General features: G+C 37.6%; 7 protein-coding genes across 10 annotated transcripts; 4 read left to right on the top strand and 3 right to left on the bottom strand.

Annotated features, from left to right (window-relative positions):
• The first annotated feature begins 5612 nt into the window (after window positions 1–5612).
• LOC149393130 (uncharacterized) lies at window positions 5613–6683 on the top strand. 2 transcript variants are annotated; one of them, XM_089616438.1, is made up of 3 exons: window positions 5613–5986; window positions 6140–6265; window positions 6540–6683. In XM_089616438.1, exons 1-3 carry the CDS (start codon window positions 5702–5704, stop codon window positions 6543–6545), a joined length of 417 nt encoding a protein of 138 aa, XP_089472564.1. In that variant the 5' UTR covers window positions 5613–5701; the 3' UTR covers window positions 6546–6683. The 2 variants fall into 2 exon arrangements, with proteins under 2 accessions (XP_089472564.1, XP_089472563.1); XM_089616437.1 differs by having other exon boundaries at window positions 6192–6265.
• Window positions 6684–10086: 3403 nt separating this feature from the next.
• On the top strand, window positions 10087–14163 carry SDE3 (P-loop containing nucleoside triphosphate hydrolases superfamily protein). 2 transcript variants are annotated; one of them, XM_089616872.1, is made up of 6 exons: window positions 10087–10221; window positions 10646–10820; window positions 10921–11704; window positions 11768–11941; window positions 12020–13474; window positions 13573–14163. In XM_089616872.1, the coding sequence occupies exons 3-6, from the start codon at window positions 10934–10936 to the stop codon at window positions 13879–13881; spliced, it is 2709 nt and encodes a 902-aa protein (XP_089472998.1). In that variant the 5' UTR covers window positions 10087–10221; window positions 10646–10820; window positions 10921–10933; the 3' UTR covers window positions 13882–14163. The 2 variants fall into 2 exon arrangements, with proteins under 2 accessions (XP_089472998.1, XP_089472999.1); XM_089616873.1 differs by having other exon boundaries at window positions 10930–11704.
• Window positions 14164–14222: 59 nt separating this feature from the next.
• Window positions 14223–15405, bottom strand: LOC149393132 (Bifunctional inhibitor/lipid-transfer protein/seed storage 2S albumin superfamily protein). Its single transcript, XM_089617914.1, has 3 exons — window positions 15039–15405; window positions 14776–14847; window positions 14223–14485 (listed from the first exon to the last, which is right to left on the bottom strand). The coding sequence occupies exons 1-3, from the start codon at window positions 15403–15405 to the stop codon at window positions 14259–14261; spliced, it is 666 nt and encodes a 221-aa protein (XP_089474040.1). The 3' UTR covers window positions 14223–14258.
• Window positions 15406–23286: 7881 nt separating this feature from the next.
• On the bottom strand, window positions 23287–24724 carry LOC149393133 (Bifunctional inhibitor/lipid-transfer protein/seed storage 2S albumin superfamily protein). Its single transcript, XM_089616787.1, has 4 exons — window positions 24337–24724; window positions 24025–24051; window positions 23854–23901; window positions 23287–23736 (listed from the first exon to the last, which is right to left on the bottom strand). Exons 1-4 carry the CDS (start codon window positions 24665–24667, stop codon window positions 23516–23518), a joined length of 627 nt encoding a protein of 208 aa, XP_089472913.1. The 5' UTR covers window positions 24668–24724; the 3' UTR covers window positions 23287–23515.
• A 2895-nt stretch (window positions 24725–27619) lies between these two features.
• Window positions 27620–28560, top strand: LOC149393134 (non-specific lipid transfer protein GPI-anchored 26-like). Of its 2 annotated transcripts, none has more exons than XM_089616788.1 (3): window positions 27620–28076; window positions 28200–28256; window positions 28341–28560. In XM_089616788.1, exons 1-3 carry the CDS (start codon window positions 27740–27742, stop codon window positions 28451–28453), a joined length of 507 nt encoding a protein of 168 aa, XP_089472914.1. In that variant the 5' UTR covers window positions 27620–27739; the 3' UTR covers window positions 28454–28560. The 2 variants fall into 2 exon arrangements, with proteins under 2 accessions (XP_089472914.1, XP_089472915.1); XM_089616789.1 differs by having other exon boundaries at window positions 27648–28076; window positions 28335–28560.
• On the bottom strand, window positions 28305–30985 carry PHP (PLANT HOMOLOGOUS TO PARAFIBROMIN). The gene is made up of 3 exons (XM_089616786.1): window positions 29780–30985; window positions 29263–29345; window positions 28305–29167 (listed from the first exon to the last, which is right to left on the bottom strand). Exons 1-3 carry the CDS (start codon window positions 30846–30848, stop codon window positions 29075–29077), a joined length of 1245 nt encoding a protein of 414 aa, XP_089472912.1. The 5' UTR covers window positions 30849–30985; the 3' UTR covers window positions 28305–29074.
• Window positions 30986–42455: 11470 nt separating this feature from the next.
• Window positions 42456–43912, top strand: SDHAF2 (succinate dehydrogenase assembly factor). Its single transcript, XM_089617703.1, has 5 exons — window positions 42456–42701; window positions 42786–42908; window positions 43038–43164; window positions 43409–43477; window positions 43565–43912. The coding sequence occupies exons 1-5, from the start codon at window positions 42619–42621 to the stop codon at window positions 43709–43711; spliced, it is 549 nt and encodes a 182-aa protein (XP_089473829.1). The 5' UTR covers window positions 42456–42618; the 3' UTR covers window positions 43712–43912.
• Window positions 43913–70565: the final 26653 nt, after the last annotated feature.

Consider the following 70565-nt stretch of genomic DNA (forward strand, 5'->3'; position numbering starts at 1 on the left):
AGACCTCAATACGGCCAATTGCCATATTCAACTAGCCCTGAGATCAAGAAACACAACGAATGAGTAGAACACACGAAAGAATAAAGATAGAAACGATTGAACAGATAAAACCCTAATTTCAGACAAATTAGGGTTAGGGCAAGGATCACACGAAGAACACAGATCTTCGAGAAATTGGGCTTTGATACCACTGTTGTAACTTTTTCCCTAACTATTGAGATCGTTCCTAAACAAAAGATGAGTCTAATCGCAATCAGATTCAAACTTGCAAGCACAAACAGAAAAAAAAGAACACAACCAGGTTTTCCCGTGCTTCGATCAGAAAGATCTACGTGCACGTTGAGTTTCGTGGGAGAAATTCGGTCTGTACTATGCTTTGTCTCGATTACACCCTCAGTCTCGCCAATCTCTCAACCTCACCAATACAAACACTCACACTCTCAAACATGCAATTCTTTCTACCAGTTTCTCACAAGGAAACACAATCAAGATGATCGCTCAAGAACAAACTACTCAGAGAGATTAAGAAGAAGAGAGAAAACTCTAGCGAACAATACAACAAGCGTAATGATACTCTGAATTGGGTTTAGGTCTTCTTAAGTAGTGTATTCAGCTGAGAGATGGCATACCGTTGGATCAAAGATCAATCAACAGTTTCGATCCAAGGAGACGCTACAATGTCGTTTCACCCAAATGATATAGCACCTTTGCAGTTGGACAACATCCACTTGATGAATCTCAGCGGGCCTTTCACTTGGGTTTCGACAAAGTGCTTTCTGGGCTTCCAAATCCAACAATTTATGATGTAAATATAGAGAATGCATCTCCAAATGGAGATGCATTAGAGCATAATCTCTATATGCATTGGAGCATTATCTCTATATGCATCTCTAAAATAGAGATATGTTGCATATGGTCCCAGTAATCACTCTATCATTGAGAGAGGATATGAGTTTCAGTTCCCGCAAAAGAAAAAACCGTTTGAAAAAACTCCAAAATTCTATCATTTTCATCTTCTGTTCGAAACATTAAACAAGTATTTTCCATGAATTTTGTTGAATCTATCGACATGGATATGGGTGTGTGTTAAATAACCATAATTCTATTTTTAATTTAGAAATTACCATTAGTGTTCTTTCTGTTGTATAAAAATGACAACAACAAAAAATTACTATGACACATTTTTTTTAGTAAACCATGACACATTCTTTTAAATCAACTTATTTTGACTAATCCCATGAATTCGAAAGAGTCAAGATTTAAAAAATTTAAACAACGTATAGAAAATAAATTGTGCAAATAAGTTACAAGATGTATAAAGATGCTATATACAAATATCCACTATTTTTTTAACCAACTAAAATAGGTGGGAAAATTGTAAAAAGATATAATCTTTCAAACACTTAAAGATCAATAATTTAACAGATTAGTTTTAAGGGCCAAACTTGAATAGAATATCAAATAGAAAGGACAATTGCTAAAATAAATTTGTTTCCTAGGTTCCTCTTTTTTTTTTTTTTTTTTTTTTTTTAAACATGTTCTTAAAGAGAAATTTCATTAATTGGGCTTAATAATTGAATTAATATCAAGATTAGACCCTAACTGAATAAAATATCTAATAATGAACTTTTGCACCAAAATCAGACAAAACTAACCCTAAGACCAATATTTGAATAATTTCCCCCCCCCCCCCCCCCCCCCCCTCTCTCTCTCTCTCTCTATATATATATATATATATATATATATATATCACTCGACCCTCTCCTTACAAACTCACCCAATACGATTCTCTATGATTCCATACGATTTTGAAACCTTTCGGTGTGACGGTCGTCGCACCGAAATGTATTAGGTGCGACGAAATCATATCCGGTGCGACAGTGTCGCACTGAATACCACTTAACTTCAGCGAAAAGTTTAGTTATCCGGATGGGTATTTAGTGTGACATGTCGCACCTAATATGAGCTTATGTGTGACTTTTAGGTGCGACATGTCGCACCTAATACCCTTCCGGATCAGAAAATTGAATTTGTAGTAGTGGATGTCATACGATGACATTCATACAGTTGTACGATGTCATACGATATCGTACGATGCAGTACGATAAGTCTAGTTTTTTTCAAAGTTTTTTGTCGTACGATGTCATACGATACTGTACGATGTCATATGATGGCGTACGATGCTGTACACTCGTTTTAAAAAATTTCAAATTTTTTTGTCATACGATGTCATACTATGCTTTATGATTCTGACTTAGTTTTATCGTTTTTTTAGGACAATTTGAACTATATCTACAACGTGCCATTCCCGGGTCGTATCACGTACGGTGGGACAGGTATCTTGAAGGTTATTAGCAGGAGATTTGAAGAGCTCAAGATAAATGATCGAGTAATCGGCGCTCCGTTCGAGCAATTTTTTATGGAGAGCAAACTCGGTTTCTCTCCGGTGCTCGTACATATTCTTCTTCAGTGAAAGATCGAGGCAACGACACGCGGAGAGATACAGTTTGAAATAGGCGGTAAACGAGAGTAAGATTCGGACGCTTCGAGTACTCCCTCATTTGTGGGTTGAGCTACGAAGACGATCCGTCTAAGGCCGAAATAGATGAGCGCAAGAACGACAGGTTGATCAGGAGCACATGAATGACGTCGTCGGATACAAGTTGAGCGCGTTGATCAACGCCTTCAACATATGTCAGAGCCAGGACGATGCGTTGAAGCTCGGGCTCATGTTATTTGTGTCTGGCTATCTTCTGGGGCAACTGGCCAACAAAGTCATCGAGGAAAGGTGACATAAATTTATGTACATCGTTGAAGACCTCCCATTCTTCTTCAAGATGGCGTGAGGAAATATAAGTTGGTCGGAGACACATTCCAGCCTCTCGGTGAACCTGAAGCACTATCACGAGACGTTGGTGAAGAAGTTAAAGAAGAAACCGGACGTCGCTCAAAAAGAAGTGAAGTACACGTTGACATGTAATCTTCATACCCTTCATTACTGGGCATATGAGGTTATCCCAGAGATCGGGATGAGATTCGAGTCGAACCAAGATATTCGCATGCCTAGGATGCATTGGTGGTCCAACAATGTCGTGATAATGGGTAAAGACATCGAGACCGTCTTGAATAGAAAAACAGTAACTTCTAGTTTTTAACTTTTATAAAATTTATGTCACATTATTTTTTAATATTAATAATTGTTTTTGGTTTTGTAGGTGGGCGTTCTTCAGATGTTGAGACTAAGGGCAGCAGATAAATAATTTTTCACTCTCCTCAAGACGCTGACGAGCACATGTCTGTATCCGATAGACGTCGAGGGAGAAGACGCGATAGAGCTGCACAATATCGATGAAGAAATAGATCGAGTTGTGACTGCCGCGGAGGAGGCCAATGTCCTCGTTGAAGACTCCGACGTCGAACACGTGTTAGACACTCCACGTGTTCGTCATGCCAATTCGGAAGCTCGCCCACTTCTTTTCCGTGTTGTCGATTTCGCCGAGTATCCCACTCCCGAAGCGGGCTCGAGGCCCGCAGTGGCCCCTCGGCCCGACGTTGCCGAGCCGTTTGTCATAACGAGGGAAATGTGGGAAGAACTATGGCAATAGCAGGGGATGTTCTTACGCGCTCTTAACACAAACGGGCGTAGAATCGAGCGAATCAGGCGGGACCAGGTATAAAATTTAATTTTAAGTTTATTTTTAGTTTAATTTTTAAATTTTAAGTTTGAAGTTAGATTGTTAAATTGAATTTAAGTTTTAGAGTGAAGTTTTAAATTGAATTTAAGTTTTAGAGTTAAGTTTAAGAGATTTGTAAGTAACTAGGCCACTTTAAACATATGATTTTAGATCTAGCATATGTTTGACAATTTTTAGGGATATAGCCAAATGGCTTATGTGGCAATAATTAAGGTCTGATTTGCTCTTATTTATTAACAAATTCGTCACTTTCTCTCTCCTATTTTTTTTTCAAATGATTTTTTTGCATAAAAACTTCAAAAATTCGTATCTTTCTCATACGAACTTGAAATTGAGTGATTTCAGATCCTACAAATTCGTGGCGTCGAGATCTTCAAAAATAGACCCATTGTGTTTGATGAAAAATTATGTTTAATGCATCATAGTTACGTTTCCATTTATTTTTTTGATAATTTCAAAAATTTCCAGTTATTTCCATATTTAATGTAGTAACGTGATTTTTCTACATCTATGGTATTAAACATGATTTTTCATCAAACACAATGGATCTATTTTTGAAGATCTCGGCGTCACGAATCCGTAGGATTTGGAATCACTCAATTTCGAGTTCATATGAGATAGATATGGTTTTTTGAAGTTTTTATGTAAAAAAAAATGTAGGAAAAAAGTACGAGAGAGAAAGTGACGAATTTGTTAATAAATAATGGTAAATCAGACTTAATTATTGTCACATAAGTCTGTTGGCTATTTCTCTAAAAGTTGTGAAACATAGGCTAAAAACAAATTTTATAGTTTCATTTTGGCTATTTCGCTACACTGCTCTAAGTTTAAATTGAATTTAAGTTTTAAGTCAAGTTTAAGTTTAATTTAAGTTTTAGAGTTAAGTTTAAATTGATTTAAGTTTTAGAGTTAAGTTCAAATTGAATTTAAGTTTTAAGTCAAGTTTAAGTTTAATTTAAGTTTTTGAGTTAAGTTTAAATTGATTTAAGTTTTAAGTTAAGTTTAAATTTAATTTAAGTTTCAGAGTTAAGTTTAAATTGATTTTAAGTTTGAAGTTAAGTTTATTTTTAGTTTAAGTTTTAAATTTTAAGTTTGAGGTTAAATTGTTAAATTTAACTTAAGTTTTAGAGTCAAGTTTAAAATGAATTTAGATTGTGGCATATTTTGTCAATTTGACTTGCAGATTCGCATGTGGGAGAGGCTGAACGTCGTCTTCACGGACGTTACGGGCTTGCCTGGGGTGACATTCCCACAACTCAAGCTGAAGGTCGTCATCGTCGCCGAAGCCCTCCTCATCCTCATCCTCCTTCGTCTTCTCAAAAGTTGGCGTCTTCAGCTACCGCACCGTCTTCTTCGCAGCGCTAGTCGTCAAAGAAGCCGCCTGCTTCTTCATCTCTTAGGGAGACGTCTTCATCGAAGCGTTCTTCTAAAAGGCCGGTGTCTTCCCCGAGGCCTTCTACGTCGTCTTCGAGTCCTCGTCGTTCAGACATTCCGGAGAAGCAACTCTCGCTCCCTACCCCGTATAAAAGGAAAAGAGAAGAGGCATAAAAAACTCTGACACATGTAGAGCGGTATGTGCGACAGAAGGCGACACATTGGGACGCGTTCACAGATCCAACGAAGCCAAAGTACGCAGAAAAGCGGATCCGTGCGTTCAACCCATTGAAGGACGTGAAGGAAAATGATTTTAATCCTTTCGTGAAATGGATGCGGACGTCGAAGTGGAACGACAAATTCATGGGTTCTGTTCGCCTGAAGACTTGCGATGCAGATCCGGAGTTCTTTGGGACGTTGTTGGGGTCCACGAAATGGCTAAACGAGTCGGTACGTTATTTGTTATAATTCGCTTCCCTTTAAATTTAAAGTCACGTTATATGTTTCTTATTTCGCAGCATATTGATGCCATATTGAGCATGCTTTGGGCTCGCCAACGAACGTCCGACGGATATCGGCAAGACGTCTGAATCATGGATTATCGGTGGGTCTAACACGTGTATGGCCGATTCATGAAGGAAGAAGAGAACAAAAAGAAGGCCATCGAACTGGGGACGGAGCCCGAGCCCGTGGAATGGGATATGAAGGTGGTCATTACCCCAATGACTGGGTACAGGGACGCCGATGTTTTGGCGTGGATGGGTGCTCGCGAGATCCTGTTCGTCGTGAACTACAAGAAAATTCATTGGTTTACATTTTGGGTCGACATCGAGGAGTGGACCATTACCGTCCTCGATTGTCAAAAGGACCTCGTGCAGACGACGTGTAATCAGAAGGACTTTAACGAGATGATGGAGGTACGTAAAAGTTTATTTATGGTTATTACGATTATTAGGTTTATTTATGGTTATTAAGATTATTAGGTTTATTTATGGTTATTAAGATTATTATGTTTATTGATTGATTGTTAAAATGTTATTTATGTAGAATTGGACTCGAGCACTGCCTAGGATTATGGCCATACGTGGTTTCTTACGCGATCATCGCATGTCGTATCGGGAGCTGAACGAGGGCGAAATTTTATTCCATCCTCTGACATGGCTAGTCGATCAAACGGTCCCACAATGTGCTTACAGGTAAACATGTAAACTTTTTTACACGTTTAAAGTTTGTGACATGTTTAGATTTTTATCAATTTTTTTGAAAAGTTATTTTATAAAATATTTGTTTGACAAGTTATTTTATAATTTTTTTTTTTGATAAGTTATTTTATACAGTTTTTTTTGTTAAGTTATTTTATACAAGTTATTTTTGACAAGTTTTTTTTTACAAGTTATTTTATACAAGTTTTGTTTACAAGTTATTGTTGACAAGTTTGTATATTAACTTCAAGTTATTTTTGTTTTGTAGCGGTGATTGCGGGATGTTCGCAGCGAAGTATGTCGAGCACTTACTACTGAACGAATCGTTTGACACACTCCAAAGCGTGCATATGAGAACGTTCAGGAAGAAATGGTGCGTCGACTTATTCTACGGAAGGCTTATCACGTGATTTTGTATTGTTGGATGTTTTTTTTTAAATCTTTTTTGTATTGTATGTAATAGTACCTTATAAACATATAACTCAAATAAACGTTAAAGTTTTATACTAAAAAAAATAAAAATAACACCACATCTAAAGTTTTTAAAGAAAATAAACATGTAACTTAAATAAACGTTAAAGTTTTAAACTTAAAAATAAAAATAACACCACGTCTAAAGTTTCAATCCCTCCAAGTGCATGCCTTTCTGTTATGTCCCCCACCACCACATTTTCCGCATTTTCGCTGGATAACAATCTTTTCTCCTTCAGATGGGTATTAATTAATCCTTCTTCTTCCTTGTTTACTTTTATTACGTCGACCGGCTTGCTTCTTTTCAACTGGTTCCACAACTTTCATGTTTTTTCTATCTCATCCGGGACATTCCACTGATCTTCATTGCCAACCGGATATATGGCTTCTTTGTACATTTCAATCCACGTCTCCTTCAAATAAAAGTCACTGCACAACGAGTACATGTCGACGCTTCGATGTTGGGCTGCTGCGATAGAGTGCTCGCACATGATATTCAATTGTTGTGGTAGTTCACAAGTGCATGAATTCGCTATAAGGTCTACATCGAAATCACATCTTGCATCTTTGACATGACATTCAAATAGACCAAGCCCGTACACATTGATGAAGTGTGCCTTATTATTTAGCTGTGCGAGATCATTTTGTCACGTTGGTGTCAATTTTGTATTCAACTTGTGCGCTATCTCTTCTCGATCGAAAAACCAAGTTTGGAGTGTGAATCGAAAAAACTCGAGCAACGTCGTAATAGGAAACGTTTGAAGCTTTCTGCGTTGTTACTCGTCATTAGGTCGTACTTATATAAACAACAACGTTTATATAATCAACAATATTGAAATTCATTACACAACAAGTTTTAGACTTTTACCGTTTTCCAGGAAAGAAAGCTTTGGCCCACCGATCGACACCAACTTCTTCGAGATACTTTGCCATCTCGACACCTTTCCTTCTCAATTGTCTAAAATTAGCTTCGAATGCTGTTTTACTGAAGGCGTAAGCAGCATCGTACAATTAAAAGCGACAATGATCTGTCTTGAACTTGTGTTGGACATTCAGTTGTAAATGATGGTAACATGCTCCTGAGGGATACCATGAATCACAACTTAGACACCATGTATGATGCTAATGTGTCGATCGGATATGAACGCCAAATTAGGTACGTCTTCACCGATAGCTTATCGCAATCTTCTAAAAAACCAAATCCAAGAAGTATGACACTCGCTGTCTACAACTCCAAATGCAAGTGGATATAATTGTGAATTCACATCCATTGCAATTGTGCAAAGCAACTGTCCGCCGTATTTTATCTTTAGAAATGCACCGTCCAATGATATGACCGGTCGACATGCTTTGAAGCCTCTACGACACGCCTCAATAGAAAAGAAAGCGTACTTGAATTTGTCACCATCTCGCACAAAGTCGGTTAACGTCCCATAATTCTTTTGCTGCAACATGTACATCCAAAATGGTAATTTATGATAGGATTGTTCTGGTGTACCCCGCACCTACCCAATAGCTTTCTCTTTGGATCTCAAAGCTTTCAGATACGATATGTTCACACCCCATCTTGTCTTGACTTCTTCCCTGACAATATGGGCCGAATACTCCGCCATAGAGCTAATGGAGTACTAGTCTTTAAATACGTGACTGATGGCCCATGGTGCAGCTCCTCGATGGCCCTCTGTTCGAACGACACACGCACATGAGTGTTTACTCTCGTACGACGTAATCTCTCACATATCAGATCACTACACGACACCCCTCAACCTCCATGTGCATTTCTCATCTTTGCATAGGACATATCGTCTCTTTTTGAAAGAAGATTTCACTCTAAATTCGAAATTATGTTTCAAAGCGTCCAATTGAATATGGTTATTCAATTCCTTCTTGCTCTCAAACTGTTGCCCAATATATATTTCTTCTGAGCCTCCTGTTATTTTCAAAAGTTAGTTGAACAATATATTATCATATTTCACTTGAAAATTTAAATCTAGATCGTTATTAACTGTAAAAGAATGACTTGGATAATGACTCGGTTCTTCCTTTACGACATCTTCGGCGGTGAACTCGGGCGCTTTTCATGAATTAGACACGATTGGTGATCCGATTATTGGAGGCTCACGCGACGGTTGATAGTGACCCGATGGTACTGTAAAAGTTTCCACAAACTCATCATATTCTTCCGGATTAGCGAATTCTTCAAATTCATCACCTCTAACATGGTTATCTCCATCATCTCTATCACTATTGTCTTCATCACATTCGCCACTATGGTGTTCATCACCTTCGTCACTATTGTGTTCACCACATTTGTCACTGTTGTGGTTATCATCTCTATCACGCATGTACATTTCGTCTTCGGCACACTTGTACGCGTTATACAAGTCATCATCACAGCCATCGTGTTCGTTTTCGATTATAGGATCATTTTGTTGGTCCTAGATAATAAGAGTATTCCGTCTCTTCTCCGCTTCATTGCGAGATACATCTCCAACTACCACATATTTGCATTTACATACTCCACGATACGCAATGGGTGTCATGATCTGTTTCGTTACCAAACTTATACAAAGTGGAAATTTATTACGTTTTTTGTTCTTCATATAATACGAAACGTCACCATCGTCCTTCAAAACAGAAGGAGCCATTGGAATCGTACCTATTGCGTATGGGACTTCGAGTTTTAAGTCGAACGTGAATCTGTCTACATCGAGCTTCTCGTATATCAAATCCACTAACTCTGTGTACATTATCTCTTTCGGAACTGCGAATCCACACGTATCTGCATTGTTAAACCTCCATAAGTGTTCTTCCTTCTCCCAAGTGTCGTTAACCATTATAAAAACTGCAAAAAAAAAAAAAAAAAACAGCCAAACTATGCAAAATTAGCTTCTGTATCGTACAACATCGTACATCATCGTACAACAATGCATCGTACAACATCATACAAATCATGAAGTTTGTTTAAATTTCATCGTACAAAAAGTTAAATCTCATCTTATCATATTGTATACCATTTTACAAAAAATTTAAAAGCCAGATTTTTGACTATGTACTTCAGATCTGATCGATTTTTATCTTTACATTCTATCATATTCAATCAAAAGTTATTTAAAATGACTGAGTAAGTAATCTTACCCATGATTCCACGAAAGCCACTTAAGTAGGGTTGGTTGAGATTTCTATGGTCAGAGGGGCATTTTTGTCCGTTTTAGGTACAAAAATCTATTTTTTAATATTTTTAAAAGTTAGGGTCTAATCTTGATATTTAATCAACTATTAAGCCCCTCGATGAAATTTATCTTTTATTTTTAACATGTTCTTAAATTGAAACCGCATGAAAAAATTTAATTGGTTGGCGAGAGCGAGAGAGAGAGAGAGATGTGAAAAGAGACTCACTTCGGTGTTCTTTTCACTCGTTACTCACTCTCTCTCTCTCTCTCTCTCTCTTTCTCAATCGGCGTCTGAGATTAGTCGAGGTATGATTAATTCTCCCAAGCTTTGTTGTTGTAGTGATCGATTCTTCTTTTTCCCAAATCTTCAACATACTCACATAAATTTGTTTCTTAACCCCGTAGATTTGTGTGATTGAATTTAGAGGAAAACAATGTCCGTTACTGCTTCTACGTGTACCAAAACCGTGTTATGCTTAGATAACTTCACTGCATTTTATATGGATTCTTTGAGTGATCTGGGATTGTTAACTTTTTTTTTTCATTCATTGTTGGTATATAAAAAAAAAAGGGTTATTCTTCTTACGAGAGCATGAGTCTTTTCATATTCGAATTTTCTCAGTTAAGTGACAGAAAAATCTGAACATTTTTTAGTTACACATACAGATCTTTCATTACTCTGGTCTGTTTATAACTAAATCCTGATTTTTTTTTTTTTTTTGCTTGACAGGATGAATTCTTGAAGAGAAACGCCCATTTGGTAAGAGGTATACACAAAAGTAGCTCATTGCGCTTTCTTTTCTACTTGATTTCCTATGATAAATGATTTTATCATGATCCTCATTCTGTGCGTTCCTTCACTCAGTATATCTCTCTGGAATCTGGTCGTTGAGATTCGATAGAAGGTACATAAAATTCTTCTTTACTGATTTTTAGTCTATAAATATCTTCCATCGCTTTGATTGATCTTGATTGCATTGGGCACCGATTAAATGATCATATCAGTATTCGCAGAGCTATGGGTACGGATGATGAGTCCAGCGACGAATGTTCGGTCATTGGGGAAAAGGGAGAAATCGGGTTCATCGATTACGACGACGACAAATCGGTTTGCAGTTATGTCCCCGAAAACGAAGGTCCGATCATCGTCTCCGTGCCCTTCCCGTTCTTGAAGGGGAAGCCCCAGTCGGCCCTCGTGGGGTCCACGGCCTCGGACCGGATCACAGTGAAGAACACGACCGCCGATCCCGTCGAGCTCTGGGGCGTCAAAATCTACGCCTCGACCCCCGAAAACTCCTTCACTCTCTCCCTCATGGAGCCCGTGGCGGGCCCGGCCCATCGGGCCCGCCTCGAGTCCTTCTCTCTCGAGGATCGGGTTCTACAGCCCGGCGAGACTCTGGTCGTGTGGCTCTCTTGCAAGCCCGAGGCGGTGGGTCTCCACACTTCGGCGGTGCATTTCGACCTCGAGACCGACACGATCGAGAGGCTCGTCTTCCTATTGGCGGACGACAACGTGTCGAAGAACTTGGCGGCTCGGGCTCCGTACTCGAGGGGACAGAAAAAGACGAGGCAATTCTCCGTCGAGAATTTCGTGACCGCTCCGAGGCCCGCCAGGGCTCACGCGAAGCTGGTCAGGAATCGGCTCCCTCGCTATGAGATTCCGGGCGAGACCCGGGAAATGCTCGAGACCAAGGAGATCCCCGATGTCGTCAGAGATTGTCTCGGTGACCCGAGAAGCTACGTCGACTACTTTAAATGTCTACTCATAATGGAAGAGCTACAACTCGAGGTACGTGCTTTCTCCGCATTCTTTATTTGATTTCACCTTTAATTCATGTCGTGTAATTTTCAGCAAGATATGAGTTGCTACGACATGGAAAACGTCGCTTTTAAGGGGAGAAGAACCCAACACTTGGCCCTCGAAGTCCCCGGGCTCGCCGAGAGAAGACCCTCGCTTGTCCATGGAGACTCCATTTTCGCAAAGCTCGCCTCGGAATGCGGAAACGAAACGAGTCCTCCATATCAGGTCCGTATTAAGAATATAGTTATTTTCGCATTCTTGACGAGCATTTTTAATTATTTTGTTTTTTTAAAAAAAATTTAGGGTTCTGTCTTCCGAGTTGAGGCCGACGAAGTTCTCTTGAAGTTTGCACCAGAGTTTCACAAAAACCACAGAGACGGAAGTCTCTACAACATACGGTTCACATATAATCGGATCAACATGAGGAGGTTATACCAAGCTATCGACGCCTCGGTACAGTTAGATCGCGAATTCCTGTTTCCAACGGACGCGTACCGAAGGAGGCTGATCGAAAGGAAGCCTCTGGTCCCGATATCGCACGATCTCAACGAAGAGCAGACTCGCTCGATAGAGATGGTCCTCGGCTGCGAAGGAGCTCCGCCGTACGTGATCCACGGTCCTCCGGGCACGGGAAAGACCGTGACCCTCGTCGAAATGATTCTCCAACTCTACAAGTCCCGAAGGAATTCCCGAATCCTCGTTTGCGCGCCTTCTAACAGCGCGGCGGACCACATACTCGAAAAGCTCCTGAAAGTGGAGACGGTGAAATTCAAACGGAACGAGATCTTCAGGCTCAACGCTTCCGCTCGGCTGTGCGACGAGATGAGCCCGGATTTTTTCCCTTTCTGCTACTTCGAAGAGGACGTGTTCAAATGCCCCGAAGCCGGAGAGCTCTCGAGGTTTAGGATCATCGTGTCGACTTACATGAGCGTGTCTCTCATGCACGTCAACGGTCTGAAACGCGGCCACTTCTCGCACATCTTCTTGGACGAGGCCGGGCAAGCCTCGGAGCCCGAGACGATGATCTCCGTGGCCAACTTGTGCAAGAAAAGCACGGTGGTGGTTCTCGCCGGAGACCCTCTTCAGCTGGGTCCGGTCATATACTCCAAGGAAGCCGACTCGTACGGGCTCGGGAAATCTTACTTGGAGAGGATATTCGGTTTCGAGGCATACAGCGATATGGACGAGAACTACGTAACAAAGCTTGTGAGGAACTATCGGTGCCACCGAGAAATCTTGCACCTCCCGTCTCAGCTCTTCTACGACGGAGAGCTGATCGCTTGCAGGGAAGGAACGAGCCCTTTCATGGAGAAAGTCGATTTCCTCCCGAGCCGAGAATTCCCGGTCCTGTTCTTCGGGATCCAAGGCTGCGACGAGAGAGAGGGAAGCAATCCCTCGTGGTTCAACCGGTTCGAGGCGAGCAAGGTTGTGGACGTCGTAAAAAAACTGACCGCGAATCGGGATTTGGACGTCGGTGAGATCGGAATCATAACTCCTTATCGGCAGCAAGTGCTAAAGCTCAAGACCGCTCTCGAGCATTTGGACAGAGCCGATGTCAAAGTCGGGAGCGTCGAGCAGTTTCAAGGGCAAGAGCGGCAAGTTATCATCGTCTCCACTGTCCGATCCACAATAAGGCACAACGAGTCCGACAAAATGCACTGCCTCGGGTTTCTGAGCAATCCCAGAAGGTTTAATGTCGCCATGACCCGGGCTATAAGCCTGCTGATCATAATCGGAAATCCTCATATCATCTGTAAGGTATGCAAATTTAAATTCTGATCTTCCGACTCCATTCTCGAAAAGGATGTCAAACAAGTATCAACCATCGATGTATATATATATACATATATTAACAGGACGCGTATTGGAATATGATGTTATGGAGGTGCATAGACAACAACTCGTACGAGGGTTGTGTTCCTCCCGAAAGGCAAGAGCTCGCCGAGGAGTACCCGAACGAGCAAAACGGTTATGATGATTACGGTTCCTATAGAGGTGTGGAAGAACAAGAGCCCAAGCCCACCAGCGACTGGGCCGGGGATCCTGATGATCCTTTGCCGGCCGAGCCCGCCGGAGACCACGAGCCCTTGCCGGCCGACTTTCCGGAACCTTCTGGATGGGGCGACGACTTTGAACCAGTTTCTGACCCGACCGGTTGGGTGTGAATACGAGCCCTCGAAACCCACGGATGAAGCTGCATGGTCCGATAAATGAAATTCTCTCTCTCTCTCTCTCTCTCTCTCATATTTGGGTTGACTGTTAGTAAGGAAGCAGAACATGCAATACGGCTCATTCTTTTGGCTACTACTCTTGGAACTAAAAGCTCTGATCTGGTAAAAGAAAAGAAGTAGAAAAAACAGATAATTTGTTCTGATGAAACTATCAACAGGCCTTCAATGTGTTATTATTCCTTGTTACAACCATTGTAATGCAGACATGGTTTTGCTTGCTGTACTGAGAGCATGTACACAAAAAATGGTGGATCACATTTACTCTTTACAATTGGGTGACAGAAAAAAAAAACCTCTCGCTGGATCTCTATCTAGCTTGAGAGAAACAATGCCATTAGAATTGTGCCCATTTTGCGCCAACATTTTCCGGTGCAGTGCCGAGTATCCGGTGCCGATGAAGAGAACACTATTGGAGGCTTTTGCACTGGTCTCGGCCTAATCGGGAGAGGTCTCGAGGCCATTTCCGGCGCCGGAGAATCGGTAGAAGAGCTCGGTGGTAGGCCTATCGTTGAAGGAGATGATTGGCTGCTAGGTGCTTCTGAAAAAATTTAAAAAAATTGACAAATCAATATTTCATTCATCAGATTCCTCTGCCATGATGTAAATTGCTATGGAAATTGATCAAAAGTCAGTAATGAAGAAGCATATACGCCAATCAAGTACAGTCCAATGATTATAAGAGATCATACTATATATCAATATCAGGTGGGAAGAAAAAGTAGTGATTATTTTTAACTCTAGCAGAAAAGATCATTGACTTTGGTTTTGAAGTAGTTTTAAAAATGGAAAATACAATTAGGTAAATCAGAAAGGGAAATTAAAAGATACCAGAATTCTGAGGGCTTGAAATCGCTGAATCAGTTCCTTCTGGACTTGGAGGCATTGCTTCAGATTCAGAACCTAATTGAAGTGCAAATTTGAAATGCGTTATTGACGAAAAAAAAAAAACATTCAAATTCAGGAAAAAGAAAACACCAAGAATTTCAAGAAGCGATCAAATTAAAAATCCTGAACGAAAGAACGAACACAAGAATTCGTCAAACTTGAGCAAAAAGGGCTTTTTCTCTGAATCGGCGAATCAGGGAACGAACCAGAGCAAAAGGCGTCGAGAGAGTGGTGGCCGCGGAGATGGCAGACGGAGGGGAGAGAGATGAGCTTGGTGGCGTCGAGAGGGAAGCCCAGCATCTTCGGCTCGCGGAGGAGGTGGCAAAAGCAGAGGCCTCCGCCGCCGGTGACCGTCTCCGCGAAGGCCGTACAGCATTCCGGCGGGACGGTGGCGGAGAGGTTGTTCGGAGGAGCCGACACGAAGGCCAGGCACGCCGAGAATGAGACTAGCTCCGAGACGCACTCCGACGCCGTTGGCTGTGGAGGCGGAGCCGCGGCGGCGGCGGAGCCGGAGCCGGTGCGGATTAGAAGGATTAGGAATGAGAAGGTGAGTCTGACAATGGCGGAGTCCATTGGGGAGAGAGAGAGAGAGAGAGAGAGAGAGAGAGAGAGAGATCTGTGTGCGCTCAGAGATGATGAGAGTTCGTTAAAGATACGCCGATCATAAATTGGCATATGGCGGGAAAAAGATTAGACGTGTATTCCCCAAAATACCCCTCCGTCTCTCCCAACTATTGTGATTAATCACTTGAGAGCTGAAAGAAAGAACCAACTTCAAGATATCTTCTTTAATTATTATCATTTGATAGGACGTCATTTTTAGGTTCTATTAAACGAGAAGTCCGGTACGGGCCATAATAGAATTTTCCGGCCACTAAGGGATTAAAATTCTGGATTTTCAGTGTAAATCTAAAATTCCAATTGCGGTTATAAAATATAGAGAAAATGGCGGCATAAATACCATATGTTTACGGGTTTTTGTGGATATATACATAAAGTTTAAAATTTGCGGTAAAAATACCTAATGTCAAATATTTGTCTTTCCGTCACTATCAGAGGCTGTTAATTTGGATGTATTATAATGAACGTTGATGATACATAAATGGGTAACAAAACGACAATCGTATGAAAACAGAACTCTGCTTTGGTTGTTCTTCTAAAATCCCTAATCCCAAATCCAATTTCAAACCCCTAAATTCGCAAGCGATGGAAACAGAAATTGAAACAGAAGAGCAGATGCTTGAACAAGAAGAAGAAGAAGCGGAGGAGGCTGGATTTGAGCTTCGCGAAGAGGAATACGCAGAGGACGGAGAGAACGTAGAGAAAACTCTTCCACAAAATGGTGGTCTTTCGTGAAAGACGTCTGCGATCAGGTCGGCGATGGCGTCTCTGATGGGGTTAGGTCTGAAAGTGATCTTGAGAGTCTTTGTAGTGATGAAGAAGAGCAAACCAAGAGGAAGAGCAAGAGAGAGTACAACCCACGCAGAAAACAGTCCGATTTTAGCTTCAAATTGGGTATGATTTTTCCAACCATTGAGCACTTAAGAGAAGTACTCAAAGAAGAGTTTATAAAGATTGATAGAGACTTTAAATATGTGTTTAATGACAAGACCAGACTTAGAGCTGTATGCAAGGGTCGTGGTTGTGGATGGGTTTTGTATGCGAGGGTTATAAACATATGGTATTTATGCCGCCATTTTCTCTAAAATATAAAATGTGTTTTATTTATAATGTTTTTTTTAAATGTTCTAAGAGAATTTTAAATATAAAAAATGGTGCTAAAATAAAAATCATTGATAATGATCAAGAAATTATTGTAAAAAGAACTAGTTAAAACTTCTCCGACCAGATTCAAAGAGATGAATTTCGATAGAGGAAAGAGTGACTATAAATCTATATTCAATTCAAAGTTACAAAACATTAAAAAAAAAATGATAAGCTTTACAATTGAGAAGTCATAATAAAAATCGTCCACAAGATCGATGTCGACGAATGTCTCTCGAGCTCATCTTGAATAAAGAGTCAAATATTTATCTATCATTAATGTCTCAACCATTTCAGAATTTAAACTACATTGTTTATCATCAATAGTGCATTCCGGGCTACTAAATACAGAATCAGATAAAACATTTGAGACCAAGATAATAGGTATGTCACGAGTTACAATGGACAAGATCGAAAACATGGTTTGGTGCTTCCTCCACCGCGCCAAGATGTCAAGATCTCGTCGTGTTCGAAGATTTCTTGAACCCGTGAGGTACTCAACCCATTTGGAGATGAAATTGAAAATACATTCATACTGATGCATTCCATGACTTGTTGATTTATTGCGCAGTGCTCTCAGTTCGGGAGGTTGTGCAATCCTCGTTTGATAAGTTCTGCAAAGATCATAAAAATCATTCTCAACCCTTGTATTTGAAGCCAGATTTTAAGATGGAGTGGTAAAGTTTGAAGCAATATGAAAATTTGATATAAAATTATATATTGTGTTTTGAAGTCATGTGAATTTGAGAGAAAAAGAAGGAAGATATGTGGGGTTCACTTGTACAAATTTAGGTAAAAATAAGTTTTTCACGGAATTTTCTAAGGGAATTATATTTAAGATATATGTTTTTCCTCACACTTTGTTTCTGCTAAATTTTTGTCAATCAAAACAACGCAAGAAAAATTTAAGGAAGTTATGTTTTTTTAATCTTATTTCAGGGTTTCTAACACCCCCTTAGGATGAAATTGTAATACGATTTTTATTACATCATGTATTTATTACACAGTTAATTAACCAATGTTCAAAATGCCGGTCATTTTCAGTAAAATTTGGTGAAAAAATCGCTGCCGATAGAAGTGCGGGCATCAAAAGTCATGTTTTTGTTTTGTCGTCACTCATATACCTTTTTTTGTCGTTTTTTTTAATCTTATTTTCATTTTAATGTCGTTTTTTTTACATATGTCATTTTTCTTACTTATTTTGTTACTTTATTTCCATACTAATTGGGCGGGCATCTTTATTTACTATGGGTCGAAAGTCTGCCGCAAAGCAAAATATTTTCTTTGAATAGGATATAAACTTGGGATATGATTGGATATCGTTTCTTACAATATGTACGTTATATTCTTTTAGAAAAATACCGCAAATATTAGATAAAAATCAATATAAAATGTATAAAAATAATTTTTTTATTATCATATCATACGAATAAAATTATCTATATCTATTGAGAAACAAATATGACTATCTAAGTAAATGAATGAATTAATATTTGAGACATTTTTATTAAACACAACCCTTCTACTTATTTTGTAGTTAATATAATGTATGGGCCGAGATAATTATAACTAAAATATATTTTTTTGTCTACTTAGTAAAATAATTTTATTTTTGTCCCCTGAACTATAGCACCTGCAACAATCTCTTGTTAGAATAATTTTGGGACTACTAATGTCATTAAATAAATGTGTTGGGTCATTATTAATTAAGTCAAAATTGATGTGGTCTAATTTAGAATAAAGTTTGTGACTTAAGGACATATTTGTCATGAAGTTATTATGTGGCTACCATAAGTGCTAATCTAATTTGATGAGGGGCCAAATTAGAAATAAGCAATAGTTATTAGTAACTGCTTGGCAGTTATTAATAACAGGGTAGGTCCCTGATTGCAGAACGTACGATAATTTTCTTGTATCCCCATCAACAAGAATACTCCAGACTCTCAGGCAAACTGCAATCAGAAGATCATCCCAACTCTTGGTGTTTGTAATCCATTGATTCAGGTACGCTTCCGCTATTAAGATCTATAGTTTGGTTTCTCTTGAATTGAATTAGGATTTCTTTTAGGGATTTAAAATCCTAACAATTGGTATCAGAGCATTCCTTATTTAATTCCTGAGAATTTTTGCCGATATTGATTGTGGTCTTTAGTCTGAGGTTTTTTAATTTCCTCTGGTTATCGACCCACTTTTGGTAATCAATGTCGGTTACAGTTAATAACTTTGGCTTGCGTTTTGCAATTTGCGATTTTGGTTGTTTTTTTGGTTATTTGCGATTACAGAAAAGTATCAGTTTTGTGTTATTAAACTTTGTCGCATATGACATCTTTATGACTCCCACGTTGATGCTTTTTAGTCTGTGATATTAATTATGTTTTTCAGTTCTGTGAGTGAATAATGGCATTGCATTGTTGTGATTATTCTAGTATTTTTTTATGTTCAATGGTCATACGTGACAATTACTTTTGTGTATAGCATATGTAAGGAAATATTACTTTCCTTTGTTTATTTAGTTGGATATTATAAACGTGTATTCAGTATATCCTTCTTTTGCTATACACGTTAATATCATTATGTCTTCACGCATGTGCATATTGAATCAGTTTATGCAATTGATTTAATATATATATATATATATATATATATATATATATATTGTATGCTTTATTTGATTAAGTCAATGCATAATATTTAGGCATTAGTGCATAATTATATATTAATGCACATATATGGCATGAAGCTTTAATAATTCAAATTAATGGTATATTATAAATAAATATTTGTCTATTATTTCTAATAAATAATTGAAACAAAAATGTCACCAAAGTGACCTCTCTTGTGTAGATTATTTATGAAGAATTTTAGATGTTGTGTATGTGTTAATTTATGCGGATACTAGTCGGCCCAAAGGAAGATTAGTGACTGGCCAAATTACATATACATATTTGTGATGATAAACATGTAACAATAGTAAAGTTTTACTTGTGAATAATTGATCGATCCAAAGATAGGTTAATTTTTCACGAGCCTTATTGTTAGTGTTTGATCATTACAACAAGATTACCATTAGCAGTTAATATCATTGTCCAAAGACTTGATATTGATGTTGCATTAGGTATCTTGGGATGGGATTTACCATTATTTGAATTTTATTGCTTATTAAGGTTAAATTTTTGTGTATATATGTTTATGTGATTGTATTGTTCTATTTCAGTTGTTGCTACTGTATCTGCTAATCTCAATTCGGTTCCAATCCTTAATGGTAACAACTTTAAGGATTGGAAGGAGAACATGATGATTGTTCTTGGCTGCATGGATCTTGACTTATCGCTTAGAATGGATAAGTCGGCTTCTCTTGCGGATGCGCTAGTTCCGCCGATGATAGGCGGATCTATGAGGAGTGGGACCGTTCTAACCGAATGAGTCTTATGATCATCAAGCGCGGCATACTTGAAGCTTTTAGGGGTGCGGTGTCTGAACAGATCACCAATGCCAAAGATTTTCTTGCCAAAATCGAAAAGCGCTTTGAAAAGAGCGATAAGGCTGAAACGAGCACTCTTTTAAAGAAGCTTATTTCAATGAAGTTCAAGGGCAATGAAAACATAAGGGAGTACATTATGGAAATGTCTCATATTGCTTCAAACTTGAGTTATCGGATGACTTGCTTGTCCATTTGGTCCTTATATCTCTTCCTCCTAAATTTAGTCAATTTCAGGTCAGTTATAACTGCCAGAAAGAGAAATGGTCTCTTAACGAGCTCATTTCATTTTGTGTTCAAAAGGAGGAAAGATTGAAGCAAGATAAGACTGAAAGTACTCATTTCGCAAGTACCTCTAAAAGTAAGAATCTTAAGAGGAAAAATGAGGATGCTAAAGATAAAGGTCCAGCACTACAGATTCCCTGTGCTTCGGCAATTGGGAGTCTTATGTATGCTCAGGTTTGTACGCGTCCGGATATTGCGTATATTGTTGGAGTTTTAGGCAGATACTTAAGCAATCCAGGTATGGATCATTGAAAAGCAGCCAAACGAGTCATGAGGTACTTGAAAAGAACAAAAGATCACATGCTCACATATAGGAGGTCAGACCATTTGGAGATCATTGGTTATTCTGACTCCGATTTTGCGGGATGCCAAGATAGTAGGAGATCCACATCAGGCTATGGTCTTTTTTGTGGTGGATGTATGTATAAGGCATCCAACTATGGTATATGGCTGATGAATTTTGTCACGGGGCTGCGAATTGTGGAAGGAATTGAAAGGCCGCTTAAGTTATACTGTGACAATAAATCAGCCGTAATGTATTCCAACAACAACAGGACCTCAACGAAGTCGAAACATATCGACATCAAGTTCTTAGTTGTTAAGGAAATAGTGCAAAGTGGACAGATTTACATAGAGCATTTAGGAACAAACTCCGTGATAGCGGACCCTCTTACAAAGGGTCTACCACCGAAGGTCTTTCAAGAACACACTTCTCATATGTGTGTTGTAGAGCTTCAGGATATCTAGATTCGGTGGGAGTTTGTTTATTTGTTTTATTTATGTTGTGTGCTTTATGTTTGCTTGTGTTGTTTCTGATCAGATTTATGATATTAGTTTATTACATTTTGCATATTCAGGATAAAGTTTGATCTCTTTAAAGTAGGATCGGATAAAATTGATATGAATAGATCACCTTGCATATAATTTTATCTACCACATATTCATGATTGATCTATGTCATTTGATTATATTGATGTATGTGACCATTGACGTGTTTAGTTGTGATTGATACAACGAAAACAACTTTGATCCTACATTGATGTAATTGATTGACGAGATTGTAATATGTCACATCATAATAATGACAATTTTTGCGCGCTAAGGTTGACACATTTATTTTATACATGCGTAGTCCAGTGGGAGATTGTTAGAATAATTTTGGGACTACTAATGTCATTAAATAAATGTGTTGGGTCATTATTAATTAAGTCAAAATTGATGTGGTCTAATTTATAATAAAGTTTGTGACTTAAGGACATATTTGTCATGAAGTTATTATGTGGCTACCATAAGTGCTAATCTAATTTGATGAGGGGCCAAATTAGAAATAAGCAATAGTTATTAGTAACTGCTTGGCAGTTATTAATAACAGGGTAGGTCCCTGATTGCAGAACGTACGATAATTTTCTTGTATCCCCATCAACAAGAATACTCCAGACTCTCAGGCAAACTGCAATCAGAAGATCATCCCAACTCTTGGTGTTTGTAATCCATGGATTCAGGTACGCTTCCGCTATTAAGATCTATAGTTTGGTTTCTCTTGAATTGAATTAAGATTTCTTTTAGGGATTTAAAATCCTAACATCTCTATCCTATTTTTTTTTCTTACGACCGTTCCCCTCGAATTTTACAAATGTTTTAACTATTTTTTTTTTTAACAGAGTTAGACACGTGTTAACATATAAATGAGTTTGAAATAAAATTTACCAATATACTCTTAATATATGTTATTAATACTTTTTTTAATCAAATATTATTATTAATATATATATATATATATATATATATATATATATATATATATATATATATTGATTAATAAAAATTTAAAGCATGCTCTTTCTCTTTTGAACATACAAAGAAAAAAAGAAGTTGTATAATGTTTATTTTTGTTTTTTGTTTAATTATCTTTAAAAAATTATAATATTTATCTGTTTGTGTTTAAAAAAAAATAAAGAGAGAGTAAATAAGGTTAAATATTTATTTTTAATGTTGAAAATGATTTAAAAAAATGAAAAAATATTATTTAAATATTTATTTTTAATATTAATAATGATAAAAAATGCAAATACAATTTTACACTTAAATTCTGTTAAATATTTGACGGAGGACTTGTTTTAAAAATAAAAAAAAATTAGAGGAGAACGGTTGTAAGAAAGAAAAAAAAAAGGTAGGATAGAGGTTGTTACATGTGTTATAGTTCAGAGTGTGAAGATAGAATTTATCCTTAAAATAATACATATTATGTGCTGAATATTCTATAGAAAATATTGTTACTTAAATATCATATATTTTACAAGCTTAAATAGAAAGGTATGTATGTATGTATGTATATGCTTTTAATATTATATATATATATATATATATTTAATGTATTATGCAACATATTTTCGTGCAGATTTTCATCGACTTGTCAATATTTTATGAAAAATTACATTTTTCGTTCGCAATTTTGTTTTTCTTCAGAATTTTAATAATTTTTCATTGGTATATTGATTTTTCATAAATCAAGAGCCCGAAACGATATCGAAAACGACATTTAAATCTTGTTAATTATATTAGATCTTTAAAATCACAAATAATACCTTATAAACATTAATCGGATTGGTACAATGCTCTTATGAGTTATAGTTAATTATCAAATACAACATTTTACTGGTAGCCAAAATTCATTTATTTTTCATAGCCAAAATTTATGGAGAAAATTATGGACTATTTGAATTCGAAATGAAGATTTGATTTACATGCAACATTTGACTGCTTGCTACTCATCTCATCTAGAGTTTCTAATGAAGATGACAATAATTATAGAAAGCACTTTTTTTATATCATTTTAACCTCATCATTTATATTCTTCATTTTTTATGTGGGATTTTCAATTCTAAATTTTTGTTGCCAAAAATCAAACACTATTACCCTCTGGTTCCTTGATCACCCAAATAAAATTCTCAAAATGAATTGAAATAGTCAAAAGAAGTACACACCGGTCCTAAAAATAATTCCCCAAACAAACTTAACGAAATAGCTATATTACAAGAATCAATCACCAAATCTAACTCTCAATAACTTGAAATCAACCCAAAAGCATTTATACTAATCACACACCCATAAAGAATATCATAAAACCATTCAAACTAAATCTCATAATGTTACAAACTAGACCAAGTACTTAATGACTAGAAATCCCATGGCAGATAGAAAAGTATAAGCCGAGAGGCCGTGTGAGGGAACCGCCGATGATGGCGTCAGAGAAGGGCGGCTTCCGGCAGTACCCACCGGAGATTCGGCTCCATCGGTGGTTGTGGGAGGGGGAGTCAAAAGTGGCGTGTCAGATTCTGGTGAGAGCGCCGGCGAAATGGGGACAGGAAAAGAAGAGCCTGCTCAACAAAATATGAATTCCATTAAAATAGGTACATAAAATTTTATGTCTTGTACTATGGTATTTAATTTTGATTTCTTTATGTATAGTAAATTAAAATGAGCATTTCTTTTACCGGTTGGACTAGCGGATGGAGACATAGTTGGTCCGAAGGAATTAGGGCCTGAAAAACACGATTTCATGACCAACAGAAATATTAATATTTTAATTAAAACACCACAAGTAATAGCGCATAAAGCACAATGACAATGGGAAAATTTGTTTAATGATAATATTCGATTACTACCTGGAGCAGGAATGGGTGCACCGGTTGCTGCCAAATAAAAAAAAAAAAAAACATGTCACACATAGAAAAAAAAAATAACAAAGTCTGATTATACATGTAATTTCTGTTATTATATAATTTCAAGTAATTCCCGCTAAATTAAAATCAAAGTGAGACACATTTAATTTGTTTTCCCTTCAACAGTAATTAATGCCCCACTACTATATAGTTGTCACATAAAATTAAAAAATAAAAAACGTGACAAATTTTTTCTTAAATTGAAAAAAAAAAAAAAAAATAGACGTTGATTAATGTCGTTGTTTCGAGTAATACCTTTGCATCCGAGTGGGACGCCGGGCATGTTGCAGGCGCGGGGTAGCGATACGGCGAGGGTGCGGTTGATAGGGACTTGGAAGGGGACGCTCCCGGTGACAATGAGGCACGCGCAGTCCATGCTCGACCCAGTCACCGCTCGAAGAGCGTCGCAGCAGTCTCGAGTCGGAGACGTCCCGTTCGCGGTGCTGTTCGTCAGAAAGCCGAGGCACGGCGTGAAGCTCGCGATCATCGACGCGTTGCACGGCGTGCTTATCTGGGCCCGAGAAGGGGTCGCCGAGAGGACCACCACTGCGATCATTATCGCCATCGATACGTGAAGACCGTCCATTTTTTTTTTTTTTTGGTTGATTGTTTTGTTTTTAGGAGTTGGGGAGATGAGAGTGAGATTTTGTTTTGGGGATTTGTTGTGGGTTTTTCTTCTCTTTTTTATAGGTGTGGAAATGAGTGGGAATTTGAAGTTGGTTTTGGAGCTCAACTACCTTAACAAACCTGTGAAAAGAGTGGGGGTTTTTATTTCAGCATTATCAGATTGAGATTGGCTTATTAAGACTTTTTGGCATGTGTTCTAAACCTAATGTGATGAAGTGTCACCTTTTATTATTTATTTATTTGGGGTATCACAATGTGAAATTCGCAAGCCTAGTCATTCATGTATGGAAACAAACTTCAGAAACATTCATCTGTTGTGGTCTACATGCTTTTTTGTGGTAAAGAATATACTAGAGCAGTTGAACCAACCAAAGGGGACTCAAATCCCAAAAAAAAAATCATGGGTTTCAGTGTATGAGAGCTTAGCTAAATCACTTTATCATCCGAGTTGGTTTTGTACCAAGAAATCACAATTTCATCAACCCTCTCCAACGTTGAAAAATTTCCTATGAGATAATAGTATCCTTGTTCGGTACGGTTCATAAACAAAATTTTCAGTACTGTTTCTATACTAATTATTGGATTTTTAAAAATTTGTCTTAGGATATTGGACTACATTTAAAGGGTTTATTTTTTTTATTTTTTTTTTATCACGTGATTAGTGTCAGAATTGTGTGTTTCGTTCTGATTTTACTGAAATTCTGGACTACACGGACTGGAACATTATGTTCCATTAAGTCCCGGAAGTCCGATAGGCCCGAAATCGAGCAAACCGGAGTACCAATCGCTCGTTTTGGCATAGATACTTCAATGCTCATCACTTAGCTTTCGAGTGAAAATGGTGCTTAAGTACATGTACTCTCATGCGAGAATTTAATAGATGATCATGATATGAGTCCTAATGATGATGATTGCGCGGATTAATGGTGGATTTATTTGTTATTGAATAATTACATGAATGAATTAGTTATTTTATTAATGAATATCTCTTTATAATTTTATTCCATGAAATTTTGACTCATTGCTATTTGATTGGCATTTGATTTTTCTTTTGGTGAAATATTTTGTTGAAATCTAGCTCGGCAGTTCGCCATCCCTTGTCACTTCGTCACCTCGCCTAAGCTAAGCCTCACCACCTCGCCTAAGCTAGGCTTCACCTCGTCACTTCGCCTTTCCTCCTGACAGGCGTGTCTCGGGAACCCTCACGTCTTGGAACCCATCTCACATGGGAAAAGTATTTCATTTATTTGTCATCATATTTTCAATGTTTTGTTCTCTGTGTAATATTTATTATTCTCTATTTCTTAGGCATAATTATTACACGTATTTATTACACTCTCATGTATCTAGTATATACTAATGTATCCACCATATGTATAAATAGGTGATACAAGTTCATATCAAATAATAAGAAATAACATTCAAAATCTCGGAACACTCTCTCTCTCTCTCATTTCCAACTCTTTTCTCTTTATTTCTACATATTTCATTGTTTTGAATACTTAACGTTGTCATGACTAAAGGTTTATGAATTCATTGGAGAATCTCCCGACCTCAAAAAAAAAAAAATTGCGATTTATTTGAATCAGACCGAATTATGGGTCAAGGTTGAAAGCCCAGTTCTTTGTACTCGGGCTTGAGAGCAGACAGCAGACATCATAGTTGCTCGAGCATGCACAATCACTCAAGACCGTTGGAAATCTTATATCGAAAAGAGGAAAAAAAAAAGACTAACATTGCTCATAAGACAATGTTGTTCATCTCATTACCAATTGATTTTGAGATAACACTTTATGATACTTAACATGGTATCCGAGCTCAATAAACTTAAACGAGTATCGATCCAATCTTGAGTCATTCGTAAATAGAGTAATCCGTTTGGTGTGTTAGAAATCGCACGTTTAAAAGTAAAACATGGGTAGCGAAATTTTGAGGCAAAACCCTAAAATACTTTATAAGAATGACCGAGGCACGTTCCGTCGTCCGGCTTTTTGGGTCTAGACTTTGCCACCCTTTTTATTTTTCTTTTGGGCTTTTGTGTGTTAAAAGGCTTCAACTTCGAAATTGTTCCAAAGTCCTCACTGCATTACAAGGAAACGACACGTCTCAACACATGACCTCGTTTGAAGACTGATTGATCTGGAGATTATTACATTGTCAATGCAAGTAAATGACTTCAATCATGACTGAAACGTTCTACAAGTTCCTTTTTTCTTGGCTTTTTGTTTTTAACCAATCCGAGCTAGCGTGTTGATTTACATTTAATTATCTAGCGTGAAAAGATAAATTTAGCAAATAATTAAAAATAAAAAAAAATAATAATAATCTACCACCTTACCATTTGCGACTATAAAAAGAAATATAAACATTTAAGATTAAAGAAAACAACCGTTAACCAATCTGATGGTAATTAATAAAGCGATGATTTTTATGATCATCTGTCAAATAACATGATAGATACTAATAACGCCATAATCTTTACGATCATAACTAATCTTCATTCATAATCAAGTAACTTGTTTTAAATTAGGACTATTTGTTAGAGCTCAAGATCTAAACAACAAAACCACACAACTAAAGCTAGGAAGTCAATTATCACACGTCAAAAGCTACCATCAATACAAAACAAGTGTCCTTGGAATGTTGACAACGTTCAAAAAATAGAAGTTGGTCACCAATATAGCCGCGTTCCCTATATCCGTTCACAACAAAGAGAAAAAAAAAGAAAAAGTCCTTAATTTAGGCAGCAAAAGAGATGTCAATTTCCGTATGAAATGAAGTTGAACCCAACTTTGCTGTCTCTCATCCAAAACATAACACTCCGTTCTGTTGAGAGAAGTAGGAAAAGTTGGTTCACCTGCGCATATAATATTCACACAAGCCAAAAAAAATTTTTGTCATTTTCTTATCTCCACTCCCTACAAAAACCCCTCCCAAGAACTCTCTTCAGTACCTCAGCACAAAACAAAACAAACAACAAACAACCCCAAAAAAAAAAAAAAAAGAGAATTCATTTCACAAACCCCTTGAAATGGCGATACAAAGAACGGGTTTTTTCCTTGGCCTCGTGGTGGCGAGCATGGCATTGTTGGGGTCGGTTTCGGGTCAGTCGAACGGGAATGGATGCACGGGCGTTCTGGTGAGCCTGTCGCCGTGCCTGAACTTCATCAGCGGAAACTCGACCGCCCCGTCTCCGAGTTGCTGTTCTCAGCTCGCCACCACGGTCCGGTCTCAGCCACAATGCCTCTGTCAGGTTCTCAGCAGCGGCGGTGGCGGCTCCACCATGGGCATCCCCATCAATCAGACTCAGGCCCTCGCTCTCCCCGGCGCCTGCAAAGTTCAAACCCCGCCCATCAGCACCTGCAATGGTAAAATAATAATAATAATAATAAAAAAATTGATATCAACGAATCCCGCGTGGATGTTTGTAGTAAAGTACTAATATGTGCGAATGATTTTTTTTTTTTTTTTGTTGTGTGTTTGTGTCGCAGGAGCTGCTTCGCCGTCCGGCTCTGCTTCTGACACGCCGGTTTCCAACACTCCTTCAGGTACCCAAAAGAAATAAAAGAAGAAGAAAAAATTGATGTGTTTTGTAATTTGTGATGTAATTTTTTTATTTTTGGTAGGAACAGGATCGAAAACCGTACCTACGACAGAGGGTGGATCTTCTGATGGAAGCTCAACCAAGGTGTCGATGTCGCTGCTCTTCTTTGCTTTCCTTTGTGTGGCCTATGCTTCAGCCTGAGTACCTGTGCTTGTGATTTACGTTCATCTAGTTTTTTACACACAGATATGTAGTATTTATTTCTTAATAGAGACCCTTTGTCAGGGTTCATGATTGTTTCTGTATTCTATTCTATGGTATCAATAATACGGTTTCTTTTTTTCTTTAAAAAAAAAAAAAAAAATAGCCTATTGTTCAGATATGAATATCAATAAAATTATGAACCAACCACATATAAACAAACAAACAAGCAAGCAAAAAAAAAAAGAAAAAAAAGGAAAGTTGTAGACGAAATCTATAAGTATCTTATTTCATCTTTGCAAAAGTTCTGAATAGTTGTCGCAGTGATACAAGGGCTGTGTAGTTAGAGAGAGAATTCATAATTAAACAAGCTATATTCACTTTTCTGTGACGAAACAGACCCACCAATCTAAGAGGGACAAAACCACCAATTGTTTTCGCCGAATAAAAGCAAATGTTCTTAGGGACTATTCTAATACTCTGCTGATTGATTCAAGTCTGTAGAACCGATCCGAGTTAACTATGGCCCAAGAAACTGTAAAACTCTGGCTCACTCTGCTGATTACAAAAAGTGTTCGCCGCTATCATGTACCGACTATTCTCGCCGGAAATTAACGCACATCAAGCGTGTGAGCGTGATCGTACAAAGTCCTCTAATCTATCCCAAACCTCCAGTGCTGCAGCTCTATCTTGGTGTCGCTTGTTCTTACTGATCTGCTCATTAGAGAATCGAAACATGTCATAAGATTACAGATTCAAACCTTTGATTCAGCTAGACTATGGTAAAGTAAAACAGAGAGATTGCTTACCGAGATGATCTTCACATTCCACTGCTTCACAGTCTTTGCCGACTCTATGCTGTCGTCCTCAAAACGCATGAAAAATCCCTTAACTGCATTGTACAATATGCTGAAATTAGGTATTGTAAAAGCACATATGAAATCAAGATCATATCCAGCTGTAGAGCTTGCCATCATTCTAAAACAAATACAAGCCACTCAGGTCCTAAGATAAAAAGTTAGAAACATAGTAATGTGGTTCCATTAAAGAAAAAGCCCCCTATTCGTAAAATTCAAAACAGGCTTCTATTGCGACGTTCAGCGTGACATAAAGGTAATCCCTTGAAATTCCAAGAAAACATAAATCAACCACCAATTCTACATTAATCAATCTACCAAATCCTGGAGAAACAATGAGATTAAAAATCGTCCAATCAGACTTCACACACACTTATCGAGTCGCCATACAATACCAAGAAGGCCGATTCTTAAACTCTATTCCTAAACTTCAAAACCCATTTATTTAAATGAAGAAAAAGAAACTTACTCTTGTTGAAGATCTCAACATGGTCCTTGAAAGGCCAGTCCTTGAACTGCCACTCCTTTCCGAGCACGAACACAGCCACGACCCGGTCCCAATCCTCCGCCTTGAGCGCGGACGGCTTATCACGCACCTCGTAAGCCGTGACCACACGATCCCTGTCGCGGCTGAACTTCTTCTGAACCGTAACGCAATCGGGTTTCGGACCCTTCATCTGCTTCGCCTTCACGTCCGTCGGCACAAAAACCCCGTCCTCCAAAAACTCCCTCACGTTGTATATCGTGATCAGAGTCTGGAAAGCGCTCGGGACCAAGATTATCGGAACCCCGTCCCCGACCTTCCCTCCCTTCAAGTGCTTCGCCTTCGGGGCCGATGGGTCGTACCCGGAATCGTCTCCGAACCCTCCGATCCCTCTCTCGTCGGCGCTCATAAGCCTGCTCTTCGCCACGAGACCGTCTTTCCTCTGCTGAGACTCCATTCTCTGCCTCTCTTCCTCTCTCCTCGTCGAAGCCGTCAGAACCATGTGAAAGTTCCTTCCTTTGCACTCCAACAAGGCTTCCCTGTCCTTCAACGGTCTCTCGCTGGCCCTAATCAGAGCCATGAAATCAACCTTCTCCGATTCCGCCGGCGATTTAGCTCTCCCGGCGTCCTCCACTGCATCCCCGTCCACAACAATCGGTGCCGCGGCGGATTCGTCGGGTCTGTACTCTTCTCCGGCGGAGGGAACCGAATCGGGAAACCTAGGGTTTTGCGGGACGAGAAACTCGATGGAATCGGAGTTCGAGACCTTACCGGAGAGGTATTCGAATAACGGCTTCCGATCCGGGAACGTCACGGCGGCGATCCCTTGTGCGCGGGCAATCTGGAGGTAGTCCGTGTGCCTCACGTGGTGGTTATTGATGTAGTGAACTAGGGTTTCGAGAATGTAGAGATTGCCTTGTTTGGACCGGAAAGCGGTCGAGGTCGAGCAAGGGAACGAGTACTCCGAACCGAACCGGAACTCGTCGCCGACCCGGACGATCTTCTCGAGCTCGCCGCGGATCGTGAACTCTCGAAGGGCTGAGAGTGGGTCCATTTTGAGGGAGCGGTGGTGGAGATGGAAAATTCGACGACGGCGGAGGGGTATTTCGGGAATTCGGGCGGGAGATTATATTTTAATCGAGCTACTGAACTTTAGAAAGATCCTAATTTTAGTCCTCTCGCGATTCTTTTTTCGCTGATGTATATATATATAGCCTTATACGATTTACTACTTACTCAACTTTTAATAAATATTTGGTAAAGTAAATATTTGGTAAAATAGTAAACTAGAGAACCGTAAATTATTTATAGAGATTTATAACTAATTAAGTCACTTTTAAACGTGTGATTTTGGATCTAACTGATAATTTTTAGGGATATAGTCAAATGACTTATGTAGTAATAATTAGGGAAAATGTCAACAACATCCACTGTGTTTAATCGAAATGCGAGATTTATCCATTCGATTTCTAGAAATATCAGATATATCCCTTCAGTTTAATATAAATGATATATACCTCCCCTAAAAAATGTTATATTACAAATTTCACCCTTTTCGTTTATTTTTCACAAAAAATAATTTGAAGTCCCCAAAATACCCTTGATAAAATAAATATTTATTTACTATTTTATTAAAAAAAAAATTAAAATCTCTCTATATAAAAAAAATACTTAACTTTTTATAAAGAAAATTTTTTAATTTAATTTTTTTGTATATATAATAGAAAATAAAAAAAAAATTCATTAAGGGTATTTTTAGGAGTTCAAATTATTTTTTTGTAAAAAATAAACGAAAATGGTGAAATTTGTAATATAACATTTTTTAGGGGAGGTATATGTCATTTATATTAAACTGTAAGGATATGTCTGATATTTCTAGAAATTCAAGGGATAGATCTCGCATTTCAATTAAACACAATTGATATTGTTGATATTTTCCCTAAGAATTAAGGTCCGATTTGCCCTTATTTATGAACAAATTCGTCACTTTATCTCTCCTATTTTATTTCAAATAATTATTTTGCATCAAAACTTCAAAAATTCGTCGAAATTGAGTGATTCCAAATCCTACGGATTAGTGACGCCAAGATCTTCAAAAATAGATTCATCATGTTTAATACCATAAATGTAGAAAAATCACGTTATTACCTTAAATATGGAAATAACTGAAATTTATCAAAAAAAAAATAAATGGAAACGTAAATATGATGCATTAAACATAAGTTTTCATCAAATACAATGGTCTATTTGAAGATCTCGACGCCACGAATTTTTAGGATCTGAAATCACTCAATTTCCCTAAGAATTAAGGTCCGATTTGCCCTTATTTATGAACAAATTCGTCACTTTATCTCTCCTATTTTTTTTCAAATAATTATTTTGCATCAAAACTTCAAAAATTCGTCGAAATTGAGTGATTCCAAATCCTACGGATTAGTGACGCCAAGATCTTCAAAAATAGATTCATCATGTTTAATACCATAAATGTAGAAAAATCACGTTATTACCTTAAATATGGAAATAACTGAAATTTATCAAAAAAAAAAATAAATGGAAACGTAAATATGATGCATTAAACATAAGTTTTCATCAAATACAATGGTCTATTTGAAGATCTCGACGCCACGAATTTTTAGGATCTGAAATCACTCAATTTCAAGGTCGTATGAGAAAGATACGAATTTTTGAAGTTTTGATGCAAAAAAAAAAATTATTTGAAAAAATAGGAAAGAAAAAGTGACGAATTTGTTAATAAATAAAGGCAAATCAGACCTTAATTTTTGCCACGTAAGCTATTTGTCTATATCTCTTTGTAAAAAATGTGCTTTAACTCTATACTCTCCTCTAATTTTATTTTCCCTTTTTATTTATTTTTTTAGCCCGGATCAGAAAAAATAAGAAATTACCTATATATCCATCATTTAACACTCTTTAAAAAAATAAAAATAAACACTCATCTCTCACGCTCCTTCTCCCACGTCTCCAATCCTTTCTCAAATGCCTAAACTCAGAAGAGACCCAATATAGAAAAAGAAGAAGGAAAAAAACCTGTCTCTTCTTGGCCATGCTATCACAACTCTTAGTCCCCGACGAAGCAATCTCCGACTGATCAAAATCGAGAGCCATGTTAGATTTTATTTTATAAAGTCATCGTATGTGTGTGATCCAAGTGTAATACCAATTAGTAGGCTTAATATATAATCAAATTAAATCTTATTGATTAACTAAAATAAAGATAATTTCTCTATATACCCGTAGGTCTATATAACGAGAAGCTCTAGGGATTGCTCAGCTCTCAATCCATTACGTTGTTTTTCTCAGCCATAAAAAGCTAACGGGACGAAGTAGAGAAAAAAAAAAAGTTGTGATTTTCATTTTCATTTTCATTTTGAAGAGTGTGTAAATATATATATACATATATATATATATATATATATATATATATATATATATATATATATATATTAGAACAAAAAAAAGATAAAATATAGAATGAAAGATGTACTGAAAGAAATTATACTAACAATGAAAAAAGGAATATGTTGATTCTTACCGATGTCATTAGAAAACTTCGTAGGGCTTCTTAGTAGGAAAAAATGGAGATTCAAGATAGAGAATCGAACGAAGCAGATAAGAGAAGTCGTGATTTTCATTTTTATTTTGTTTTGTGCTTGCTTTTCAAGTGTTCGTTCGAGAATTAGGCTATTAAGATACACCAGTTTTGCTGTTTTATTATTTTGTTTTTCTCGTTGTTGACCTTGGCGTTATGATTTTCTTATGGTCATTAATTGCTACTAAGAAAGTTCTGATACTTCCATGCTGTTAGCACCTAGAGCTTATTTATTTTATTATTTTATTGCTGATAGATTTTTTTTTTAAAGCAGCTTTGCTACGATGGAGATTGAACCCACGACCTCCACACAGGAGGTAGTGTGGAATTACCACTAAGCTATCCTAGGTACCACTTTTATTGCTGATAGATAAGATTTGAAATTCGCTAAGATATAATCGCATATGCTTTAGCTATAGAAAAGCTTAAGAAAAAATAATCAAAGTTTATATAGGAAGATAATTATAATTCGTAACTTAGCAATAGCAGTATCAATCAAAGTTCTAATTTTTTTTTTTTTTTTGTTAATTTGAGGACACGGTATGAACCTTGAGGACACCGTGTGAGTATTTTGTTAATTTATGCCTTGGTGGTTATTTTTTTTAGGTATTCCAATGAGTCCTAGTTTTTGCCAATCCATTATAGAAGCGAAAAAACAATAAGAAGAAAAAGAATAAGAATTGCTGAACATCGCCTTCACTTCTGGACCGATAGCCGCTGATTATCAAACGTCTCAAGCGTTCCATAAAAACTGATATTATGATCAACCATATTTGATTCAGAAATGTACCTCCTCCATCCGTGAATACCGTAACAAATAAGATGAGAATTAACACGAGCACAACACAATCTCAAACACAATTTCCAAGCACAATTTCACATAATTTCCGACCACTTACCATCACACAATTTCACACAATCTCAAAACTATCAGATTCTCAAACAATATCAAACACAATTCACAATCTCAAACAATCTCAAACACAATTTCACACAATTTTCGACCATTTACCATCTCAAACAATCTCAAACACAATTTCAGCCAAAACTATCACAATCTCAAACACAATTTAGTTAACAAAAGTACAACCAACAACCAGAGATGTTACTAGACATACACATATTAATTTCTCAAGCATCCTCGTCACAATCTCTACTTAACCAAAGTAAATGGAAATTAACACAATTTTCTGACCATTTACCATCTCACAATTTCACACAAATTCACACAATTTCACAACTATCACATTCATGAAACCTAAAACGGTACCCATTAAATCGCATAAATGAAAGACAAATACAAACCTTCGAAGGTGGGTTTCAGGCCACGGTGGGGCTTCTTCGTGTTCACCTTGGCCGACAATCGTTTTCCTTTTCCAGGCATGCGGAGAAGGGTTTGGCGTGGTCGCTCCGGACTCCTCCGGTTGTTTGGGCCCTGTCGTCCTAGGACTCTTTCGCTTTGTGGGTTCGAGAATAGGGTTGAGTGGGTCAGACATTGCAACTTGAGGGACTGGTTTCGTGAAGTCGTGTTCGGGCAAGGGTTTTGGTCACGATTTTGGGTGAGCTTGAATGAGAGAGAGAGAGAGAGAGAGAGAGAGAAAGAGAGAGAGTGAGACTGGTTTCGTGAAAGGATTCATGTTCGGGGTGGGTTTCGATCGCGATTCAGAGAAGAAGAACAATTTCTTCTCTCGGTGATTTTGGGTGAGTTTGAATAAGAGAGAGAGAGAGAGAGAGAGAGAGAGAGAGAGAAGGAGAGAGAGAGAGAGACTGGTTTCGTGAAGGGATTCGTGTTCGGGGTGAGTTTCGGTCGCGATTCAAAGAAGAAGAACGGTTTCTTCTCTCGGTGATTTTGGGTGAGTTTGAATGAGAGAGAGAGACTGGTTTGAGACTCGGTTAGGGGGAGAGAGAGAGAGAGAGAGAGAGAGAGAGAGAGAGAGAGATAAATTAAGAGAAGAGAAATAAAAAAAAATTATTCGGAATATAATAAAATGGTATTAAATGAGGTATTAATTAGTTTGGAGATGGTAGGTGTGAGATTGAAAGAAAATTTTAAGTTGAGAGTAAACTTGGTTTTTCACAAGAGGCTAACTTGTATTTTTGGCCAAAATTAAGTTTTGGGGGATTTTTGGAAAAAGTTAGTGAGAATGTGGTACTTTGAGCAATTTGCATAATTTTTATTTTAATATGTAAATTTTCTAAAGATGAGTAAAATTTTTATTTTATTTGACATAATGTATTAGATATAATATAAATATATGATTTTCATTCGAGTTAAAACGACATTTGTCGATAATTATAATTTGAAAAAACTAAACAAAACGAACCCGATTATTTTTGGGTTGGTTTGATTTGATTTTACCTTTCAATCGGGTTGATTTGAGTTTTAAAACTAAAAAATTAATCGTAACGATTTGGATTACCAGCACATGAAAAAACCGATTAATCATAATTCAACCCAATAACACACCTAATTTTAATCTCCTTTACTAAAAAAAACGTAAAGGCGACGTACCAACAAATATTTATATATAAAAAAAAAAAATCACCAAGTAAAGCTCTAAGTTAAAAAGAAAAAAGAAAAATAAAAGAAAAAGTAAAGCTCCACTGATACCAGTACGATTATTAAAAAAAAATACCTGTACGATTGAAAACCTCTCGTCGGAGCTCCCACCGTACCGTCTCATCGTCACGACCACCAGGTGTGTTCATACTCTTAGTTTCAGTTTTTTATTTTATTTTATTTTGTTGACGTGTTGATTAGTATTGCTTGAATTTCCTATTTCGTTGCGAAAATTGATGTGTTTTTTTACTCGAGATTAATTTTTGTTATTTTTAGTTTATGTAATTTGAAATCGTCTAAAATTCAAATTCCGATTTTGACCAAGTCTAATGAAGATATACCAAGCATAGAATTCCAGGGTCCCTGATTTTAGGGCATAGATGATGGTTTTTGGGGAGTTTTGTTGTGGCTTTTGACTTAGAAGTTTAGGGCAACAGAAATTGTAAGACGATTTCAACAATACTCCTCTCCGTGTGGCGCCTCCACAGTCTCCTTCATGTTTGAGGTAAGTTAGATTTAGGGTTCGAATTTCAAGAGAGGAAATAGTAGGGTTTCTTTCTTTAAAGTCCGATTTTTTTTAGGGAAAGAACTGATGATTTAATATCCTTGAGAATACACGGTTCCAGCCACGCAGGGCTTATCAAACACCACAAATCAAACTCTAAGCGATCAAGTCGAGTCTTAGCAATACAATTTGCAGCCTCATTGCAGGCCCGAGGCGCCCAAAAATAGGTGATAGATTGAGAGTCTAAACAATTCAAAATACCGTGAATCAACGGACCTTGGAGACATCGGGTGTTCCGGTTGTGGACAAGCTGCGTAGCTCGTTGGAAGTCCGACTCCACCGCCGCAATACGCCACCCGTAAGCTTGGACAAAGCGCAGCCCCTCCGCTATAGCCCGGCACTCCGCCGTGAGCGCCGAGTCCACATCCTTCATGAGGGTGGCCATCACCCCCACCACCGCGCCTCGATGGTCACGAACCACTCCGCCTATAGCCGCTCTGTTGGTTGCTGCATCCCACGCGGCGTCAACGTTAAACTTCAGAGATTTAACATCCGGCCGAGCCCACGCTTCCCGACGCGGTCAAGGGCGCGAGGCCCCCACATCCATCTTCCCCGAGTGGGTTTTGAAGCTTGTGAGCCAGCTAGCAACATCGTTCACCCACGCCTCCGGAGGTCTGACCTGGTCTTCAAAGAGCCGCCGGTTCCGGTCAGACCAAGCAGCCCAGACCAGCCCGCAGAAAAATTCCAGGTCCGACACCAACAGACACTCCGCCGCTCATCTACAGATTTCCTGGAAAGGTAGCGGCCCGGTCTTCTCAACCCATCTTTGCAGCGACGACGCCCTCCAAATAGCCTGAGCGCGGTCACAACTCCACGTGGCATGGAAGGCGTTCTCCGGGAGCTCACCGCAGAAATTACAGAAAGGGAGACAACGTACGCCACGTCTCTGGAGGTTCCTACATGTCGGGAGAGAGTCGAACCTAGCTCTCCACATGAGGTGTTTGATCTTCGGGGGGATCGTCAACCCCCATGGTCTCTTCCACCAATAAGAGTTAGAGGCCGAGGAGGAGGAGGGTTCCTGAATTTCCCCGACCATCGCGAGTTGATAACCGGAGCGGACCGAGTAAGCCCCATCTTCTTCGTAGTGCCACACTAAGCGGTCACGAGCCATACCTTCCCCTATGGGAATCTTCATCACCGTCTCGACGTCGTAGGGAACCAAAACCGCCTCCAAGAGCCCACGATTGATGATGATGATTCATTTTTCTTCTATGTGTTGATTCTTACTCTTATCTTGCTGTCTGAAATATAAAGCTGATTTTGGGATACGAGAATTTATGGACTTACTCTACGTATACAAATCTTTATAGTTTGTGCTTGGGGTAATCAAGAACGAGGGTGTTATCTTTTCCCTTTATGATTATCTAAATTGAAACTGAAAAATGAGGGCTTTTGAACTTTTGGGTTTCTGTTGGGACAAGAATAGTGTTGGAAATGATTATGGGTTTAGAAACATTTCTATGCATGTCTTGTGTAGTGGAATTTCGAAAAAAAAATCATTATATCTATCGAAAACATTTTATAGAAACCATTAGAGGAAACGTACACGTTTATACTAGATTTGTACCACTTGGAAAAAAAAAAAACAGACCGAATGGCATTGATCCAAGATCAATGCTGATTCTCCATAGAAGCTCTTCATATTTTATGGAACAAGACTCCAAGAGCTCCTCAAGAACACCAAGCTACCACACAAGTAGATTCAACACTATAAACTCAAAGTATACCAAAAGGACATAATTGTGGGCTAACAGCGAACATAGTGTTAGAAAATCAAAATTTCAGAAACACAAAGCACAAATAGTATCTTAGCCTTAAGACTCAGAAGACAGAGAAGGGAGCACGACCAAAATAAAGAAGAAATGAATTCTAATTGAATGGCTTAATTATTTTCTCTTTCCTTTCCTTTAAATACAAAAATCAAAACTAATTTGAATTTTGCAAGTGTCTTTTAATCCAATTATTTAGGATTCAACCAAGACCAGGTAGGCTGGATTTAAACGTCTCCCGGACTTGTTATACACAGTCATAATATATCACAAGAGAAATTTTATTTTTTAGACCTAAAAGTTAACAAAATATCGAGACTAGACCTCATATTTTAAAAATATCTTAAAATGGACTTTTGTCCCAATTTCGGATAAAAATGTCATTTTGAACAAATAAACTCATTTCACTTTACTCTCTATCTTCTCAATCCCTCATTTGGTCTTTCACGCTCGATTCCAACGAGATACAACTAAATTCGACGAGATACGAGGGAATCTGACGAGCTATGATGACTTACGATGATAAAGTTTCACGTGAATTTGACCTTTACCGCTTAAAATGCCCAAAAAGTTTGAATTTTATCGTATCTTATTGTATAACATCATATATTGTCGTAAGGTATCGTACACTATCGTACATTGTAGCACAACTTCATTTGTATGAATTTTATCGTACATTATATTTTTAATGTATCGTATCTCATCGTATTGTATAATAATTTACGAGGAGATACGATACATTATAATAATTATAATGTACGATAAAATTAATCCAAATGAAATTCCGTTATAATGTACGATACCGTATGATGCTATACGATAAAATTCATATTTTTTTGGGCATTTCAAGCGGTGAAGGTCAAATTCACGTGAAACTTTGCCATCCTAGGCCATCATAGCTCGTCGGATTCCTTCATATCTCGTCGAATTTTGTTGTATCTCGTCGGAATCGAGCGTGAAAGACCGAGTGTGGGAATGAGAAGAACGGTTTAAAAAGGCGTAAACGGTAACCGAGGCTGTTTCTGTTTTCAAGGCGAGGCGTAAGCCTCAAGGCGTATCAAGGCGTAAGCCTTGATAATTAGGCTTAATTCAAAATAATTTATAAAATCTGAAATAATCCCAAAAAATTTGTAGACTTATAATGCTTAGTTCAACTGATAGATTAAATTAAGACTATAAATAACTAAAAATTAAACATTTCATCATAGTCACTGTCATGTTCTTCGTGATCCGCGAAACTATCATCATCTTCTGTGTCCTCATCAAACACCATAGTTCCGTTGCCTATACATGATAATATGTTATTAAAGGTATCAAGCAAATTACAAAAAATAAATAAAAAAACATAGAACTTAGTTGATCAAAGTATAATTACCTCTCGCCTTCTTGGTTGTTCTTCCTCCATCGCTTTGCTTCTTTCTTTTGGAAGAAGAAGCATTTGTTCCATTAGTCTCATTAACTTCTCCGCTCTCATCTCCACTTCCATCTTCATTTTGATCCTCATTTTCAAATAGCCATTCATCATCGGAAGCCATGTCGTCAACGATCAAAGGATCAAATTCCTCATCACCGTTACTTTGTCTATTCTTTAGCTTCATGTGACGATCTTTCAATCTCTTATTAAACATGACATATACCAACTTGTTCATCCTAACGTGTTTGATAGCGTAATAGAGCCGCTCTCATGCCAAACAACCCTTTCCTCAACTTAAAATCTTCAAGTTGGTCAATGGCTTTCACATAATCCGCATCGGGAATAAGCCTACCCATGCACGCATAAAGACCCATTTTAACATCTTATCAACAAAGTAGTTAGGGCTATAGTGAAGATGCGGGTTCAAGAAGTAAGCAGCCGCATGAAGTTCGTGATGTAGTTAACGTTCCCATTTCACATCTATGATGTCCCAAATCTTTTTGTAGATGCTCTCTTCTCCTTTGAATTCCTTAGATATCTCTTCCTTTGCTTTATCCTTGCCATCATAGATGAATCCCATTGCCGGAGCCTTTTCACCGTCTACCATCCTCAACACTTTAACAAAAGGCCCGGTGGTTTTGAGCATATGTTTCTCCTCGCCAAAAGAAATCATCTTTAACTATGATTTTCTTCATTGTTTCCCTTCGGCTTTCTTTGCCCACGTATTAGAAGCCCATTCTTTGGAAGCAAACATGGCTTCTAAAGGTTGCCTCAACTCCTTAAACCTTTGCAGAGTAAAAAAGGTTGTGGCGAATCTTGTGACGGTCGGCCGAACAATTTCTTTCTCGGTGAACCTTCTCATCAAACTCAACACCCATGAATGATTATAGATGAACTTGGCCGCGGTCTTTGCTTTGTGTAAAGCATTTCGATGTTACAGAAACTCTCAAATTTTCTCAAGCATGAATCGATGTAATGAGCCGCACATGGCGTACAATAAAGACACTTTCTTTTCTCCATCAACTTTTTGCCTACGGATTTATATGCACTCGCATTATCGGTCACAACTTGGACAACAATTTCCTCTCCGACTTCTTCAACCACGTCGTCAAGCATCTTGAACAATAAATCCGCATCTTTGACATAAGCTGATGCATCGATAGACTTAAAAAAAACCGTACCATATAGATTGTTGACGAGAAAGTTGATGATGCCTCTTTGTTTGATGTCCAACCACCCATCTGACATTATTGTTACGTCGATCTTGGCCCACGTAAGCTTCACTTCATCAATCGCCTTCATCGTTGTCTTTACTTCCTTTTCCAAACACCATGTCGTATCTCATACATGGACGGCAAAGTTAATCCTCGACCGAAATTCCCAACAGAGCGCATCATACTAATGAATGATGGATTCCTTACGACATTGAATGCAATTCCATTTTCGTAAATGAATCGCGTTATGTCGAGGGCCACTCTATTCCGATACTCTTTCCCTCACAAATCTGCCCATCGGTCCTCGTACACCACGATCGGGCGCAAAGAAAGGCACATCCCCGGTAGAAGAACCACCCTCTTGAAAAGAACCAAAATACGAACCATTGGCTATCTACTCCTCTTTGTTTATTGCAGCCATCTCTTTCGAGGCTCTAGTACCGTTAAGATTATCGGCACATAGCTTCTTGACTTCATCTGTGACCTTGTCGCATGGTGCGACATTATTGTGAATCCCGGCGAGATAATCTTTCACACGTTTGATGCTTCCTTTAATAATTTTTTCGCAAAAATTACACTTGAAGTAGGTGTAAATTTTTTTCCCATGAAACTCGTCTTCAACCGGATGCTCCGTACAAAACTTATGAGAAAAATCCTTTTTTTTAAGACATTATCCTACAAAATATATCATGGAGATGAAGATGAGCAGAAGAGAAAAATATAACAAAATACATTATCCTCGACATCTTATATTCAACAACGATCCATCAAAAATTTGCCTAGATTGAAAACAAGGAAAAAGAAAAAAAGCTTACCGAATCAGAAGAGCAGCTTGGAGATGGAGCAGGAGAGCAGCGTGGAGATGAAGCGTGGAGATGGAGGAGAAGAGCAGCGTGGAGATGGAGGAGAAAAGCAGCGTGGAGATGGTGGAAGTTCGAACGTTTCAGAAACTCGCGTGGAGAGCAGCGTCAAAGAACAATGATTGAAATTTAAACCCTAAGTTTTTTAATTTTCGTTTGTTTTTATTAGTTTATGATTAAAAAAAATCAGGCTCGAAAATTAAAACGGGGCCAATTTTTTTTTTCCTAGACCAGCCATTCCAGGCTCGCTTGGAGCATTTATTTTCCAGGCGTACGCTCCAAGTGCACGCCTAAATGATCCAAGGCGCTAGTCACATTTTTTTTTCCAGACTTGAGCCTGTTAGAGACTTCCGACCGCTTCGCCTCAAGAGGCGCGCCTTGAAAACTCCTTTTAAAACCATGATGAGAAGATAGATTGACTTATTTGTTCAAAAAGACATGTGTCCGAAATATTGACAGTTTATTTTTAGATATATTTTTAAATATGAAGTATAGTCTTTGATATTTTGATAATTTTTAGGTCTACGTTTCTCTATCACAATCACTCATTCATGAGATGACACACCTAAAAGAATTAAAAAAAAAAAAAAAAACCAGCAAGACAACTATTAAAAATACTATATTTAGCTGCAAATTTGAAACTAAGTCAGTGATTTAGATCAAAGCCACGTGACTTTCTTTTTCGCCGCAAGTAGTAAAAATTGGGGAATGCTTAATAATAATGAAAAAAAAAAACATAGATTAAATCGAAAACCCCCAATTTATTTGCCTTGCAGAGCCAGAGCGAGCCTTGGCGAAATAGCTTTGAAATTTTTCCTCGAAGCAAAAAGAGATGGGGAGTTTGAGAAGAGCATTGATCATAGCCGAGCGGGTAGTGAAGTCGACCGTTCTCGCTCGCGCCGACATTCCGATTCGGTTTGTGTGACACCTTCGTTACCTTCCAATCTATTTTCATCGAACTCGTAAATTGACTCGGAAATTTGATCGAACACTTGGCAGGCGTGATGTTCCTGGTTATGCACATGGTGGCATTCACCGTTTTTATTCCGACAATCATGGAAAAACGGAGCCACTAAGTATTGATTTCTCCGACGAGGAGAGCAAGAGGCAGATTTACAACAGGTTAGTATTCTAATCAAATTATTGTATTTATTTATTTTTCTTTCAAACTATAATCGTGAACCTTTTTTTTTTTTTTTTTTTTTTTTTTTTTTTTTAACGCTGATTTTTTTTCTGGTATTATGGAATCAGACTGATATACAGAAGCAAACAGAGAGGGTTTCTGGAACTGGATTTGGTACTGGGAAAATGGGTTGAGGATAATATCCACGCCATGGACGAGAATGGAGTCAAAGCTCTTTCATTTGTCCTTGATCTGGTAACTATATTGTCATGTCTCTAATCAATATGTATCGGTGTTATGGAGATTGTAAAACCCAATTCCTATTTGGCCATTTGCCAATTCTACATGTTTATCCGATGGCCCATCACGAATGTCACCAAGATTTATCCGAAACTGCTGTCGTCATAGCTCCATTTTTATAAATCACCATGAATAACCCGAATGACTGATTAATCGTCAATTGTTATCTCACCATTTGATTGATTGATTTATCGTGTAGGAAAATCCCGATCTCTGGAAGTGGGTGACTGGTCAAGAGAAGCCACCCGAAGCGGTCCAAGAAAATCCCGTGAGAAAAATTTGTACATTTGTCTCTTCATTTGTTCTTTATCGATTTTACTTAGTCATTTTTTGTTTTTGTTTTACATTCGAATAGGTGTTTGAAGCTGTGTCGAAACAAGTTATGAGCAACCTTAACACCTATTCCTCGCCGGAAACACGAGCATTGCCGGGACAGCCTTGGGTCAGAGGCTGGGATGACATCAAGAGAGGCCGTGACAGTCCAGTCACGGGAAACCAGTAACGAGCTATAGATATTCAACCCTTTTGTGTATTTATCTAAATATTACCTCTCTCTATAGTGTTCTCTTTGAGATGGCGATTCTCATTGAAGGTATATCAATAATGAATAAGTTTTAACATATCAATAATAACAGGTTTTGGAATGTCTTTTTGGGATTGAAAAACAGCTGTTCGTTATCCTTATACTGTACTTTACCTTGAATTGGAATGTCTCTCTTGTAACTCCTGTTCGTTTCACATCATTATTTTAAGTAAACCTAAAATAATATTAGAATATTTCTTTGGTTGGGTTTCTGGTCTTTAGTTGGGTTTCTGAAATTTTAATGGGTACTAATACAATGTAGTTGGAAGGAAGGAATGTCTTTCCCAATTTTTGTAAATCAGAGAGTTAAGACACTCAAAAAATGATTATTCAAATGCTAATCTCCGGATTAACACCAAGCCATGAACAACCAACAACTATAGATACAAAGCATTATTGAGGCTTATATTTAAGGAAGCACTTGGAAACACACAAATACAAAAACTAATATTAATAGTCATTTGCACGTAATGAATCACTTGAGCTAACCCAACTAAAACTGACCATGTCCCTAGACTTACCCTTGATCAAACAAAACTTCCTAAGAACACCTTCCCTCAAAAACCCACATTTCTCAAGCACCTTTTGTGACCCCAAATTATGCACATCCACAAGACCCTCAAGCCTCTCCAAATGAGGCCAATCCTCGAACACACTCTCGACCACCAAATCCACTGCCCTCGAGGCGATCCCTTTGCCCCAATACTTATACGCCAGCCCGAACCCTATCTCTCCTCTACAAGCGTCGTTGCCCGAATTCGAAGCCACCAATATATACCCGATTGCCTTGCCATCCAAGCAAATAGCCCTAAACCAAGGATGAGGAATGATTTTATCCTTAATGTACTCTATCGCGTCCTCTTTGTTTGTGTAGGGCTCCCAAGTGCAAAAACGAGCCACTCTCTCGTCCGTGGCCCACGCCATGAAGTCGTTGACGTCGGATAGATCTAACGCTCGGAGGGAGATCCGGGATGGACAGATGTCGCGATCTAGACCGTCCGATCCGCGACTGGGGTTGCAAGGAACGTTATCCTCCATGGCCTGTGGGAAAATTTTGAGGTTTATTAACTACAATGTCTGATGAACTGAAATTTACTAGTGTTTCATATATAAGGGCTTGTTTGCGTGGGAAAGCAGACAAATAATGTCAAAAGGAAGCTGAGTGGAAAGTGGCTAATATGTCTCTACAACTTTATATATAATAATAGAGATTGGTCTCATATGAATTTGCACATCTCCACACCCTAGCGGCATAATTCAGTTTGTTGAACCTTATTTAGGAAAAATTGTAAAAAATAAGAGAGATTTAGAAAATAAATTATAGGTTAATAAAATGATAATGTCCGCGAAATTGGTTGCTATAGTATTATGATAAAGCTAATAATTAATTTAAGAGAAGTACTACGCTGTTCTATTATTTTCATAGGCTTTTCATATATGTGCTTGAATTATTACTAGCCGCCTTGACTGACTAATCAACAATGTTCGACGAGTAGCTTTTCTCTACTTTCGTGCTTGTGGAGGAAGAAATTATAATACGAGAAAATTATCATTTCACTGCATACCTAAAAAATTAAGTCCAAACATTGCACTTTTTTATAATGTAAGTTGAATTTTTCTTTATTAAAAATAAAAGGAATGACCAAATTAGTTGTTTTCATGATGATGGATGTATGCATAATTGGACATGCTTCAGTGCGATTTTATTTGACTGTTTTTGTTTGTCAACTACTTGGCAAGGAAGGGTTTGTTTGTTTGTTTTTTTTTGTTTTTTTTTTTTTTTTGTTTTGTTTTTTTGTTTTTTTTTTTTTTAAACGGTCGGGTCTGGTCTAAAATTTTTAAAATGTGATTTAGACCAGACCGGTTAGTATTTTAAAAATTAATTAAAATATATCTAAAACGGTTCGGTTCTAAAAGTGGACCGGATCGATTACTATTTAAAAAAATATAAATAAAAAGGTTAAAATAAAACAGTCCAGTTTAAAACGGTCTAAAATGATCTGATCTAAAACGGTCTGAAACGATTTAAATCAGACTGGATCGTTTTAACCGGTTTGGTCTGATCTTTTTTTTTTTTATTTGGTCCGGTCAAGTTTAATATTTTTAATCGTTTAGACCGGTCGAATTTGATTTTTTGATCGATTTTAGATCGGATTGAACCATGCACACCCCAAATTTATACTTTTTATAAATGGTGTAATTTATTTTTAGTATCGTATAAAAATAAGCATATGCCTTGCAAACATATGAAAGAAAAATATTTATGTTCAAGTCAATAGATACTATATTTATGAGTATAGATTGTATGAATTACAATCTTGACAACATTATTAATCTGTTGAAGCTTATAAATATATGAATGTCATGTAATTAAAGAAAACACTTTGAAACACAAAAAAAACACGCATACAAATATCAATAATTGATTTGCAAGTAATATAACTCAATCGCTTGACCTAATCCAACTAAAAATGACCATGTCCCTAGATTTACCCTTGAGCAAGCAGAACTTCCTAAGAACACCTTCTCTCACAAACCCACATTTCTCAAGAACTTTTTGTGACCCCAAATTGTCCACATCCACAAGACCCTCAAGCCTCTCCAAATGAGGCCAATCTTTGAACACACTCTCAACAACCAAATTCACTGCCATTTTGGCAATCCCTTTGCCCCAATACTTATACGCCAACACATACCCTATCTCTCCTCTACAAGCGTTGTTGCCCGAATTCGCACACACGGAGATCGCCCCGATTGCCTTGTCGTCCAAGCAAATAGCCCTAAACCAAGGATGAGGAATGACTTTTTCCTTTATGAACGTTAGGGCTTCCTCTTTGGTTGCGTAAGGCTCCCAAGTGCAGAAGCGTGTCACTCTCTCGTCCGTGGCCCACACCATGAAGTCGTCCACGTCGGATAGATCCAACGGCCGGAGGGAGATCCGGGACGGACAGATGTCGCGATCTACGCCTTCCGATCCGTGACTTGGGCTGCAAGGAATGTTGTCCTCCATGACTTGTAGGAGCTTTTGAGGACGAGCTGAAATTTTTAGTAGTCTTTTTTATATATATATAATTGACGCCTTGTTTGTGTGGGAAGTGATTCGAATCATGTCAATGGAAGCTTAGTGGAAACTTGGTGATAAGTTTGAACGACAATTAATGATAGAGCTTGGCCACAGGCCCACCAGAATTTGCTTGGTGGCCAAGGAGTATTTACACCTTGGCGGCGTAATTGAGTTAGTTGAACCTTATTTGTTTATTTATTATATAAACAGATCTAGAGAATATATTTTAGGTCAAGAGATGACGTGGTGCCATTGAAAAGGGCATCGACATACATTTCAATTATCTTAAACTGTGTTGGACTCCGGAAAATCAGAAGCTTATTATCCATCGTCCATTTAAATATAGGACTCTACAAGATCCCACAATATTATCTTAAATTAATTTAATCTAAGAAGATAAAATTATTGAACTGTGTTGGACCCATGTTCTTGCTAGCAGCCTAGCACCTTGGTGATCGAGTCAATTACTGTTTTTTTTTATTGTAGTTATATAATGCTTTTGCAATAATTTATGTTCAAGCTCCGTCTCTTTCTCTTTCCCTTTCCATGGAGCATATCAAAAGCTTGTGATCTTGACGAAACTATAGATTCACATTACCAAAAGCCTTTTGAGCAAATCGGCAATGAATGGCTTGAAGATCACACTCCGTCCTTATAGAATCTCCGACGTGGACGACTTCCTCCGATACGCCGGGGATGAAAAAGTGACTTACTTCACTCGTTGGGACACATTCACTTCAAAGGAAGAGGCACTTTCTTACATCAAAGACTTTTGCATTCCTCACCCTTATTGTAGGTCGATATGCATCGGAGGCGACGAGGACCGTTCGATCGGGTTCATGATCCTCTTTCCTGGGGAGGGCGAGGACAGGTGTAGGGCCACGATCGGGTACGCATTGGCGGCCGAGTATTGGGGCAGAGGCATCGCGACTAGGGCCGTGGAGATGGCGGTCCTCGAAGGGTTTCGAGAGTTTCCGCAATTTGTGAGAATTCAAGGCCTAGTTTTGATAGAGAACAAGGCCTCCCAAAGAGTCTTGGAAAAGCTTGGTTTCACAAAGGAAGGAATTCTGAGGAAGTACACTTATAATAAAGGTGAGGTGAGAGATTTAATCATGTATAGCATTTTGTCTAGTGATCTTGTCACTAAAACTACTTTGCCTTGAATGGCATAAAAATGATAATAATATAGTTAATCAAAGAAATATATTGTTTCTTGTACGTCAAGATTCCTTTAGCGACTTTTGATTTGTGTTGTTGCGACACTTGTAACACTTGCATTTTGAATTATTTTATGGCTTGCAATTATTGACCTAGTATTCTCCAATACTACAAATTGAGAGAGAAATTTGAAACCTCATTATCAAGATCAAACCATCTATAATATACATATAAAAAGAGAGAGACATATAGAAAGAGAGAGGAAATAATAATCAATGGATTTCTCTAGAATTTCGCTCCGTCCTTTTAATCTCTCCGACGCCGACGACTTTCTCGATTGGGCAAGCGACGATAGAGTCACGCGATACCTGCGGTGGAACACCATAACGTCCAAGGATGAAGCGTTGGCGTACATAGAGAATGTTGCCATTCCACACCCTTGGCGTCGGGCGATATGCTTGGATGGGTGTTCGATCGGATACGTGTCCATCAAGCCCGGATCGGGCGATGATAGGTGTCGGGCGCACGTTAGTTATGCTGTGGGAGCGGAGCATCGGGGCCGTGGGATAGCGGGAGCGGCGTTGAGAATGGCACTTGGCTTGGTGTTCAAGGAGTTTTCTGATTTGGTGAGGCTTGAGGCTTTGGTAGAGGTTGAGCATTGGGCTTCTCAAAGGGTGCTTGAAAAAGTTGGGTTTATAAAAGAAGGTTTGTTGAGGAAGTATGGATTTTGTAAAGGGGAGATTAGAGATATGTTCATTTTCAGTTTATTGTCCACTGATAAGATTCTATGAAGAAATTTTATAAGACATGTTCTACTAAAATTGTTTATTATCAAAATATTTTCATGAAAAAAAAAACCACGGCGTTGTCAAAAGGGTCAGACCACCTATTGGGCACCGTCAAAAGGGTCAGACCACCTACTTCTAAAAGGCAATTTAAAAGTAAACTTTTTTTTTTTTTTTTTTTTTTTGTTAAAAAATTTAAAAGTAAACTAAAAGAACAATTTATGCATTTTAGAAAAATACTATATAACATAACTTTTAATTAAAACTTATTTTCTTTTTCAAATTATGATACATCATTTTTTTTATTTTGTTTTCTAAAAGGACCAATAACAGGCAAAAACAACGTGTTAAATATTATTCCTGAGAATGCCAAATTTTTCGTTCTTGTTTCGATAATATATCAGTTTTATAAAACTTTCCTTGCTGTTCATAGTTTTGTTAACTTATTTTTTTGTTTAAATGTTAAAAGTTTCATTTGGCCTTTTCAATATCATCTCGAAATTTAAACAAACGATCTATAAATTACCATCTTCAAATGAGATTATATTACAAGTATGCCACATTTAATAGTTTTGGACAAAAATTCAATAAGTCTATTTTAATCCAAAAGTATGACTACTTATTTTATGTATTTAAGTTTTTTATCCTTTTTTTTTTTTTTCGTTTCTCATTCAGTTCACTTCATTCCTCTCACTCCTTTGCCACGCCTGGAATTACATGTTGGTCTCGGCCAAATAAAAAGTGCATTCGTTGATGATTCTTTATTTGAAGAATCTTGGAATTTATTTAACGATTTATTGACATCTTTATCAATTTATTTGCATAAATGTCCATAAATCTTCAAAGATTCTCGAAATTCGTTCGAAAATTTATTGACATCTTGTTCAATAAATTTTCTGGATGTCAATAAATCTTCAAAGAATTTGGTCTATTGAATATTCATTGACGTCACAAAATTTATTGATAGTGATGCCAATAAATCTTCAAAGAAATTACCAGAATATTGACAAAGATGTCCATAAATCTTCAAAGATTTTAGAAATTTGATTGAAGATTTATTGACATATTGTTCAATAAATTTTATGGATGTCAATAAGTCTTCAAAGAATTTAGCATGTTGAAGATTTATTGACATCAAGAAAATTTATTGACAATGGTTTCGATAAATCTTCAAAAACATAAAGAGAATCTTTGAAGATTTAAACGAATTAATGTCAATAAATCTTTAAATGAATTAATTTTAACAAATTCTTAAACGAATACTCAGATTCTTCAAATGAAAAAACAAAAAAATCTTCAAAAGTTTCTATGAGAACGAAAGTGAACATCGTGAGTATTCAACAACTCAAAAACAAAAGAGCAGCGACACACGAGAGAGAGAGAGAGAGAGAGAGAGAGAGAGAGAGAGAGAGAGAGAGAGAGAGAGAGAGAGTTGGGTACAATGATGATGACGATGTTGATGGATTGTCGAAGAATCGTCGACGACTGTAATTTTTACTTGGCCAAGACCGACGAGAAATTCCAGGCGTGGCAAATGAGAGAGAGAGAAGAAGGAAGTGAAATGAATGATAAAATAATGAAAGAAAAGGGTTAAAATGTCAATACACAAAATCATAGTCATACTTTTGGATTAAAATAGACTTATTGGATATTGATCCAAAATTATCGGGAATATCATACTTGTGGTATAATTTGTTGATGTCGGAATCCGAGTTCTCAACAATCACAAAGAAAATTACGATAAAAAATATTTATTTGATTTTTATTTTATTAAGTGGATCTCAAAAGACTTCGTAATAGAAATGGAGTACTAAACGTAAAGAATGAACGTAAATATAAAGATGAAAGAAATGCTTTATTGATTTCGAGGCTTTGGTTACAAAATGAGGTCGACAAATTTGGGGTTACAAGAATTATCAACAGAAAAAGAAGAATTAATAATCTAAATGCATGAAAAGTAACGTTCCAATTCTCTTGTAAGAAGGAAATTTATAGTGCACCGAGGTGCGGAATCGTCGGGGACACGTATTTGACGACTTTGCTCCCTTTCTGACACGTTGCCTGGTTATTTGAATGAATGCTGGTTGAAGTCGTCTTCAATCCGGTATTGTCGGCGAGAGTCGTGTGTTGATTGTGACTTCGTCAAGAGTTGGTTAGAATTTAGGAAAGAGCTCGTCGAGGTGTAGAAACTTTACTTGAGTCGAATCCAAATATTGTTGGGCCAAAGAATTGAGAAAGGCTTTTTATTAGGGCTCTCAAAGCCCAATAAGTATTTTTCATACAAGAATAATTTTAACCAATTGGAATTTCTAAAAATAAAAGATTGACTTTGTTCTTTGAGAAATTGAAAACAATAATACCAATTTGTTGTCACTCACCAAAAACCTACCAAAACTCAAATATTGACACATGTAGTACCAAATGTGTCACAGATCAATCAATTCGTCACCAAATATGTTATGAAACCAACTAGTTCGTGATTGATTTGGTACTAGATGTGTCAATATTTGTGCTATTATTAGCTTAGTTTTTTTTACTGCAAGTTTGTTTGACAAGTTGTCTGGCAACATGTTCCAGGATATGTTAAGATATCTTTGCCTCTGTATGTATAACTGTATTTTTGGCAACTTTATTGAATTTCCAGAATACCTCGTCGAAGACTTTCTACTTTGGTTCTCTTCGTGTGTATGGGTTAAGGAAACATTATATCCACTTTCAGAGGTGTTGAATATTATAAAAGCCAAGTGCTTCCCTCTTAGTAGTCTTGATACATTCATCATACTTGTAGGGTTCTTAGCTGGCACGATCGGCGGATTGAGAAACTAATTGTGTGATGTATGTTTCCAGAAATTTGAGTGTTAGAGAGTTTTTGGATTTTGTGATTTCGTTATTGAAGGTGTCACAAACGTGGAATTGAGGAGATCTAAGATTTAGGGGGAGCTTAATTCGGAATTCACATGTAGTAATATGAAAATGGCATTGATAGATTTTTCATATAAGTTCATTGTTGTACTATTGACTAGTTATTGTTATAGTGAATTTCCTTTCCACTGGGCATAGTGCCTAGGTGACGTTGCACTGAACTGGGTTATCATTCTTTGTTTCATTTATATTTATGCAGTTTCTTTTATAATCAATTGCTTACATCAGATTGTCGCACATGTTGGCTCTACATTGTGTGAGTCATCTTATCTTTGACTAAACATAATTTGAATTGGTATCAGAGCGGGTATGCAGATCTTAAGGGTGTTTTCCTTGTGTTGTTGACCTCTATCTGTTTGTGATGGATAATATTAGAGATGGTGGATCTGTTAATCGTCCTTCGGTTCTTGACACAACGAATTATGAGTACTGGAAAGCTCGGATGAGTGTCTTTCTTAAGTCCATTGACAACAAGACTTGGAAAGCTGTCATAATTAGTTGGTCTGTTCACACTATCAAAGATGATAAAGGTGTTGTCATATCTACCAAACCATAAAAGGACTGAGATCCTACTGAAAATGAAGATGATCTTGGTAACTCTTGTGCTCTTAATGCAATCTATAATGGTGTTGACAAGAAAATTTTCAAGATCATAAATACATATACTAGTGCCAAAGACGCGTGGGAGATTCTTGAAGTGCTCATGGAGGAACTTCCAAAGTGCGTAGTCAAAGACATCAACTTCTCACAACCAAGTTTGAGGGCATGAATATACTAGAAGAAGAGACAATAACTGAATATCATGTGCGAATCCGAGATGTTGCTAATGAATCCTTTTCGCTCGGTGTTCCTATGGTTGATGAGAAACTTGTTCGGAAAATTTTGAGGTTTCTCCTTGAGAGGTTTGGAATGAAGGTCATTGCCATTGAAAAAGTTCACGATCTTGCTCACATGAAGGTTGATGAGCTTATTGGGTCTCTCATGATATATGACCTGTCTTTTCCAAAATCTGAGAAGAAGACCAAGGGATTGGCTCTCAAAATCTCCTTCACTAATTAGAAGGAGCATGTACTTTCTGAAACCGATGATATGAAATTTCTGATACTATTGCTATGCTTGCCAAGAATTACAACATGATTATTAGGAGACTTCACAATCAGTCGGGTAAGAATGCTTTTTCTTGTTGTCAGAGACAACATGCCTCAACAACATCATGAAAAATGAGGAAGTTCTCAAAGAAATGGAAGGGATGGTTATAGCCATAATAATTCCTACAGATCTAAAGATATTCAGTGCCGTGAATGTGAAGGCTTCAGACATATTCAAAAGGATTGCCCATCTTTTTGAAAAAGAAAAAAAAGGCTATAATGCTACACTATCTAATGATATGATTCGGATGAAAGTAATTCCGATCAAATAATAAATTTTGTTGCCTTTACTACCTCTATCACTAATCATAATCTTGATGATTCCTTTAATGTTTATAGTTCCTATATTCTTGGTGATAAGTATGCTATCACTGATGATGATAATGAACTTTTAGATGAAGTTCTTGCTGAAGCTTACAAAGTTCTCACTACAACAAATACAACAATTACAGACGATTTTTTTCGTCGGTAATAACCCATTAATCGTCGCTAAATATATTTAGCGACGATTTTAGCGACGATTATTATCGTCGCTAAATGTCCGTGCCTAAATATATTTAGCGACGATTCATTCGTCGCTAAATATTTACCGACGAGATTAGCGGCGATAATTTCGTCCCTAAATGTTGTAACAAATTTTTTTTTTAATTTTGTGAAAGATAATTAGCGACGACTTTTCCGTCGCTAATTCGCGCGGAAAAATTTCCCGCGCGAATTAGCGACGGAAAAGTCATCGCTAATTCCTCTAGTGTTTTAATAATTAGCGACGACTTTTTCGTCGCTAATTATTATTATTATTTTTTTTAAATTTTTTTCGTCGTTAATTATTAATTTTTTTATGGTTTTTTGTTTATGAAATTCTAAAATGAAAAATCAAATAAAAACCAAATTATATTATCCAAATCAACAAAATATATAAAATCCGGTTACGTACGTTTTCGGTTATCGAGAAATATGTAAATAATAATCTACGATATACAAAATTCTGTGTTCAGGTCGCTGAAAAGGTCATCGAACTGTCCACTCTGGTATTCTGCATCCGAGTCAATACTGTCATCGTCACCGTCTACGTCGTTGTGATCTAAGATATCGTGTACATCATCAAACATCCCACCTCCTCTTCTGTAATTCGTCTGATACTGCATTACGTCATCTTCTTCCTCCCCGTGAAAGTTCCACCTCGTGTAATTCCTCTTAAATCCTTTGATAAAGAGATGATTCTCTATATCAGGAATTTTTTGCATCAAAACATTGTTACACCTCTTGCATGGACACTTAACCCGTCCTTCGATGTTTACGTGTTGTCGGGCCATTGCCATGAACTCTGTCATGCCAGCCGCAAACTCAACGCTTAAACGTTGGTCATCGATTATCCAATTCCTATTTGGATAACTCATTTTACCTATAGATTAAACATTTCAAAATTTAGTAGTTTTCGGATTTTATTTTATAATTTCACGATCCTGCCGAAATTTCGGCAGAACCTCCCCTATAAACTTAACAACCCGGCATCAAGCCTTTAACTTTAAAACCTGCATAGAAACATCCTAAAACTAACAATAAATCGAACCTCAGTGGTTCGATTATTAAAATACATAATCCATAACCAACTAATTAAATTCACATTGTTATTCATTTTTAAATCCGGAACCAACTAATTAATTTCACATTTTTATTCATTTCTAAATCCATAACCAACTAATTAATTTAACATTTTTATTAATTTTTAAATCCATAACCACCTAATTAATTTATTCATTTGTAACAAAAATTAAATACAATTTCAATTAATCCTAACAAAATTAATCCTAACAAAATTTATAATTTACTCTAACAAAATTTCTAATTTCAATTAATCCTAACAAAATTTCTTAATTTAATAATCTCTAATTTACTAATCCAAACAAAATTTCATTTCATAATATAAATATTTATATATCTAATCATAATTTTTATATATATATATATATATATATATATATATATATAAATAATTATACTTATACATAATTTAAACATTTATGTAAATATTAATATTTATATATATATATACATACTTGTATATATCGCAGATTGAAGGACTTCGGCGTCGTTGGCGGAACGGCGGACTTCGGCGTCGTCGGCGGAATGGCGGAGGATGGCGGCGGGACTCGGGTGACCTGCAAATGGGGAGAGAGAGGCGTGAGGACCGGAGGAGAGAGAGAGAGCAGAAAAAGGAGAGAGAGAGTAATGAAAGTGAGAGCGAGAGAGGGATAGCGACAAACTTACAGACGTGAGGAGAGAGAAAGCCGGCGGAGGACGGCGCAGCTTCAGACGCGCGGCCGGAGAGAGAAAACCGTGAGGAGAGAGAGAGAGGCCGGTTAGGAGAGAGAGAGACGTGAGGAGAGGATCGGCGGAGGACAGCGGCGGCGGAGGACAGCAGCGGAGGCGCGGAGGACAACGGCGGCGCAGGACGGGGAGGGGATAAAATCCGTTTTTGATTTGGGGATTTAGGTTGAAATGAGTAGAACTGAAATGGGGAAAACTGAACGCACGATCTGGTATTTAAAGACATTTACCGACGATATTATCGTCGTTGAATGTTTACATTTCGTCGCTAATTGAACTTACGTTTTCAGTTCATAACCAGGCATTTAGCGACGACTTATTCGTCGCTAAATGTTTTCGTACATATTTAGCGACGATTTTCTCGTCGCTAAATCATTTCGTTTTAATTAAATTGGAGGGATTTTTCCCTCTTTAAAATTCGTTAAAATTCGAAATCATTTAGCGACGATAGATTCGTCGCTAAATGTATAGCGACGACATAAAACTATTTAGCGACGATAAAATTGTCGCTAAATGATTTCGTTTTAATTAAATTGGAAGGATTTTTCCCTCTTTAAAATTCGAAATTAATTCTAAATTATTAGCGACGATATTATCGTCGCTAACTGAATTCACAACTATTTAGCGACGATTTTTTCGTCGCTAAAGATTTTCCCGCGAACTTAGCGACGACAAAAAATAATTAGCGATGACAAAAAATAATTAGCGACGATAATGTCGTCGCTAATTATCTTTGCCGCCAAACTTTAATATTTTTGGCACCAAATAATCAGCGACGATAATATCGTCGCTAAAATGGTGATTAGCGACGATTAAATCGTCGCTAATAGTTTCGTCTCTAAATGTCATATTTCTTGTAATGTCTTTACTCTAAGTGGATAGAAGAATCACATGTTATGGAGGAGCAAAATGGAATGATTAAGTCTCTCACAGAGGACAAAATCAGGTTGATGAAGACTATTTCTAAACTGAAGCTTGAAGTGAATCGTCTCAACTCTGAGCTTGAGAAAATGACCAAAACCGCGAGGCTGCTAAACTGTGGCACAAATAATCTTGACAAGATTCTCACAATTGGAAAACCTATAAAGAACATGAAGGGACTAAGTAACTATCATGGTGTGTCTAGCTCAAAGATCACATTTGTTCTTCCCTCTCAGAACAGGACTACTCAGATGCCTCCAAAGATGACTCAGACATTTGGTAATGACATGCGTCATGCTCATCGTTGTCCCAAACTGCTCCCAGATCAACGATATCTCTTGTCTACAGACCTCGCTGAATCTGCCATCATTGTGGTCATATACGTCCGTTTTTCTATCGTCTCTATGGGAGAAATCTTCATCGTCCTTAATTCTCTCATATACCTTTGAATGTTCAACCATCGAACATGCACAGTGTTCGGAGAGTTAAAGCTGACTATCATGCAAATATTTCTTAATCTTCTCTTCATGCTTCAACCACTAAAGATTAGTATTTTGATATTGGTTGTTCTTGCCACATGACATGTGTTGAAAGATACCTCCTGACCAACATTAAGCCTTACTCAAACTGCCATGTTACTTTCGGCATGGTTTTAAGGAAAAAATTATTGGTAAAATTCAACTTAACTACTTTGGTCTTCCTTACTGGAAAGATGCGTTATTGGTTGATGGTCTTACTGCAAATCTTATCAGTATTCCTCAACTATGTGATTAAGAGTGATGAGTGTATCGTGGTGAGGAGACAAGAGTGAACTTGATAGTCTTTCGTGGGTGACCACATGTTGATTTTATTTGTTAAAAATCTGACACATCTATTATTTTTGACACTCTGTGTAATAAGGTCCAACGCAAAAAAGGTGAAAATATCGGGTAGGTTGTCAAGATTCGAAGTGATCATGGAGGAGAGTTTGAGAATTCTTGTTTCTATAACTTTCGTAATTCTGAAGGGATATCTAATGAGTTCTCTACTATAATCACCCCTCAGCAAAATGGAATTGTGGAAAGAAAGAATCATACGCTCCACGAAATGGCAAGAGTAATGATTCTTGCTAAGCATCTTCCTCTTCATTTTTTAGACTGAAGCACTTAACACTACTTGTCATATTCACAATCGAGTAACCATTCATCCGGGAACCATGTCCACTCATTATGATATCCAGAGGGGGAGAAAGCCCAATGTTCGCTTTTTCACATTTTGGATCAGTTTGCTACATCCTTGCCGATCGTGATCAAAGAAGGAAGCTTGATTCTAAGAGTGACGAAGATATATTTCTTTGTTACTCTAGAAATAGTCGTGCATATCATATGTTTAATAAGCTGACTAAGTCTATTATAGAATATATAAATATTGTGGTTAAGGATAATCTTGATGTGCCTGTTAGTTCTGTTGATAGGATGATAGTCCTCTTGGGAGTACATATATCAGGAATGATGTATCAGACAACTCAGGTGACATTGGTAATGAAGGAGAATCTACCTTAGATCATCATCCTTCTAACAAAGAAGAAGAAGATGTCACATGAAGCAGAGGTCCTTCGATAAGAGTTAAGAAAAATCATATTGTTGATGAAGTCATTGACAATCTAGAAGAAGGTACTTGTACTAGAAGAAAAGACCGAGTCAACTACAGGGAGATGATCGGTAATGTGTGCTTTACTTCTAAGATTGAGCGTGAAAAATGAATTTTGGGTAAATTCCATGCTAGAAGAACTAGTGCAGATGGAAAGAAATGAAGTCTAAAATCTTGTGCCAACATGAGTCGGTTAATGCTATCGGGACCAATTGGATTTTCAAAAGTAAGTCCGATAATCATGGGCTTAATAATAGAAATAAAGCTAGACTTGTTGCACATGGCTATACCCAGGTGGAAGATGTAGACTTTGATGAGACTTTTGCTCTGGTTACGCGCCCCGAAGCCATTAGATTATTGATGTGTATATTGTGCCATCTTTACTTCAAGCTATATCAGATGGATGTGAACAGTGCCTTCTAAATGAATATTTGAATGAAGAATTTTATGTTGAGCAGCGTAAGGGGTTTGGTGATCCAAACTTTCCGAAGTTTATGCTTGATAGAAACGTAAGTCTTGTCACCGAGTTTCTTGTTAAGAATGGCTATGTTTGCAGAGGAGTTGACAAGACTTTGTTTGTAAAGAAAGAAAAAGCAAGTCTCATGATAGCACAGATTTACGTCGATGACATAGCGTTTGGAGGAATGTTTGCTAACATGGTGGATCATTTTGTTCAACAAATGCAAGTAGAGTTTGAAATGAGCATGGTCGGTGAGCTTAAGTTCTTTCTTGGGTTCCAGGTCAAGCAGTTGAAGGATGGGATTTTCATTTCTCAAAGAAAGTATGCTATGAACATTGTGAAGAAGTTTTGTCTTGAAAAGGCTTTTGCACAAACGAAATCCTGCTGCAATGCACATCAAGCTCACCAGAGATGACCAAGGTGAAGCTGTTGATAAGAGTATGTATAGGAGAATGATTGGAAGTTTACTCTATCTCAGTGCCAATCAACCTGACATAACCTACTGTGTTGGTGTTTTTTGCTCGCTATCAAGCAAATCCCAAGGTCAGCCATCTCACTCAGGTTACGGGCATCATAAAATATATATAAGATGATATATTTACTAAAACCTTGGATGCTAATCAACTTGAAGTCCTTCAATCTGCTCTGGGTTTGCATGTGAGAATGGTAGGAACAATAAGTAGTGCAAGAATGTCTCTCCCTGTAAATGAAGAGAAAATTGTTGAGAAGGAAGTTATGGAGAAATAGAGGAACTAACATGGTGTTTGTGCTAGAGGAATGGCTTCTGAAAAGAATGGCAATGGTCAGGACGGAGGTGCTCCTTCTAAAGTCATCCCTAAACGCACTGAGAAATCCTAAAAAAAAAAAACAATGTGGCTCCCAATATTATAGACATCACCGGCGAAGTTTCCTCCAGTGACACTTTCAAAGAGGAAAATGCTTTGTTTCCTTCTGAAGAAGAAAATTATCTTGCCTCTCCGAAGACTCAGTCAAACATCTCTCCGATTGAAGCCCCTCATGTTATGGTCAAAGGTATTCCTAATCCTGATGACTATAATATTGCGGTAAAAGAGAATGTAGAGAATATGAGTGAAGATGTGATTAGTGATGAGATTACTGAAGCTAGGGTTGAGATTATTTAGAATATAGAAAAGGTCCTGAAAATTTAGAATCTATGTAGGACACTACTAATCCACCTAGTGCTGATGTCAACGGAGAAATTTTGGTTTGTCTCACGCCGTTGTTGATCAGCCTAATGAGACTGTTATGGAGCTTGTTGCTCCTAATGTCAAGAAAGATGTACCTCCCCCTTCAGATCATGTTGCTATTGAGACAGAGACAGTGGCTTAAGCTAGAAGTGTTGAGACGCATGTAGAGAGCGTGCCTAGTTCTAAAAAGAAGAAAGTGTTAGGAATAATTCCAATTGAAGATAATAAAATAAACATGAATGATTATTGAATATAATAGGAAGTTTACTTTATTAGCATTATTAATTAGTGGTTTTTTTTCTAGTTAGAATCAATAACAAATATCATCCATAATCTCAGTATTAAACTGAATTACATGATGGGCATCAATGTTCGAGCGGTAAGCTAAAATATGGTCGGTGATTGATCCATACCTGGATAGCTTGATCTAAAATGACATATGTGTAACACAATTGAAAGGTTGATCAATTGGGGGGGGGGGGGGTGGTGGCATCAAATGTGTAGGACCTGGACAGACTTTTGGTTGTTGATATGTCGTTGAAGCACCATTACGACACACTAACCGAGATCGCTTTGATGGTAACAATGAGACTTGATCTAGATTCTGAAGTGATCAAGGACTTGTAGGTTAAATTACGGGGTTATTTCACTCATTCGTTAATGGCTACTTGAAGATGCCTAAATACTTATGTCTTGGAAGCTCGAGATATGGTCTAAGCGGAAAGTGATTCACAAATACGAACTCATGCCTTCCTAAAAGAAAGTCAATGTTCAATCACCTAAGGGTTGATTCTAGAACCGATTGGTTGCGCGTACGTACGAAAGAATCTTTCGTTGTGGAAGCAATGATGCTTAGGGCTCATATGTATCAAGAAAGGTATAGCGAAAAAATTAATCTTTCTCGATACGAGTTGAACTTGGAGGATTGAGCTCATGTAGTGAGTATATCAATGGACACTCATATACATCGAGCAAACTATAATTCTGTAACAAGAAGAGTGCATTCTCGACTCATCTTGTAGAGTGACGCCGAGATTGACGAATCGAATGAATAATAGAAAACATATATTTTGTCTATTTTGTTCGAATTCGAAGGAGCTTCATTTACTAGGTCCATAGTCCTCAAGGTGGCTCTAATAAGATGGATAGAGATGCTCGTAATAATTAGATAATTATATACACTCTCAGTACTGCAACTTGGTTGCAATTTCTTTCGCATTCGTAATAAAGTATTTTACAAATAAGTTATTAATTGTTTAAGTAACCTTTGGAATATCACTTGGATTTAAGTAACTTCGGAATATCACTTAGATTTAAGTAACTTCGGAATATCACAAGGCTCAATAGGACTTTTGGCAAGCAAGTACATAGATGTACATGAGCCTTGAATTTGTTTGATCATAGCCCAATAGGAATGAAGCTTTTTCTCAAATAGGAAATAAATATTATATATTAAATTTGATCCAATTTGGTGAGTATTTAATGTAGTAGTTATTTATGAGAGTATCGTGGAGATATTCTCTATTTTTTTTTTATGAAATTGTATACCCTATCGTGAGAAACAAATAATATATTAATTATGTTATTTATTGAGAGTATCATGGACATATTCTTTACTATCATATTTATAGAATAGTATCTCATATTGTGTGAAATAAATAATATATTAATGGAGATATTCTCTACTATCCAATCATGGAGATATTCCATATTAATCAATTACCTGATTAATATATTATAAAGTGAGAAATAAATAAATATCATATATGAAGTGGATATTTATTTATTAAAGTATCTTAAAGATATTTGATTTTTTCTTTTCATAGAATAAATATCTCACATTAATTAGAATAAGATCAAAGGAAATTAAGTAAGTGCATATTCTATTTTGGGTAAGCTAGAAAGCTATAAATAGGAAGCTCGGGGTAATGCAAAATTGGCCCATCAGAGTGTCTTCTACTCTTGGAATTCGTTCATACCCCCTCCCTCTTGGCTTGATCGTTTTTTCCTCTCTCCTGGATTTGGAAAATTCATTCATACCAATTCTCAAAGAAAGACAGAATTATTCCGACACCTAATTAATTAGAAAAGAGTTGGCCCACACCTTAGTCTCTTTTCTTCCGGAGATTACATCTTGGAAGATTGTGGTATTGATCGCCGACGAGTAACCGAGGAGTTCAAAAGCTTGGAGATCCGAAGATCCAAAGAGCAAGGAGTCGCCGAGGAGTCCGAATGCTTGAAGATGCGAAGATCCAAAAAGCAAGGAGTCGCTAAGGAGTCCGAGAGCTTGGAGATTCAAAGATCCAAAGAGCAAAGAGTCGCCGAGGAGTTCGAAAGCTTAGGATCCAAAGATCCAAATAGCAAGGAACCGCCGAGGAATCCGAGAGGCAAGGAGATCTAAAAGCTAGGAGCGTGGAGGATCTGTAGCTAAGCTGAAAGGTATGTATTACTAAATCCTCTTATAGTTTGTTTTGATTGTTCCTATCTTAAATATTACATCTCATGTTATTGAATAATTTTGAGTATCCTGGTAATTATTGTTTACGTTAAAGATTAGCGATTGTTTGTGTTTTCTTTTATAAACCGTACTAGTCAATGTTGGAATTGATCTAAGGTTTAAGGAAAAGTTTATCGCTTCGGTAAGCGGCGGAATTTTAAAAATTTTATTTTTCAAGTAAAAACAGTTTTTACTAACCTAGACAAAGTGCAAGCACATGTAAATAAAACTAATATGAGCATAATAAATTTACTAACCTCTTTAGAAGCTTGAACGCTGATGAGCCTTCGGAAGGTTGAAAACGTTCGTCTCCCTCGCAGCACGTCTCTCTTTCTTTCATCGGCAACTCGAGCAACCACGAAAGTTTCTATCACTAAATCACTCGAAATAAAAGGAATTAGTGTGTGGGCACTTTTAAACACTACGACTTAAGAACGGGTCTTGAAGTCGCAGAGCTAAACTCTAGGTCAAATGAGGAACTAGGTGCCAAAACCAAAAAAAATTCAAAAATTAACTAGAGAGAGAGAAGAGGGGCGGCCAAGTTCTAGAGAGAGAGAGTCTCTCAAATCTCTTAAACTTGGATGAATGAAATGTGTGGAATGAGGCTCCTATTTATAGGAGAGGTCTCACCTTCTATTAAGGTAGTTTCCTCTTCTATAGAATATCACATATTCATGAGCCAATTTCCCTTTTCCTTCATTGAGTCACACGGCCAACATCGGCTTCAATAAGCCTTGGATTTGTTTCCTATTTTGTTCCATGCCTTGCCTTTGACTCTCTCTTGGCCGAATATCCTCATGCATGCATGGGAAATTTGTTTCCTCTTTTTCTTTTGGCAAGTATCTTGATACATTTATGCACAAAATATTCTCTCTATCTCTTGGGTAGTAGGCGCCCATTTCAATTCTAGAAGGAGCTTCTAGAAGCTTCTTCATTTGTTCATGACAACATGAAAAAGGCCCATTAAGAATTTTCAATAAAATTCTTATGAAATGAAATTAATCCACAAGGCCAATGATCAAGTCATGGCCGAGTATTACTAAGTCATCAAATGACCTTGTCAAAAAATTTATTGACATTCATTTCATGCTGTGTCTCAAAAGACAAAAATACCCTTTTGACAATTTTCGTTTTTGTTTTGACTTAGCTTCCAGTTTAACTATTCCTAATCGATGCGATTCGTGACAGTGACCTCATGGATCCAAATGAACAAAGCTTGAGCTAAAATACTTGGACTCAAAAGTTCACAAACCTTTTCCAAGTTTAGCTTAATGTCAACTGACTCCACTAAAGAGTTGACACTGAAAATCTCTCGGTTCAAATGAATTTATTTTCTACTCAAGAATTCAACCTAATTGTAATGAGTGGATCCACAGAATATTATCATGTTTACCCTTCATGAATATCATCAGCTAGTCGGGATTTACAAAATTACCATTTTACCCTTCTAGCTGTTATTTCCTCAACTCCTTTGTCGCTTGTGAATAAGTTAGAAACAATGTATTGACGAGGAGCTAACAAGTCACATTGTTTCATCCAAAAGAGTCAGGACTCAATTTGGACACTGGCCAGTTCATTTATTCACACTCCAAGGAACAAAGCATGAGGTGATATACATTGCATTTCAGCAATCTTGTACATGAATTCCATATCTATGAGAACTTCACAAAGTTACTCATGACATTCTCACAACTTAGTACTTCACCAATAGGCCTTGTTCGGAATCACATAGTGAGTCTGAACTCTGACTTTCTCAAATGAGAATACTAAGGTGTGAAATGACATGTCTCATTTCAGGATTAAGGTAAGCACGATGCAATTCATACGTAGTGACTTCGAGACATAAGAGGTGCTTTGTTCTTATCTTGTCTCTAGAGGTGCACTGGTCAATTCAGTACCTTCAGAAGATACCTAGAAGAACTATAGAGTCTCCAACTCTCAATGCCTCATAACCAGACATCATAGATTCTTCTAACAATCATACTGAGGTCAATAGTCCTTTGACCCTTAGATTGCAAATATATCGTTTTAAGCAAACTACGAAGAGTTTGTTCATGCAAATCTACATTTTTCTCTTCGCAAGTTGTTAAGTTTGTTTATGGACTAAAGACTAATGTTTTATCATAAAGCTTCAAACAGACAAGGAAGAATGAATGAACGTTTCAACTTTTTATTAATGAATAAGCAATTACAAGCAAGAGTCTTCATGAGACTTTATTACATCAAATGTACAATATAAGGATTACAACTCTTCTTGTGGGCACCATTGACAACAGCTCCACCATCAAGGATGAACACTGATCCCGAAGTGGATTTCCTGGAATCCTTATCCGCTTGAAAATTGGAGTCGGTATATCCCGTCATAGTCAGGTCAGTACCTGAGTATGTAAGCATCAAGTTCCTAGTTCTTCGAAGATACTTAAGAACATGCTTAACAGTGCTCGGGTCCAGGGTTGGATTGAAAACGGCTAACTACGCCAACGGCGAAACATATGTCAGGTCTAGTGCAAAGCATAGCATACATGAGGCTTCCTACGGCAGAGGCGTAAGGAATTTTCCTCATGTCTTCAATCTCTTGTGCAATCTTGGGAGACTGGTCCTTAGAGAGTGAGACTCCATGCCTAAATGGTGTTTGGCCCTTCTTGGAGTCTTGCATCGAGAAGCGATCCATCAGCTTATCAATATAAGATGCTTGAGAGAGCGACAGGGTCCGGTTTTTCCTATCTCGAAAGATTTGGATTCCCAGAATGTACGCGGCTTCTCCTAGATCCTTCATATCGAATTGCTTTGCCAGCCGGACCTTAACCTCATATAACTTACCCACGTCATTACCAATGAGTAATATATCATCGACATATAGTACCAGAAACACAACTTTGCCTTCGTGTATTAACTTGTAAACACAAGGCTCATCTATTGACTGTTCAAAGCCGAAGCTCTTTACAGTTTCATCGAATCTAATATTCCATGACCTAGATGCTTGCTTTAATCCATAAATGGACTTAAGTAACTCACAAACCTTGGTCTCTTGACCTTTATCCACGAAACCGTCTGGTTGAGCCATGTAAATGCGCTCGTCAAGATTGCCATTCAGAAAGAATGTCTTGACATCCATTTGCCAGATCTCATAGTCGAGAGCTGCAGCTATGGATATGAGTATGCGGATGGATTTAAGCATCGCGACTGGCGAGAAGGTTTCTTCATAGTCAATCCCTTCTTGTTGGGTATAACCCTTCGCCACAAGTCGTGCTTTGAACGTCTCAACGTTCCCATCAGGACCCCTTTTCTTCTTGTATATCCACTTACACCCTACAGGTTTAATCCCTTCAGGAAGGTCTACAAGTTTCCAGACTTTGTTGACATACATCGAGTGCATTTCAACTTTCATGGCATCAAGCCAAAGGTTTGATTCAGAACAAGCCATCGCTTGGCTATAGGAAACAGGATCATCCATGTCAGAGATGGCTACGAGAGAGTCTCCATAGGACATGTACCTGTCAGGCTTTTGAGTAGCCCTCCCACTACGTCGAAGTACTACTTGACGAGATTCTGATGAGTTAGGTTGTGTTTCAGCTAGGGTAAGAACAGTTCTTACAGATGAGGTAGAAGCTTCCTCACCCAACTTTTCTTTAAGCACAATTTTGCTTCTAGGTTTCACGTCTTTCATAAAGTCCTCCTCAAGGAAACGAGCATTCGTGCTAACGAAAGTCTTATCATCCTCGGGACTATAGAAGATGAAACCCTTGGTTTCCTTTGGATATCCCACAAACAAGCACAATTCTGACCTACTAGCCAACTTGCTAGTCTTTTGCCTTAGCACGTGTGCAGGGCAACCCCAAATTCGGATGTGACCCAGATTTACTTTACGGCGAGTCCATCGTTCATAAGGAGTACCAGGAACCGTTTTGGACGGAATTTGGTTCAAAATATAAGCGGCTGTTTCGAGGGCATATCCCCAAAAGGAAAGAAGGAGTGATGAGTAACTCATCATTGATCTAACCATCTCCATAAGAGTTTGGTTTCTTCTATCTGACACTCCGTTTTGTTGAGGTGTGCCAGGTGCGGTAAGCTGAGAAGCGATTCCTTCTTCTTTAAGAAAGTCATCGAACTCTCCAGACATATACTCACCACCTCGATCAGATCGAAGTGTTTTAATCACTTTGCCAGTTTGCTTTTCCACTAAAGCCCTAAAGACCTTAAAAACGTTAAAGGTCTCGGATTTGTGTTTGAGCAAATAGACAAAACCATATCTCGAGTAATCATCGGTGATGTAACGACCCGACTTTTCGGACCGTCTTACTTATCTTACTTTTTTTGCTTCTATCAACTTTTAGTTCGGGGTGCCCCTAGGGTAGTCATACCTATTTCAGTGATCACTTTAGAGACAAAGATATGGGGTTGCAAAGCCCACACTTCGCTCAATCTAGCTAATAAACTTATTAGGGCCTCGGCCCGAGAAATTTCCCCATTTGAACCTCGGCCCGAGAAATTCTCCATAATACCTCCGTAGCTCGAGGCGGTATGACTCCCTTGCTTAACTTTATCTTTTCACTTTGAAGCTTACGTTACATACTGATATGAGTTGAGCATAAAAAAAACTTTTATATATATTCTCATACCAAAAACATGACTACAATAAAAACATGTATCTCAAATATACTTTAACATAACACCACATGGCATACAACACATAAATCACAAACTACTTCAACTAGTCACGAAATCAAATAACAAATCGCGTACTCAAACATATAAATCTATAAACAAGTCATATCATGAATAAACACTCATCAAATTTATTTCGAACTAATCTGTGTTGTAGTGAGATTATTCTCACCTGGATATCGGGAGTTACGATCGTGGATCGTCGAAGGAATTGTACGCTCTAAGAGAATTGGAACCTAATCGGAAAAAGACTATTGGGATCAGCTGATAAAAGTATTCAAGACATACTGTAGGTTCTGGAAATTTTCAGAAACGACATTCAACGTGAAATTACGAAAATACCCTTGGCCATTAGGGTTTCGGTGAAAAATTAAAACTCTGAGAAAACTTCTGTAAAAAATACAGTACGTATAAAACATAATATGGATCACTTTTTGTAAAGTCAGCACGAGCAAAATAACATTTTAACTATTTATTAAAAATAAAAGAAGTGCTAGAATCTAACTTTAAAATTTTTGTCAAAAACTGTCTGCGTACCGTTTTGAAAATAATCAGAAAATATTCTGTATTTGATAAAAAAAAATTTCGATTAAAGGTTTAGATAGAAGACATTTAAACCTAACTTTTCCAAAAAGAATCAACGCAAAACCAATTTTTTTTTGAAACCAGCACAAGCGTTTTAAGAAACCGTTTTCAGGGAATCCGAATCAGAGAGAAAAGAAAGCATACCTAATTGGAGCTACGAATTTTTCAAACCAACAGAGGGATGGGGAGAGAGAGCAGAGAAGAAGCGTTAAAAGAAGAGGATGGGACGCTTATATATGGTTTAATATAAACCCTAAAAGCCCAAACCATAAAAGCCCAAACCCTAATCCTACTTTTAATATTAATATATTATTTATTAATTATTATTATTATATATATATATATCTATATTTATATAGACGTACAAACCTAATATATATATATATATAATCATAATATATATATATATATATATATAATATATTACATTATTTAGATTAGTAAATATAACTAATACATATATTACGTACTGTACTATACTATGTATACATATATATATATATATTAATTATACGTATAACATTATCTTTACTTCATAATCATAATATATATATATATATATAATATATGTTAAGTATGTATATTTATACCCACATAAATTATTTATACCCACATAACTTATTTATAATATATAACTTATATATATTATATCCATATTTTATAATCTAAAGAGTATATGAAATTCAAAAACACTCTAATAAAGAACACATAAAAAAAAATAAAACTTCAAAAACTACCACATAAATAAATCATTCACTACTACTCTACTAAAAAAGAAACAAACTAACGTCACTCGAACACAAATATTTTAGTTTTTTAATTAAGCTTAAAATTTGGGATTTCACAATCTCCCCTACTTATTAGAATTTTCGTCCCGAAAATCAACAAGAAAGTTGAGAAGAACAGTAAAAACTCTTTTAAAAATAATCGAAATCTTTAATCTCCAAGATAATGGGATCGATACTTAGTTCTGATCACTCATTATTATCAGTACTTTCTTTTAGCAGTACTATGATAATAATAAAGCATTATCGAACGGTAATGCCGCGTCCTTAAAACTTGTCTAGTTTTCTCTACACTATTGCCTAACATCGTAACTTTTCCCAAAAAATATGGGTTGCTCCAGAGTTAACCAATACAAAGGCATCATAACGGACTAAGTAATCTGACCTGCTACTACATTTGAGGTGCTGGCTATGGCATCGACATTAGTGTAGGCGTAGGTGCGACCTTGAGGCGGCGGTGGTGTCTGAGTTGCTGGTGGTGCTTCTAGTCGCCCCTGGAAAATCTGTGGTCCTTCAATTTCAGCTTGAATGGAGTTAAGTCGCCCATTCTGATTGTTCTGCTCAAAAATCTGCTTCGGACAATCTTTAAGGAAGTGTCCTGACTGACCGCACTTGTAACACAGTATACTGCCCATCTTACATTCTCCTGGGTGTAGCCTCCCACATGTGTTGCACTTCGGAAATGACCTATTTTCCATCTTGACTTTGTAATTTGCATTACCATTATTCTCAGGATGGTTCCTCTTCTTCCCGTTTTCATTCTCAAGATATTGTGCCTTGTTGACTTGGTTGTTGAAGAGACGATCGTCGAACTTCTTATTGTTGCATATTCCTCTACTTTGAGTATTCTCTTCCTTCCGTGCCTTGATGTACCGGTCTCGCTCCTCCTTCACTTGAACCAAATGGTATTCAGCACGCATTGCACGTTCGAGACAGTCTGCAACAGTGAATGCTGGATGACTTCCACTATCAATGGCTAGAGCCAGTTCCGGTCGGAACACTCCCATCATTCTTCGAACTCTTTCTGACTCGGTCGGAACCATGTGAGGGCATAGTCTTGCCAGCTGGTTGAACTTCCTCACAGCTCCAGTCACAGTCATCGTCCCTTGCTTCAGCTCCGCAAACTCCTTCTGTTGAGTGTTCATCGCACGCATGTTGAAATACTTACTGTTGAACTCCTCGATGAAGTCGTTCCAAGACATAGTGCGTGTGTCTCTTCTAGCTGCTACTGTCTCCCACCAGTATCGTGCATCCTTCTTCAGAACAAAAGACGCGCATATGACCTTCTCAATTTCCGAGATATTCATGAAGTTGAAGATCTTCTTCATCTCTGATATCCACTCATCGGCCACTAACGGATCAGCCGATCCTTCAAAATCTGGAGCTCTCAACCTCCTGAACCTTTCGAAAAGATCATCAGCCACAACAACTTGGCCCATCTGAGGTACGCCTTGAGGAGGTCCTGGTGGTGCTTGTTGATCCTCTCCCACATTTCCATTCACTTGGGGGAGGTGGTTCCTCAACTCTTGTATCTCCGCTTCTTGAGCTTCGATACGTTGCAGCAATGCTGTAACGAGCACCGCAAGATCTGGTTGGGCCGCTGGCTGAGCTCCCGGGGCTGGACCATTGGGATTCTCTGCTGCTCCCTGTTGTGCGGGAAACGGAGCGGCATGATGAGCATCTTGTACTGGAACATCAACGGTAACTCTGCCTCTTCCTCTACCTCGGCCTCGTGGCCTACCTCTACCTTGTCCACGAGCAGCTTGAATGTTTTCCATCTAAGTAAAAGAAAATACTACTAAGATAAAAACAAAAAAAAGTACTAACTTACTTGAGTAGGGGGAAGTCGTGCGATCGATAGCGAAGGGGGTCGTAGGTTCGTTGCTCTGATACGAACTGTAACGACCCGACTTTTCGGACCGTCTTACTTATCTTACTTTTTTTTGCTTCTATCAACTTTTAGTTCGGGGTGTCCCTAGGGTAGTCATACCTATTTCAGTGATCACTTTAGAGACGAAGATATGGGGTTGCAAAGCCCACACTTCGCTCAATCTAGCTAATAAACTTATTAGGGCCTCGGCCCGAGAAATTTCCCCATTTGAGCCTCGGCCCGAGAAATTCTCCATAATACCTCCGTAGCTCGAGGCGGTATGACTCCCTTGCTTAACTTTATCTTTTCACTTTGAAGCTTACGTTACATACTGATATGAGATGAGCATAAAAAAAACTTTTATATATATTCTCATACCAAAAACATGACTAGAATAAAAACATGTATCTCAAATATACTTTAACATAACACCACATGGCATACAACACATAAATCACAAACTACTTCAACTAGTCACGAAATCAAATAACAAATCGCATACTCAAACATATAAATCTATAAACAAGTCATATCATGAATAAACACTCATCAAATTTATTTCGAACTAATCTATGTTGTAGTGAGATTATTCTCACTTGGATATTGGGAGTTACGATCGTGGATCGTCGAAGGAATTGTACGCTCTAAGAGAATTGGAACCTAATCGGAAAAAGACTATTGGGATCAACTGATAAAAGTATTCAAGACATACTGTAGGTTCTGGAAATTTTCAGAAACGACATTCAAC

The sequence above is a fragment of the Urtica dioica genome, chromosome 6 (assembly GCF_054948205.1).
Source record: "Urtica dioica subsp. dioica isolate 48M chromosome 6, U.dioica_male_clone48M_v1_H2, whole genome shotgun sequence".
Taxonomy (NCBI): Eukaryota; Viridiplantae; Streptophyta; class Magnoliopsida; order Rosales; family Urticaceae; genus Urtica; species Urtica dioica.

Excerpts from the sequence above, each read along its gene's own strand:
- LOC149393130 (XM_089616437.1), top strand. The coding sequence starts at position 5,702 with ATGAAGGAAGAAGAGAACAAAAAGAAGGCCATCGAACTGGGGACGGAG. Across the intron at positions 5,987-6,191 it reads ACTTTAACGAGATGATGGAG|CTGAACGAGGGCGAAATTTT; the intron begins GTACGTAAAAGT and ends TCGTATCGGGAG. Across the intron at positions 6,266-6,539 it reads GTCCCACAATGTGCTTACAG|CGGTGATTGCGGGATGTTCG; the intron begins GTAAACATGTAA and ends TTTGTTTTGTAG.
- SDE3 (XM_089616872.1), top strand. The coding sequence starts at position 10,934 with ATGGGTACGGATGATGAGTCCAGCGACGAATGTTCGGTCATTGGGGAA. Across the intron at positions 11,705-11,767 it reads TGGAAGAGCTACAACTCGAG|CAAGATATGAGTTGCTACGA; the intron begins GTACGTGCTTTC and ends TGTAATTTTCAG. Across the intron at positions 11,942-12,019 it reads AAACGAGTCCTCCATATCAG|GGTTCTGTCTTCCGAGTTGA; the intron begins GTCCGTATTAAG and ends AAAAAAATTTAG.
- LOC149393132 (XM_089617914.1), bottom strand. The coding sequence starts at position 15,405 with ATGGACTCCGCCATTGTCAGACTCACCTTCTCATTCCTAATCCTTCTA. Across the intron at positions 14,848-15,038 it reads TCTCGACGCCTTTTGCTCTG|GTTCTGAATCTGAAGCAATG; the intron begins GTTCGTTCCCTG and ends CACTTCAATTAG. Across the intron at positions 14,486-14,775 it reads TTCAAGCCCTCAGAATTCTG|AAGCACCTAGCAGCCAATCA; the intron begins GTATCTTTTAAT and ends AAATTTTTTCAG.
- LOC149393133 (XM_089616787.1), bottom strand. The coding sequence starts at position 24,667 with ATGGACGGTCTTCACGTATCGATGGCGATAATGATCGCAGTGGTGGTC. Across the intron at positions 24,052-24,336 it reads CGTCCCACTCGGATGCAAAG|CAACCGGTGCACCCATTCCT; the intron begins GTATTACTCGAA and ends TTTATTTGGCAG. Across the intron at positions 23,737-23,853 it reads TCCATCCGCTAGTCCAACCG|GCTCTTCTTTTCCTGTCCCC; the intron begins GTAAAAGAAATG and ends TTTGTTGAGCAG.
- LOC149393134 (XM_089616789.1), top strand. The coding sequence starts at position 27,740 with ATGGCGATACAAAGAACGGGTTTTTTCCTTGGCCTCGTGGTGGCGAGC. Across the intron at positions 28,077-28,199 it reads GCCCATCAGCACCTGCAATG|GAGCTGCTTCGCCGTCCGGC; the intron begins GTAAAATAATAA and ends TTTGTGTCGCAG. Across the intron at positions 28,257-28,334 it reads GGTTTCCAACACTCCTTCAG|GAACAGGATCGAAAACCGTA; the intron begins GTACCCAAAAGA and ends TATTTTTGGTAG.
- PHP (XM_089616786.1), bottom strand. The coding sequence starts at position 30,848 with ATGGACCCACTCTCAGCCCTTCGAGAGTTCACGATCCGCGGCGAGCTC. Across the intron at positions 29,346-29,779 it reads TGTTGAGATCTTCAACAAGA|TTAAGGGATTTTTCATGCGT; the intron begins GTAAGTTTCTTT and ends TGTACAATGCAG. Across the intron at positions 29,168-29,262 it reads GGAATGTGAAGATCATCTCG|ATCAGTAAGAACAAGCGACA; the intron begins GTAAGCAATCTC and ends TCTAATGAGCAG.
- SDHAF2 (XM_089617703.1), top strand. The coding sequence starts at position 42,619 with ATGGGGAGTTTGAGAAGAGCATTGATCATAGCCGAGCGGGTAGTGAAG. Across the intron at positions 43,165-43,408 it reads TTTCATTTGTCCTTGATCTG|GAAAATCCCGATCTCTGGAA; the intron begins GTAACTATATTG and ends TTTATCGTGTAG. Across the intron at positions 43,478-43,564 it reads AAGCGGTCCAAGAAAATCCC|GTGTTTGAAGCTGTGTCGAA; the intron begins GTGAGAAAAATT and ends ACATTCGAATAG.